Source organism: Mercenaria mercenaria, chromosome 6 (assembly GCF_021730395.1).
Source record: "Mercenaria mercenaria strain notata chromosome 6, MADL_Memer_1, whole genome shotgun sequence".
Taxonomy (NCBI): domain Eukaryota; kingdom Metazoa; phylum Mollusca; class Bivalvia; order Venerida; family Veneridae; genus Mercenaria; species Mercenaria mercenaria.
Genome location: NC_069366.1, coordinates 12,344,204 through 12,416,292, shown reverse-complemented (window position 1 = coordinate 12,416,292; position 72,089 = coordinate 12,344,204). Strand labels below are relative to the sequence as shown.

Genomic DNA, 72,089 nt, shown 5'->3' with positions numbered 1-72,089 from the left:
TGCACCAGAACTGAACTAAACAGGATGAGGAGAAAAAAAAACTGTTAAAAGTTGTATTTTGAAAGTTTCTGTTCTTTGCAGCTTTGTTCATACCATTCATTTTTATGTTGTCAGTACAGATTGTTCAGTACATATAATCTTCACTTTCGTCATAGTGTAACCACGAATAAAGAGTGAGCCATTTAGAAACAAATTTTCTTTTTTTATTATCTTGATTTTCCGACGTGCTCGCAGCCGCTGCTTCATTTTCTATTGAAATGCTCACTTCTTCAGTACCCGACGATTCACTCAAAGTTAGAACAAAAAAAAACCGGAAAGTTTTTGCTGTTTGGGATCTAACTTCTGCTGTTTTTTTCAACGGCATCGTCAGATTGTTCAAATATTTTGGCCGAAATATCCAGGTACTTTGGAAACAATACTCCCAAACATAAAGTAAATGACTGTCACCGATTGGTTAAAAAAATCACTACTGTCCAATCAGAATATGCTTTACAAATCGAACGGTGATAAGGTAGTTTTGACGCATGAAAATTATCCACGACATCCATTCTACTTTTTAAACCATTAGAGGAAGTAAAAGAAGGTACACATTATGTCAGTGAAATTGTTTGCGTCCAGCGGCTGCACACATTTCAAATTAACGCGTCCCCGGTGAAAAATATGCGTCTTTGACGCAGGACGCGCGGCAAAATGAATCACTGGATACAAATGCATGTAGAAATGAATTTATTTGCATTTTTGTAGTGTGATTTATCAATTTGTAATTATTATTGTGTAAATTGCCTCAATTTTGTTTGTGTCAGTACTGAGTTTGATGTCTGTCTCCATTGTTTTTGTCTGAAATTAGTTTGACAATGGTGTGTTAAAGATTTTGTCAGTTTTTCAAAGATAGCCAAGGCTGTCTATGTTTAGAATTCGGGGTCATTTATTCTGATACAAGGGTCTGTTTGTGAGGGTTTTATGTCTGTATCTGATTTAAGAGTAGGGGTAATCTGACTGTAATTGCTTGAAACCACACACATGATGAACCATTGTGTCTTGATAGGAACTGCCGTCATAGTTTGCAGTGCTGATAAACTGATTCTGAAGTGTGGTCAAACAAACAGTTGTTAAGAAATATTTATCCTCACAACGGGTGCTCAAATTCGTAATTGCATTAGTTTCTCAAATTAAACTTGAAAAATATCACAAATTCAAGGTAATTTTTTGTAACATTTTCCCAAGTTCAGTCTATCTGGACAATTTCGCACTGTTTCACAATGGAATCGCATCAAACAGTGCCAAACATAGCATGGTTGTAACCAGTATTGACGGGTTTTTTTCAACATTGTTTATGATAGATGGCTAGAAGAATTGTTTAACCAGATAAAAATCTTGTAAACATTTAACTTTCAAACACAGGCTCTTGTCAACATGGGAACCTTATTGCTGAGAAGACGGTGGTGTTTATTGCCTATATTCATTAGTTCTAATTGTTGCTGGTGTCCTTTACAGCTTATTTCTGGCAAGAAACGGTCAGCTTCGGCAACATTAAAATTAATGTTGTATCGTATTGTTAAATGATATGATGATTTGAGGGTAATGCATTGTGCTCCTCGGGTAGTCTCAAGTTTTTATAGGTTAAATATCATTGATTTCTCGACATACTCAGTTTTGCTGACCGTGTATCGGAAGTTTTGAAACAACCGTGTTTAAAGTATCTTTCATTTTGTACTGTTCTAACTCAAATAACTAAGGATCATTGCATAAAAAATGTAACATTGTCAAGTCTGTTTAGAAAGGTATTAATAGAGGTGTTAACATTGAATGGAGGATTGTAAAAGATACTACTTGATAATTAAACCTACCACAAATGATGAACCATGGTGTCTTGATAGGAACTGCCGTCATAGATTATTATGCTGATCTACTTAATCTGATGTGGTTAGAATTTGTCTCCAACATTTAGCCAGTGAAATTAAATGAAACTAAATCCGTCAGATGACATAAGTGTTGATAGACAACAAAAACATATGAAGATATTGACGAGCGACCTGTTTCTTTAAATACTCTTGAGAAACACAAAAACTTGATCAGTTATTTATTGTATTATTTTGCACATAAGCTGTAGTTACTTGCACAATGATGAACCATTGTGTCTTGATAGGAACTGCCGTCATAGTTTGCAGTGCTGATATACATATTCTGAAGTGCGAGATACAGTATTTCAAATATTGTTTTTGCTTTCAAGTGGTGAAATATTACTGGTAAATCTTAAGTATTGTGTGAGACACAGACTTAATATGGATTCACCAAACTAATGCTATATTGTAACTTTCTAGGCAAAATAAAGCAAAATAGTGGGTGCATTAATAATAATACACGATTGTTCAGAAATTAATGTTCTTGAAAACTATAATTATTTTTTGCAAGGTATATCAGTGTTTTGTGATGAAATTAACATTATGCAATATCTCATTTCAGAGAAACCGCCTCATTAATGTGGAGTTTGGCAAGCTGAGGAAAGCAATGAAGAAGTCAGGTGGCAAAAAGAAATAAACTGTACTTTTCCTATGAAAATAAATATGTCGTCTAAAGGCATTTGTGTTGCACTGTTTTTATCTCGACTATTCGAAGTGTATGGAGAGCTATCCTTCTCACCTGGCGTCGGCGTCCTTCCGCATCCACACTTTGGTTAGTTTTGATGCACTTTCTCTTTTTATGCCCCCACATTTATGTGTGGGGCATATAGCGTTGCTGCTGTCCATATGTACGTACCGGTACGTCCGTAAGACTATGTCCCCAAATCTTGTGTGTCCAACTCCTCCTACACTATTAGCCTGATTTTCAAACTTTCATAGGTGAACAACGATGTGCAGATGATCATAAAGGAAGGCAGTTTTTCTTTGGCTGTTTTTACTGCAGTTACGGACCTTTGATAGTTTTGCCATATAGAGAAAATTCTTGTGTGTCAAACTACTCCTACATTGTTACCCAGATTTACTTCAAACTTTCGCAGATGAACAAGCTTAATGTGCAGATGACCATAAAGGAAGGAATTTTTTCTATGACTATTTTTACCACAGTTATGACCCTTTGATAGTTTTGCTATATAGGATATAGAGAAAAATCTTAGTGTGTCCAACTCCTACACTATTAGCCTGATTTTCAAACTTTCACATGAACAACCATGATGTGCATATGATCATAAAGAAAGGAATTTTTTCTATGACTATTTTTACCACAGTTGTGGCCCTTTGATAGTTTTGCTATATAGAATATAGAGAAAAATCTAAAGTGTGTCCAGCTCCTCAAACATTATTGAAAGGATATGCTTGAAAGTTTTACAGATGAAGGACCTTCATGTGAAGATGACCATAAATAAAGGACTTTTTTCTGTGGCTATTTTTAGCTCACCTGAGCACGAAGTGCTCAATGTGAGCTATTGTGACCGGTCATTGTCCGCTGTCAACATTTGCCTTGTTAACACTAGAGCCACAGTTGCGACCCAATCTTTATGAAACTTGGTCAGAATGTTTGTCTTGATGATCTCTAGGCCAAGTTCGAAACTGGGTCATGTGGGATCAAAAACTAGGTCAGTACCCGATCAAAGAAAAATCTTGTTAACACTAGCATCCACAGTTTATGTTTGAAACTCATAAGAATTGGTCAGAATGTTTGTATTGACCTTTAGGACAAGTTGGAATCTGGGTCATGTGGGGTCAAAAACTACTAGGTCACCAGGTCAAATCATAGGAAAAGCTTGTTAACACTACACATTTATGACCCTGTCTTCATGAAACTTGGTCAGAATATTTATCTTGATGATCTTTAATCTAAGTTTGAATCTGGGTCATGGGTAAAAAACTAAGTCACTAGGCCAGATCAATGGAAAATCTTGTTAACACTATAGAGACCACATTTTAAGTTTGAAACTTGTGAGAATTGGTCAGAATGTTTGTCTTGATGAAATCTAAGTAAAGTTTGAATATGGGTCATCTGGGGTCAAAAACTAGGTCACCCGGTCAAAATAAAGAAAAACTGTGTGCATTCTTGTGCATGCAAGAATATCATAATCATTTCTGTAGTTATATTTTTATGTTAATTAAAAGAAGTTTTAAATCAAGATGTTGAGAACTAAACTACAGACGTACAGAGATAAGTTATTACATTATCATTTTAATACCTTAGCAAAGCAACACTTGCTAATTTGTGTGTATTGTTCTACAGCCCAGACGTGAATAGTTTATTATTATGTCTCCCACCACACAGTGGTGTGGGAGACGTATTGATTTTCTCCAGTCTGTGTGTCTGTCACAAAGCTTGTCTGCACTCTCAAACATTTCTCATGCAATTTTCACCAAACTTGAACAGAATGTGTTTGACCATAAGACCTCGGGGCCAAGTTCGATAAATAGTCAAATCGGTCCAGGCATATTGGAGTTATGGCCCTTGAATTACCAAATATTTGGCTTTTTACTCTTGTCCGCACTCTTTAAGTCGAACATTTTTCATCCGATCTTCACCAAACTTGAACAAAATGTGTTTGGCAATAAGACCTCGGCTAAGTTCGATAACTAGCCAAATTGGTCCAGGCATTTTGGAGTTACAGCCCTTGAATTACCGAAAAATCAGCCTTTTTACACTTGTCCGCACTCTTAAGTCGAACATTTCTCATCTGATCTTCACCAAACTTGAATAAAATGTGTTTGACCATAAGACCTCAGACAAGTTCGATAATGAGCCAAATCGGTCCAGGCATTTTGGAGTTCTGGCCCTTGAATTGTAGTGAGTAAACAGTATATATATAAAGACTGACTTGCTATTTAGATGATTAGGCAGTTGTGGGAGACATTCGCTTTTCTCAAAAGCAGCTCTAGTTTCTGCATTGATGACTAGATTATCTCAATTAATGGACCAGTGTCGGCAATGACAGGAAAGCTAAATAGATGTTTGATTTTGAAGTGTCACTATTCAATTTACATTAAGGACTACTAGTCTCAACTTGAAATTTTCCAAAAGATTGATTCTGATATGGATGCACAAAATATGGATAATATTAATTTGTAACCATCAGAACATACAAGTTTTATTTCTTCAGCGGCTGCCCATTGTTTACATTTGCATGCTTGTGAATTATTGAAAGCGAGCTATTTTTAACTGACAGACAGCCTAGAATAGCATTGTTATTTGATAGGCTTCTCCTAAAAAATTTTACTGCAAGGGTAGTAAAAGTTTGGGCTTTAATGTTGGTGCACTGTCACTTTATCTTTATTATTACTTAATGAAAATAGTTCTTCCACATTGTTGTCCTCATCATATGACACAAGGTCCATAATTCTGGCAAAAATATTTAGTGATGTGCCCCCTTTTTACTTAGAGGGGGCTCCGTGGCCTAGTGGTTAAGGTCGCTGACATGAAATCACTTTCCCCTCATCGATATGGGTTCGAGTCTCACTCGGGGCGTTGAATTCTTCATGTGAAGAAGCCATCCAGCTGGCTTACGGAAGATCTGTAGTTCTACCCAGGTGTCTGCTTGTGATGAAATAATGCACGGAGGGGCACCTGGGGTTTTCCTCCACCCTCCACCATAAAAGCTGGAAAGTCGCCATATGACCTATGATTGTGTCGGTGCGACGTTAAACCCACAAAATAAATAAATTTTTACTTAGAATTCAGGTTAATTTTGATGCTTTTTCGCTATTTCTCTGTTATTACTAAATGGATTTTTTTCAAACTTGAAATGGTCACCCACATCATATGTCACAATGTTCGTGATGCTTGCACCAAAATGCTATGAGTTACGCCCCCTTTTTACTAGAATTTCAGGTTTTAAGTTGTGATGCACTTCTGTTCTATCTGGCTGATTTGATTCAAACTTTAAATTGTTGCTCCACACTAATAGCCGCATGATATGACACAATGTCAAGGTGCATTACTTTTGCAGAAATTTTCCATGAATTATGTTCCATTTATACTTATTTAATGTTTTAATACACTTCTCTATCTCTGTTTAAAATTACTAAATACGTTTGATACAGACTTGAGCTATTGTCCAATATCTTCATCCACATTGGAGTCATTAAACACTCCAGTGACAGCTCTAGCTTCCTCAGATGTGCCCAGTTTCACTACCCAGCATCGAAATAGTCGAGCTTGCTGTCTCCTGTGACAGCTCTTGTTGTGTTTTGGACCATTGGTCAGCGAAGACGGAAAGTTGTTGTTTAGGTGTTGAGACACAGACTTCAACTGTGATGTAACTTGTACAGCCTGTAGCTAGCAGAATTTTGCCAAAGATCTTGAGCAGTATTATAAAGAATGTAAGGATCTTATACTGGGTTCCAAAAGAAAGTGTGCACTTTTTAAGTTTCAATATTTCAAAAAATTCCCCGACGTTTTTGTTTCATTTTTTTCATACACTAACTCTCAGGTATAACTCAAAATCTAAAATGCACACCAATTTGTTTACGAACTGATTTAAATTCTGGTACCAAACAAGTTTTCATATAAATAACCGAGAAAAAATAACAGAAAACTAAGTGCACACTCTCTTTTGGAACTGAGTGTATATTCCTGTCTGTGTAAGACGGGAATTTCCCTACCTCGGGGACAGTGTTGAATGAAAAACCAAGCATTAGCGAGATTATTTATCCATGCTGTCCGGAGAGTTGGGGGAAAAGAGCTGTCATTCACAGGTAATCGTGTACGATAATTTTTCTTGCCTGTCACGTGTAAAATAGATTGTGATGACAAATAAGGTTTTGGTATTTTCTGGCAGTATGTATATAGATTATGATGCTATGTGACATCACTTTACGTGCATGCTATTTTACACGATTTTTTCCCCCAAGGGAAAGATAGGAATATCTATCCCTGGCACTTGATCAGACATAATGTATATTTTCCCATCTGGGTAGGCAAGAATGCACCGGTGCTGTTATATGATGTTCAGTAAGTAGTCAGCTGAGATACGTTTTTCACATAACCATAAAACTGATTATTAGACAGCACTGTGGTTTTCACTAGGCAGGTGGTGTCAATTCGAAATGGCTCAGTAAGTTTAAGAGTCGGATATACAAAAGAAAGTTTGACAGCTGGACTTGCATATGGAAAGTTCACAGTTACTGAATAAAACCGTGTTGGGTTGGGATAAAGTGAATTCAATGAAATTCAACATATAGCACTTTTATTAGTCCAGTTGATATATTGGTACCCCAATGAGGGTTTTTGCACATTTCATTACCTCATGAACAGTGTTTAACAGTCGACTGTTGCTATACCTCCAGATAGAAAGTATTTGGAGGCTATATCGGGAGTCACAAAGGTGCATCTGTTGGTCCGTCTGTGTTTAATCCATATCATTTTAACCATCTAAAAGATTTACATAGTAAATCAAGTATCAGTAATGGACCTCATCAAGACGACATGCAGGTCACATTTGGATGTCAAGGTTAAATAACTTTAATTCTTGTCTGCTCCGCGTCTTCTTAACTGATTGGAAGATTCTCAAAAAAAACTCGTTTAAAATATTTACCTCATCAAGATGATGTGCAGAGCACATAACCCAGGCCACTTGGTCTGAGGTCATACTTGGAGGTCTGTCAAATAACTTAACATTCTGTCTGCTCCTTATCTTTTCAACTGTATTGAAGATTTTCATAAATCTAGCATCAAATATTAACATAATGATGACGTGCATAGTGCATAACCCAGGTCACTAGATCCAAGGTCAAGGTCACACTGAGGTTAAAGATCAGATTAAATTTAGATTTAAATTTGTGTTGGTTCCGAGTTTTGACCCCTAGAAATATTTCCATATTGTTAACCTCGTCAACATGACATACAGGTCACTGCATCCAAGGTCAAAGTCGCATGTTGAGGTCAAAGATCAAATAGCTCAAATTTTTGTCCGATCCTTACCTTTACCACCGGAAGGAGCATTAATTGTTAACAACATGTAGAGTGCTCAACCCAGGTCACTACATCCAAGGTCAAGGTCACAGAGGTCAGAGATAGGGTAAATGGAATTTGTGTCGACTCCATATCTTTCTAAGTGCTTAAGTGCTCATGGTGAGCTTTCAGGATTGTTTGATTCTGTCAATTGGGTTGTTTTGTAACACCCACATTGCGCTAGCAATTTTAATCAAACTTTGGGTACAGTTTATAAGGCCAAAAATTCGATTATGGGCTGAATGTGACCGTCGGGTCGAGAGTTATGACCCTTGATTGATCAAAAATACTATGTTTCCTAATCAGTTTTAAAGATATGTTAACGTTGAAAATCATCCTTACAATTTATAAAGATAACGCTACCACCATTGACCAAGGTTTTTAACATAGTCCTTTATATACTTCTGTATCAAAAAATGAATGTTCTTATTGACTACTAGGATAGTCGATATAATAATAATTATATAATGTTAGTGTCAGTTGATTTTTAGCTCACCTGTCACAAAGTGACAAGGTGAGCTTTTGTGATCGCGCGGTGTCCGTCGTCAGTGCGTCCGTGCGTGCGTCCGTAAACTTTTGCTTGTGACCACTCTAGAGGTCACATTTTTCGTGGGATCTTTATGAAAGTTGGTCAGAATGTTCATCTTGATGATATCTAGGTCAAGTTCGAAACTGGGTCACGTGCCGTCAAAAACTAGGTCAGTAGGTCTAAAAATAGAAAAACCTTGTGACCTCTCTAGAGGCCATATATTTCACAAGATCTTCATGAAAATTGGTCAGAATGTTCACCTTGATGATATCTAGGTCAGATTTGAAACTGGGTAACGTGCCTTCAAAAACTAGGTCAGTAGGTCTAAAAATAGAAAAATCTTGTGACCTCTCTAGAGGCCATATATTTCACAAGATCTTCTTGAAAATTGGTCAGAACGTTCACCTTGATGATATCTAGGTCAAGTTTGAAACTGGGTCACGTGCCATCAAAAACTAGGTCAGTAGGTCAAATAATAGAAAAACCTTGTGACCTCTCTAAAGGCCATATTTTTCATGGGATCTGTATGAAAGTTGGTCTGAGTGTTCATCTTGATGATGTCTAGGTCAAGTTCGAAACTGGGTCACGTGCAGTCAAAAACTAGGTCAGTAGGTCTAAAAATAGAAAAAACCTTGTGACCTCTCTAGAGTCCATATATTTCATGAGATCTTCATGAAAATTGGCCAGAATGTTCATCTTGATGATATCTAGGTCAAGTTCGAAAGAGGGTCACGTGCCATCAAAAACTAGGTCAGTAGGTCAAATATTAGAAAAACCTTGTGACCTCTCTAGAGGCCATATTTTTCATGGGATCTGTATGAAATTTGGTCTGAATGTTCATCTTGATGATATCTAGGTCAGATACGAAAGTGGGTCACGTGCCTTCAAAAACTAGGTCAGTAGGTCAAATAATAGAAAAACCTTGTGACCTCTCTAAAGGCCATATTTTTCATGGGATCTGTATGAAAATTGGTCTGAATGTTCATCTTGATGATATCTAGGTCACATTCGAAACTGGGTCAACTGCGGTCAAAAACTAGGTCAGTAGGTCTAAAAATAGAAAAACCTTGTGACCTCTCTAGAGGCCATACTTGTGAATGGATCTTCATGAAAATTGGTCAGAATGTTCACCTTGATGATATCTAGGTCAAGTTTGAAACTGGGTCACGTGCCTTAAGAAACTAGGTCAGTAGGTCAAATAATAAAAAAAACTTTGTGACCTCTCTAGAGGCCATACTTTTCATGGGATCTGTATGAAAGTTGGTCTGAATGTTCATCGTGATGATATCTAGGTCAAGTTTGAAACTGGGTCAACTGCGTTAAAAAACTAGGTCAGTAGGTCTAAAATTGTTAAAATCTTTTGACCTCTCTAGAGGCCATATTTTTCAATGGATCTTCATGTAAATTGATCTGAATGTTCACCTTGATGATATCTAGGTCAGTTTCGAAACCGGGTCACGTGCGGTCAAAAACTAGGCCAGTAGGTATAAAAATAGAAAAGCCTTGTGACCCCTCTAGAGGCCATATTTTTCATGAGATCTTCATGAAAATTAGTGAGAATGTTCACCTTAATGATATCTAGATAAAGTTCAAAACAGGGTCACGTACCTTGGAAAACTAGGCCAATAGGTCAAATAATAGAAAAACCTTGTTACCTCTCTAGAGACCATATTTTCAATGGATCTTCATGAAAATTGGTCAGAATTTTTATCTTGATAATACCTAGGTCAAGTTCAAAACTAGGTCACTATGTCAAATAATAGAAAAAACGATGTCATACTCAAAACTGGGTCATGTGGGAAGAGGTGAGCGATTCAGGACCATCATGGTCCTCTTGTTTGTCACGTGATTATTTCCAACACCACGGTAACATTTCTCGGTAGGATAGGATGATAATAAGCTATTATCAGTTCACATGGGATGTGAAGGGGTAAATATTTGGTCATTGAATAAATTAAATTAGATTTGTCAGTTTGACGTTAAACTTGTCTTACACCAATGTTTACCATGACCGTCCTTGAAATTCAAAAACCTCCAGATCAGATACTTGATGTCTGTTATATTTTTCATTTACAAGATTGCCGCCGATGATCGTGATACGACCTATCAGAGTCACATGAACTGCACTGGTTGCCAGCAGTCAGTAAATGTACACACTCCTGCTTGGTTTTATGGTGTCTAATGTCTTAAAGTAGAGCTAAATCGACCCTGAGTGGTAAATTCAAGAGAAAGGACCTCACACATGAAGTCTCGGTCTGATTCCTTTTAGAACATGTACACGTGCTTTTTATGAGGATGAGAGGCTCTGTTGGATGAAGGCCAGACCCACGCCTTGAATAATTAAAGCGAGCATCACCTGCGCCGACTTGGCTATAAATTAGTTCCCAGAGTCTTGTGGTTTTCCCTGACAGTAATGACTGGTATTGAAAAAGAGTTATCTGCCCTTGAAAATGTCATTTATCCCCAAAATGCCATTTTAAGGGCAAATAACTCTTTTTCAATACCGGTGACCTATGATTTTTGTTGCATATTTTTTTTTCTTAGATGATTGTCATTCGATATCCAATTCTATTACTGGGAAAAAAATCGCCCATCACATAGAGGGAATTCTAGCATACTTCCTTATCTAATTTTGTCTTTGAAATGATATCAGTGACTTCTCAGCACTGTTTTTGTATTTCAGAAATTAGCCAACGCACACACGCACTTTAATTAATAGGCATTTTCAGTTATTTTGAATAAGTTTAAGTGGGCAGAATAATCAAGAACAAAAGGAAACTGGTGACATGCCAAGAAGTAACGCGATTGTACATGAACGGTAAGTTATGCATTTACAAACAAATTTAACATGTTCCCAAATTAATCGTTGATTAAGAAAAAAATACTGGTAAGAATTAGCTCGAATCAATCAGTTGTTTATAGGTCTGTTTGGAAATTTCATTCACGTAAGAAATAAAACTCTGTACACTTTTAAAAAAGAATGTTCGTTGTAAGGCCATATGGTTAATAAAAGTTAAGAAATTATGCGAAAGAAAAACGTGTTTTCAGGTGAAAGTGACCAGTGGCTAGACTTTTCGAAAACATCACTTAAGGACTTGAATAGAAAAAAAACCCATAGTATTAGTTTGCTTAGCAATCGTTTTAAAAGCGCGTATTTCAACATGAAATATATATTTGACTGTTGTATACGTATGCACTGTCATGATGCACTCAGCACAGGTTACAAAAATTGTTTTGATAAACGTTTCATATCTGAGTCCTTTCCTATACTGAATCAAAATACATGTACAAATGATAAAATAATAAATCACTTTTGACGGTCCGCGATCTTTACTATCAATTAGGCCTGCCGGTATGACATATTAAACGATAAGGTATTTTGTATTAAGTTTATTTAATTAGCAAAGAACTATTAATACATTCTGTGGTTTCCCAATATTATTTTTCTTTTTTACTAAATGAGTCATGGTAGCTAGTATTCCGAAACTTTCTTTCCAAATCTCATATACTAAATAAGCTGATTATGTACGTTAATTAATTTATGTTATTTCACCCGAAAACAAGTGAGTAGATATATATATATATATATATCTCATTACTATAGAACAAAAAATTGTACACGTACATTTTAGTGCGCATTCTCGAGGATTTCCACTCTGCTTATTTATAGACTAGAAAAGCTATTTATAGTGTAAACAAATGCGTCGGGTTAGGTAATCTTTAGTCAGATTGGGTATACCAATAAATGTGAGTGGTTCATACATCTTGTGAAGGAGTTTAACAACAAACGTACGTGTAGCTGGTATTAGATCGAATAAAAATGTAATTTGAATATTTAGCATAAATTATTGCCCTTTTATTGTGCCGTATAGTAGCTTTATTTATTGGACTAGTCGAAGTAGCATCAAGAAAATTTTTTATAGGCGTCTACAAAACGGGTCATACCCGAACACCAAATTAATTATGCTTGGTAATGCTAGTTCATGTATTATCTAATACTTTATACAATTTTCAGGCAAATGGCAGGGGTCTTGTCAAAATTTGATGCAAATTTTCACAGATACTTTAAACTGCCATCATACGAATACACTTTGACTTCAAAAGGATCATCCGGCAAGAAAATTACTGAATCTGATCATAAAACGTTACCGGAAAATGTCGCGCAAAAGCCAAAAAATGGAGACAGTGATGGAAGGTATACGTCACCTTATACTGCAATGGTCAGCAGTGAGAGAACTCTTACGAATGAAGGAGTAAACGGAAATAGGGAGAACAGAAATCGAACTGACACTGCAAACATGAGAAAGACAGATAGCTCTAATATAAGCCAAAATTCTGCAGAAACAGGAAAAATGAGCAGCGAAAGAGAGAGCTCAAACAGAAACCCAACCGAAAACGTAACTACGAGGAAAGATGCAAATTGCATAAATAACAAAACTACTTCCAGAGATACAAGAACAGATAGAGGTAGCATCGACAGAAACCAAATTGACTCTTCAGATACAAGAATAAATAGAAGTAGCTCTATTAAAAATCAGACTGACTCTATTGATGCAAGAACAGAAAGAGGTAGCGTAAACATAAATCAACCTGATTCTGCAGATACAAGAGGAAATAGAAATAGCTCAAACAGAAACCAGACTGATTCCATTGATACAAGAAGAGCGGACAGCGATAGAGACAGCATAAGTAGGACAACAAGTAATTCTGATGAAAACAAACAATCATTTAGTGACAGATTAGGAATTGTCTTGTATAACCCTAAGTACAGACAGTACGCAACCTCAGAATCAAGGCTTAAATCCTATGAAAATTGGCAACAAAAAAAGAAAATTAGTGTAAATGTACTTGTAAGTGCAGGATTTGCTTATACTGGGGTAGATGATTCTGTGAGATGTTTTTATTGTGGAGGGGCTCTCAGGGACTGGCCAGATGCAGCAGACCCTTGGAGAGAACATGCCTTAAACTTCCCGCACTGTGGACATTTGCGTCAGTGTAAGGGTGATGCATACATTAAACACGTTCGTGGTGAAGATGACAGTGATTGTGAAATTGACGGCGATGGTAATGATGTGATCGATACGGTTGAAGTTGCAATTAAGCGTAATAAAGATGCTGTTATGGCAGCCAGGGATTTCTGCACTGACGAAAACTTAATTAGATGTGGAATAAAAAAATTGCTTCTCGAAAAAGATACATTTTCAGGAGTAGATCTTGTCAAAGTAACAGAACAGATAAAAGAAGAAATTGAATGTAAAGAAGAATCGGGTAAAATTGCACAAGCAGCCTGTTTAGAAAATGACGAGTCGTCTGAATCGGAGACAGAGGCTGATATAGTCGAAGAGAATAGAAAGCTTAAAGACCCGGTCATGTGCAAAATATGTTTTGACGCAATGGCTTGTATTATAACATTACCTTGTGGTCATATGGTCTGTTGTTCTCAATGTATTTCGGCGCTCTCGAAGTGTGCTATATGCCGAGCTCAAATAAAAGGGACAGTGCGAGCTTTGATGGCTACATATAAATCTAAACTATAGTTTGTGTTATAGTTGTGTACATGTAAACCTTATAAACTGATATTGTGTATTATCTTCAGTAATTCATAAAATTGATCATAATTCATAATATGGATTTATAGTTTAGACAATATAAAATTTCGAACGAGGAACAACTAAATGACCCGTACTTCATGAAGTTATCATGTTCCAAAGGTTTGAAATAAATATGGAAAATGCAATAATTCATTTAATTGTAGTATGTTTCCCTTACTGTGGGGACTAGGGATATATAACGATTTTGTCTCGTCTGTCAGTTTGTTCACTTGTCACAAAAATTTGATTGAACTACTGCTGGATTTTAAACAAGGCAAGATTTGCATGTTTTTCAGTATATAAATTTTAGCGGAGTATTGTGACAAGCATTTAAAGGTCGTTTATTTCTCTAGAAAATGTTCTGACTATTTCTCCTATATTGCAAAATAAACTTGAATGAACTTTAATACAGTTTAACACCAGATATTGTTGCACATATCATTTGTGCCCTGTGCCATTATAGTATAGTGCTTACTGACATTATGTCCGAATGTCAGTTTATAATGCACCTGTGCCGGTGTAACATTAAATTTTGACCCCGTTGAAAATAGACCTCATGGGTTATTTTTCAACGTTGAGAATTGACCCTGCCAACATTTCAACATTAAATTTTGATAAAAAAGTCGTTGAGACCTATCATCGTAACTTTTATCAGAAATGGGGTCATTTTTTAACGTTAGTTTTTAAGTTAAACGTCGATAAATCGTCTGTTTGTAGAAAAGAAACACACTGGAAAGAACCAAAACTGTCGCAGGCTTGCTGGATGCTTCTTTAAAAAATAATTTCACAAGGCCGAGCCCGAACTCAAACGGACAACTTTGCCGAGGTAGGCGGATCATCTATATGTTTGACAGGAACTTTTAACGAAAGTTTAAGACAATGTTTTTCGACAGGTGGTTGGGTGGGGCACATAGAGACTTCCACACGGGGAGCCCCTTTTCCCGATCATAAAAAGATATTTTTAAGGGATATGTCTGTGAATTATAGTGAATCTCTGTAACACAAAGAGATATGTTTTATACGTTGTAAAGATATGCTTTTTGCGTCCTAATGCCAGGTTCGAAATTTTTTTATCTCATAATTAGGATTTCATTTTACAAATTTGTATAATCAACTGTTTAATTCATTTACTATAGAATGTACAAAAATAGTTTTTTAGATATAGCCTCTTAAAATTTCTGTATAAAACGACCACATCCTTTGAATGGTTTTATATGGTGTGTATAAATTACTACAAATTTACTTGTACCCGTTAAGAAGATCTTTCCCGTTTGATGCTTTGCCCGCGTTTCAATTTTAACAACTTCAAACAAAAACAGCGATAGTTTGATATTGCCATAATATATACGTCACAGTTACTCTTATAATTTTAATAATAATAATTTTATTTGTGCACTTCATGTCAATACAAATTACATAACATAATAAATTATCACTGTATTTCACAGCTGTAATAGTAAAGTCATCTATCATATAATATTGATTATAATTTTTCACAGGATGTTATTCTTGTTTTGAATATATAGTTACTGAAACAAAAAATGTAAAAGATATCGATATCACCTCTAGATAGTTTGTAATACCAGTATTTATAATTTCAAATAGAAGATAGGGGCAAATGGATTGCCCGTAAATCTTGGCATTTACATGCAAAAACTTATTTCCAACGGGGTAAAAATGCTGTCACATTTAGATCTTAAGCGACTAATTACTCTTCTTAAAAACTGTCACATGATGGGATAAAAAATGATAAAGAAAACATAAAATAATGATCTTAAAGTTGTCATATACATATTATAGAGGGTAGATACATTCCATTTTTAAACAGTATTCCTTTTTTGAATACGAAGGTGTTAACAAATCATGATCTTTTGATGACTTTAAAAGATTTAGGTGATATGTCATAAGCATTATATAGGTCTTACAAATCAATGACACCATGATACAAACCCTGCAGAAACTAAGAGTCTAATAACTTTCTCACGAACTGCAAATACTAAACACTAATTTCATAAAAATACCCATAAAAATGTTAAAAAAAAACCAGTTAAATAATATATAAAAGATTTCTCATCTCTTTCCATTTCTGTTAATGAGTTTCTTTAAAAGTTTCCTTTAAAAATACTTTGGGCTTTGCTGATTTTATGTCCACTGGTAACTTATTCCAGTTTAGGCCAATAGAAAAATTAGTTGTGTTTTTAAATTTTTGTGTGGTTTCTAATCATATTCAAACAATTCATTTTAACTAAAATTAACATTTTGCAGGAGGCGGCGTTTTTGCATTTTGCTGCTTTTAGGCGAGGAAAATTCTGTTTGCAGTTCAAAATGGCGTTTTTTTGTTTACCATTTGGGCCTAACAGAGGACACATTTTTGCAGTGGTAAGTGTGTTTATTTAATACAAATTTCAAACGATAACGCCCAGTCGGTGGCCATATAATTTATCTTCACTCGGCTTTTAGTCTTACATGTTTATCATTGTTTGTTAAAAAGTTATAGAAGGTACAATGCCAGTTTATAGTGATGAAAAAATCCTAGCCGTGCATGAAAAAGTAATTTCTGTACAAAATTAACTCTTTACGGGATGTTTATTGATTTGTACATATACATAAATTTATACAGTAATTTAAGTTTTGTATCTGCTACTTCTAAAACCTTCTGTTGCAAAAATATTTTGGTACAAGCAACATTTTGTTGTTTGATGTTGTACACACGACAATTTTGTTGTTTGATTGTTCTACCGAGATTTCAATCCAATATAAAGATTGGCAACTAAAAATATTTACAAGTGATATATATATACCAGAAATATATATGTGTTTTCCTACAATATATGTACAATTAACAACATAAAAATATCAGTTTATAAATGTTTTCAGATGGAACAGCTGTTTAATTTCATTCTAATTATATCATTTATATATTCATTGTTTGTGCATTAATAACATATCTTCATAATGGTATAATGAAACATATACTTTCTTTCGCGTTTTTGTGCGGAACCTATATAAGTCTTGTGGTCCTACCTAGGGACACTTATTTGCCTGTAAATGACACTGATGCGTTCAATCATTTTAGATCTTACTATGTAGCCAACACGCAACATTGCATTCTTCTTCTTCTTTCTTCTCATTATTTTTATTGTTATTATATGATTTTCATTATTAGATTAGTAGATTTACTCAGCACCCGTCCATTATGAAGAATTTTACATAAAGTGGCAGGCAGTCCGGGTGGCAAATTCATCCTCTTTCAGTACAGACACAAAGCGATCTGACTAGAACGACAAAGCGGAGAAAGTCCCAAAACAAATGGCGTCAGGGCGGGTAGGGGAAGTAACTCTTAATGGAAAAAAGCCAAGGTCGGTTAGAGTGACCTCTCCATAATTTTGCAAATGGCGTCAAGGCGGGGAGGGGAAGTAACTCTTAATAGAAAAAAGCGAAGGTCGGTTAGAGTGACCTCCCCATAACTTTGCAAATGGCGTCAAGGCGGGGAGGGGAAGTAACTCTTAATGGAAAAAAGTCAAGGTCGGTTAGAGTGACCTCCCCATAATTTTGCAAATGGCGTCAAGGCGGGTAGGGAAGTAACTCTTAATGGAAAAAAGCCAAGGTCGTAAAAGTGACCTCCCCTAATTTGCAAATGGCGTCAAGGCGGGGAGGGGGAATAACCTAATGGAAAAAAACCAAGGGGGGTTTTTTCTAGACCTAGATTACGTTGTTTTCCATGAATTTAGAGAAGCGGACTAACAGGAAAATTAGCGTAACAGATTTACGGGTGTAAACTGCACAACTGAAATGCAAAGTTTTACTTTATCATATTGTGACAATCATAAGAATCTTTTGATATTAAGACTCGTAGATTAACTTTCAGACGTTCGTTATAGTACACATTTAAGGGACATCCGCCATAATCTCCATTTTATAGACTGTGCTGTAAACTCTATTGACCTATATTAAGTGCCGCCAAAAATAGTCTAAAATGTGCAATGTCGCTCAGCGTTAAATAAAACAAATCCTATAAGAGGTATTATAATTTTAACACTTACAACTAAAACGGTCAAAGAAAGTAACAAAGCAGTTTAAGCACTTACTTCTACGATTTTGATCCTCCGACTTTCGTTTCCGCCAACAGTATTTTCAACTGTAGTTATGTGCTACTCAGATTTGCCTCTTACTACGTATTGTAAGCCTTTACCGAAGCAACATACAAGATTACGCTGTCCGCTAAAGCCCTCAACAGACGGTAGGCTTTTGTTGTACAACACCATTCCTATTCCTTGATTTCGTAAATCTTGAGTCTTGACTTACAGATTAGGACATGTTCTATTTCGTAAGTTTTGCATTACGTACCACCCACGTTGACAAGCAACAAATTGGTAAATAAAAGAGGCAAGTGAATGAAATTCCAGAAACAATTTCTAAAAAGGATAAACACAAATCTTAATATAAAATGGCTTCAAATGCATAATGGAAAAGGATGACACTGAAAAGTTAAATGATTTGAGCCGCGCCATGAGAAAACCAACATAATGCGTTTCCGATCAGCATCCGCGCACTCTGGTCCATGCTGTTCGCTTTACGGTTTCTCTAATTGCATCAGGCTTTGAAAGCAAACATCATTGATCCTGACCAGATTGCGCGGATGCACAGGCTAGTCTGGATCCATGCTGGTCGCAAAGCCACTATGTTGGTTTTCTCATAGCGTGGCTCATTTGTGTCATGCATAATCAAATTCATGGGACATAAATAGGTGAATATTATTTTTTATTATTAATGGTTACATTCTTTTCAGTACCTAATGCACTATGTTTACTAGGTAAATCTCTGTGATTTATATGGGAGTGGAATACTGTCTGAATGTGAAAGATGTACAATTTTAAAATTGTATATATTTGAGATAATTAGTGTTGTACAACAAGAACCTACCGTCTGTTGAGGCCTTAAATCTTATTAATTTGAATATTTAAAGAAATCAAGATTATGTCTAGCCAAAATGCTTTAGAAAGGCAAGTTTATAACAAATTTTTCTACCCCCTTTTTGACATTGTGCCGAAAACGATAAATGATAGCTTTAATTGCACGGCCCATCAGGGCCGCGCATATAGAGGTGGTTTAAGAATGTGCCATGGGTTCGGATTTGACATTTTTTTCCCTTCGAGTCATGTTTTATGTTAAATTTTCAATAAAAAACGGAAATGATATTATTTGATTCTTTTCCTTCTGGTTTATATTTTGCAATATTTGCATAATTTGCATTATATTGAATCGGATTTAATCATTTTTAGCCTTTCACGTTATTCGCGCAGGGCCATTCGCGCATGCGTAGTGAAAATTATGTCATTCTTTCTGTACATTTAAGTGTAGTTAGTGTAGCGTCTTTTTTATTAAAATATTTTGAAGTGGATTTTGTCAATTTTGTTTTTGATAACAATGCATTTTGAGTGCAAATTCACATGGTAGCCGAATTCAGAGCTCTATGTATAGATCTAGGATTTCTTATGTTCTGTAAAATTATAGATTCCAAAATCTTTGAATTCATGGATTGTCCATATATGTACTGTATATATTTTAAAACGATGAAATCCTAGACCTGTTTCGTAGACATTCTATTAATATACAGACATTTAATAAATGTAAAGGCTTTTACAGTCTATAAATTTACAGACTGTGTATCTGAAATCTGTTTTAATTACAATTTAAATCAAAACCACAGGTTTAAACCTATTTTCCTTAATTTTGCATGGATAAATGAAAGATTTTTTGCATTTTTCTGCCAATACGGATCACTCAGAATTTTCGGAAAATATGAAAAAAAATAGTGATCGATCTGTTTGAAATTGTCCTATTTGGTTTTTCTATGCAGTTTATAATTGGAAGGTTTCTTTTTACGTGTGGTCTTTGATTTCATAAAACAAGTCATTCTGGTAGCTTAAGGCTAGTCCAATGAAAAAACATACAGGCTTTAAGTTTTCTGGAATACTGTGTTAAAACAGATTGGGCTAATTCCTTTGACATCTGAGTGATAATTTGTTAGATATGTAATGCATTTTTAGTGCCAGTTGAATATTCACATGCGTGGATTTAAATTGTAGAATAAACCAAAGTCCAAGCAAGTCACCCAAAGTGATGAAGTGTGTGAAGTTGGCGAGAAGTTCGACATTCGACATTGAACATTGGATAAAAGAACGACATTGAACATTTAAAGCGTGAAGTTAGCAATCAATTAAACATTCGACCTTGAACATTCGATTTCAGAATGACATTGGACATTCGAATCATAAACAACTTTGGACATTCGAATCCAAAACGACATGACATTTGACATTAGATACCAAAACGACATTGTACTTTCGAACACAGAACGACATTGGACATTCAAATCCAAAACAACATTGGACATTCGATTTGAGAACGACATTGGACATTCGATTTCAGAACGACATGGGACATTCGATACCAGAACGACATTGGACATTCCAACCCAGAACGACATTGAAAATTCGAACCAAGAACGACATTAAACATTCGATACCAGAACGACATTAGATATTCGATACCAGAACGACATTGGACATTCGAATCAAAAACGACATTGAACATTCGATTTCAGACAATGTCCAATGTCGTTTTCGGTTCGAATGTCCAATGTCGTTCTGAAATCGAATGTCAAATATCTTTCTGGCCCCGAATGTCCAATGTCGTTCTTGGTTCGAATGTCAAATGTCGTTTTGGATTCGAATGTCCAATGTCGTTTTGTGTTCGAATGTCCAATGTCGTTTTGGATTCAAATGTCCAATGTCGTTCAGGTATCGAATGTCCAATGTATTTCCAGGTTCGAATGTCCAATGTCGTTCTGGGTTCGAATGTCCAATGTCGTTCTGGGTTCGAATGTCCAATGTCGTTCTGGGTTCGAATGTCCAATGTCATTATTGATTCGAATGTCATTCGTCGTTCTGGGTTAGAATGCCCAATGTAGTTCTGGGTTCGAATGTCCAATGTCGTTCTGGGTTTGAATGTCCAACGTCGTTCTGGGTTCGAATGTCCAATGTCGTTCTGAAAACGAATTTCCAATGTCGATTTTGATTCGAATGTTCAATATCGTTCAGGCATCGAATGTCCAATGTCGTTCTGGGTTCGAATGTCCAATGTCGTTCTGAAATCGAATGTCCAATGTTGTTTTTGATTCGAATGTCGAATGTCGTTCTGGGTTTGAATGTCCAATGTCGTTTTGGTATACAATGTCCAATGTCGTTCTGGGTTCGAATGTCCAATGTCGTTCTGAATTCAAATGTCCAATGTCATTTTGGATTCGAGTGTCCAATGTCGTTCTTGGTTCGAATGGCCAATGTCGTTCTGGGTTCGAATGTCCAATGTCGTTCTGGGTTTGAATGTCCAATGTCGTTTTGGGTTCGAATGTCCATTGTCTTTCTTGGCTCGAATGTCTCATGTCGTTCTGGGTTCGAATGTCCAATGTCATTCTGGGTTCAAATGTCTAAGGTCGTTCAAGGTTCGAATGTCCAATGTCGTTTTAGATTTGAATGTCCAGTGTCGTTCTGAGTTCGAATGTCCAATCTCGTTCTGGTATCTAATGTCTAATGTCGTTCTGGGTTCGAATGTCCAATGTCATTCTGGGTTCAAATGTCTAAGGTCGTTCAAGGTTCGAATGTCCAATGTCGTTTTAAATTTGAATGTCCAGTGTCGTTCTGGGTTCGAATGTCCAATCTCGTTCTGGTATCTAATGTCTAATGTCGTTCTGGGTTCGAATGTCCAATGTCATTCTTAGTTCAAATGTCCAATGTCGTTCAGAGTTCGAATGTCCAATGTCGTTCTGGGTTCGAATGCCTAATGTCGATCTCGGTTCGAATGTCCAATTTCGTTCTGGGTTTGAATGTCCAATGTCGTTCTGGAATCGAATGTCCAATGTCGTTTTCGGTTCGAATGTCTATTGTCTTTCTGGGCTCGTATGTCTAATGTCGTTCTGGGTTCGAATGTCCAATGTCATTCTGGGTTCAAATGTCTAATGTCGTTCAAGGTTCGAATGTCCAATGTCGTTTTGGATTCGAATGTCAAGTGTCGTTCTGGGTTCGAATTTCCAATGTCGTTCTGGTATCTAATGTCCAATGTCGTTCTGGGTTCGAATGTCCAATGTCGTTCTTAATTGGAATGTCAAATGTCATTTTTGATTCGAATGTTCAATGTCGTTCTGAGTTCAAATGTCCAATGTTATTCTGGGTTCGAATGTCCAATGTCGTTCTGAAATCGAATGTCCAATGTTGTTTTTGATTCGAATGTCCAATGTCGTTTTTTTGGTATACAATGTCCAATGTCGTTCTGGGTTTGAATGTCCAATGTCGTTCCGAATTCAAATGTCCAATGTCATTTTGGATTCGAGTGTCCAATGTCGTTCTTGGCTCGAATGGCCAATGTCGTTCTGGGTTCGAATGTCCAATGTCGTTCTTGGTTTGAATGTCCAATGTTCTGGCATCCAATGCCCAATGTCGTTCTGGTATCGAATGTCCAATGTCGTTTTGGGTTCGAATGTCCATTGTCTTTCTTGGCTCGAATGTCTAATGTCGTTCTGGGTTCGAATGTCCAATGTCATTCTGGGTTCAAATGTCTAAGGTCGTTCAAGGTGCGAATGTCCAATGTCGTTTTAGATTTGAATGTCCAGTGTCGTTCTGGGTTCGAATGTCCAATCTCGTTCTGGTATCTAATGTCTAATGTCGTTCTGGGTTCGAATGTCCAATGTCATTCTTGGTTCAAATTCTGGGTTCGAATGCCCACTGTCGTTCTGAGTTCGAATGTCCAATGTCGTTCTGGGTTCGAATGTCCAATGTCGTTCTGGGTTTGATTGTCCAATGTCGTTCTGGTATCCAATGTCCAATGTCGTTCTGGAATCGAATTTCCAATGTCGTTTTGGGTTCGAATGTTCATTGTCTTTCTGGGCTCGTATGTCTAATGTCGTTCTGGGTTCGAATGTCGAATGTCATTCTGGGTTCAAATGTCTAATGTCGTTCAAGGTTCGAATGTCCAATGTCGTTTTGGATTCGAATTACCAGTGTTGTTCTGGGTTCGAATGTCCAATGTCGTTCTGGTATCTAATGTCCAATGTCGTTCTGGGTTCAAATGTCCAATGTTGTTCTGAGTTCGAATGTCCAATGTCGTTCTGGTATCCACTGTCCAATGTCGCTCTGAAAAAGAAAGTCCAATGTGGTTCTGAATTCGAATGTCCAATGTCGTTCTGGTATCGCATGTTGTTCTGAAATCGCATGTCCAAGGTCGTTCTGGTATCGAATGTCCAATGTCGTTCTGAAATCGAATGTCCAATGTCGTTCTGGGCTCGAATGTCTAATGTCGTTCTGGGTTCAAATGTCCAATGTAGTTCTGGGTTCGAATGTTCAATGTCGTTCTGGGTTCGAATGTCCAATGTCGTTCTGGTATCCAATGTCCAATGTCGTTCTGTTATCCAATGTCCAATGTCGTTCTGGTATCTAATGTCCGAAGTCGTTCTGGGCTCGAATGTCCAATGTCGTTTTGGGTTCCAATGTCCAATGTCGTTCTGGGTTCGAATGTCCAATGCCGTTTTGGATTCGAATGTCCAATGTCGTTCTGGGTCCGAATGTCCAATGTCGTTCTGGTATTTAATGTCTAATGTCGTTTTCGATTCGAATGTCCAATGTCGTTCTGAAATCGAATGTTCAATGTCGAATGTTTAACTTATTGCCAACTTATTGCTTTAAATGTCCAATGTTGTTCTCTTATCTAATGTTCAATGTCGAATGTGGAACTTCTCACCAACTTCACACACTTAAAGTAATGACCTAGTTTAATATTGGAAAAATAAATAGCATGGATTTTTTGATAGGTTTATAGATGTGAGTTGCACTCAAAGTAACATTTTGGTGTATGTTTTTTATATTTTATGAGAAAAAAATTGAAGTTTTTGAAGACTGAAAAGTGTAAACAATAGACAATAGACCATTTGACTTATGGCGCGAATTTACTACACATGTACATATGTTACACTCGGCAGGTGGCGCTGTTCAGGGTTTTTCCAATTGTTAAAGCGAGCTATTTTAAACATATTCCAATGTCTTGCACAAGGGGGCATTTCATCTTACTATAAGGTCCAGTGATAGTCCAGGTAATAGGCGATTTTAGATCTCGTGATAAATTTTGACTCGCTGTCTTCTGGTACATACTTCCTGATGATAAATAACAACCACAGTTCATTTCTGCTAGTTTTGATTACAACACGAAAATTTTGTTTTGGACTCTTGTAAGTGTATGAATGACAAATCAATTGTGCTTTTGACATAAAATTTAAGTGATAAAGATTTATAGGTATTAAAGTCAATGTCCTAGATTATGACATTTAAACATTTTTCAGGTTTTTCTGCAAGAGTGACAGCAGCTAACTGCATATTTTGTGCTACATTTATTTGCTTTATTTGAACATTTTCCTAGTTTTTAACAACTGCTCCGACCTCCCAGCTATGATCTTAACACATATTACATTTTTATACCTTGTTTCATGGTGTATTGAGAGAGTTGTGTTGACATTACAAGAATATATTGTTGGAAGTGTAAGCACAAAAATGGTAAAACATAACAAATCACATAATATTCACGCGGACAAAAGTGGACATCCTCCCCGCCACGTTGATAACAATGGCGACCATAGCAAAATCGATGGGTAGGGGGGCAGCAGGTTATAAACGCAAACGAAGGTCGACAGGCGGCGGTTCAGAACCAGGTGGGATATCTCAGTATGCTATGGTCAGAAATTGATTGTTGAATGTTGGGAGTATTTCGGTAGATGTAGATATATCAATAAAGCAATTATCTGAAATCCTGTCTACAGTGGCTTTAATTGCTGATGCACATTATTTTATATGCCAGTGACTACCTTTGTTACCAAGATTGGTCATAGATGTATCGTAAATAATGATTAATTGAAAATGTCCATGGTATAAGACACCTAATGTGCCTTAGCGTCGTGTATAAATGGAAAAATGCCGATACATGAAATAGACTCCATAGTCCAAGTGGATCAATTCTTTTATTGATCGCGGCCGATGATCATATTGATTAGGACAAGTATATGCACGCTGGGGAAAATACTTCATGATGGACCTGTGAATTCTTTACTTATGGGTGAAACAGGTCTCATAAGCGTAAATACGACTAGCTTCTTCTGATTATAAAACATACCGTACGATTTGTTGTGAATTAACTGTTGTTGTACTTTTAGTAGTTCAACCGCCACCCTTGTTTAAGAGCAACATTTAAAAAACACGTTTTTTTTCATCCTCAAGTAACAAGTAAGTAGATTCGCCCAGTTTAATCAATCTAGACGCATAATCTAACTATACATAGAGCGCCTATTTCACCTGATTTACATTCGGAACATTTTCACGCGTTTCGGACTTTATCGTATGTTTAACATGGGATTTTTGAACCGTCCAAAGATGTTGGAAATGTTTGTCTCAGTGTTTATTTTTTTTTTTAAATAAAACTTTTACTGCTTTCATTGTCTACCACTTTTTTCCACCCTTGCCTGAAAAAACAGTAATGAGTTTGTACACTGTTCAGACAATTGTGTTCTGTCGCGGATCCAGAGGGGGGGGACCGGGGGTCCGGACCCCCTCTGGAAAATCTTTAAAAAGGAAAGAAGACAAGAAGGAAAGAAAATGTTTTTCGAAAAAGGCAACATTAGGACTGCATGTAAAGTATATGCGGCTGCTGCTACATACGACCCCGACATAATTCATATTATTTATCTAAAAGAAACTAAGAATTTTACCTTCAAGAAAGCTTGATTTTGTCATTTTCCCGAATTTAACAGGTTAGTCCATAAAACTGTCCCAGAATGCAAAAAAAATGAAGTGCTAAATTATTTATCTAAAAGAAACTAAGAATTTTACATTCAAGAAAGCTTGATTTTATCATTTTCCCAAATTTAACAGGTTAGTCCATAAAACTGTCCAAGAATGCAAAAAATGAAGTGCTAAATTTCAAAATTTCCAGGGGGGGGGGGGGCAGGGGATCGGACCCCCTCTGAGAAAATTGGCTGTGTCCGAGCATGGTCATTATACCTGTCCAGTACTGGACATTATGGTAAACGCTTCTTTCCTGCACAAATGACAATTTCGCAACTTCTGTCCGGTTTGTACAAATTTCTGGCCGCGATAAACCATTTGACTTGTAAACAGATTGACACGAGTACCACACTATTTGGGCAGCATCACCTAATAATATATTAACACTGGGGGCTTCTAATGGCATTTATAAGCTCTCTCTCTCGAAATATTTTGTGTTTAAACACATTTACAAAATAGTCCAGTAAATCTAGTGTCAAAAATGCAAATAAAGGAAAATATTTGCACAGAAATGGTTTTTGTGTTTTCATGTTCTACAACATGTGCTGAGTCAACAGTGAAAAAATCTACCAAATTCTAAGTATGCAAAATATGATTTTTTTGTGTGCAAAAAAGCTGGAAACTGTATATAAAACTGCAATATTCTGGAATATTGATAATACGCCTATAACTATGAGTAAATTGGAATTCTGAAGCTTAAAAATGTTGAAACTTATCTTGCACTTTGTTTTCAATGACTTCTTAACATTGCATGTATAGAAAGATACACAGAAATACTATTAATGCCATTTTATAGTTCATTTTAAAGTACTTTAACTGTGTTGCAAATATTTCCTATTGGGTCAAGTCCCATAACTCTGACATTATTTTGGCAAATATTGCCTCCTTCTGGACTTCTGAAAATTCTGGTTAAAGTTTTACATGCAAGTTCACATTTGACCTGCGATGCGTCTGCGGAGCCCGTAAACTGCTCGTATCCTCCAGTTCGTGCAGGAGGTGGCAGTACGATTTTCGTACGGATTCACGGGCTCCGCAGCCTCTCCGATTTTGTTTAGTGAAAAGTAAAATCATAGCCCGTAGACATGTCACAGGTGGCATTGCAAAATCCCCGCACAGGCACCTTTAAAAGCTGCGCGCAGATCGTGTAACCAACGCACGATTTTACGTGTACATGGTGCCCAAAAGAAATCGTACGGAGATTGTAGACTCGTGGGACTTTCGCACGGCCCTCGCACAGGTGATGCAAGGTTGCCGCTTGCTGCCCGTGCGGTACCCGTGAAATCACACGGATATTAAGCAGTCATCGCGTGACAACCCTACAGCGGCCGCTTCTTTGCCGTGCGGCGGCTTTGATATGGACAAAACATTTTTCAGATGGTTATATATATTGGCCATTGAGCCGAAAACAATTAAAGAATGGCCATTCAAGGATGTTTTGATGTAATAAAAATGCAAACTTTGCCTAAACACACTCCCGGTAACGCCCTTGACTTAACAATCGAAAATTGTTCACTACATCTACAAAAAAATAATAGCTCAGAAATCAGGACTTGTTTGATTATTTGTATTGATAATGTATTGGTAGAGGTACTAATTGATAGATGTGGTATTTTTCAAAAAGCTAATACATGCCATATAGCATTTAAGTGATGTCTGACTTCAATCATTCTTTGACAATATCTATACAGTGTGATAACTTCTCAAAATATCATTTTTGTGAATTTTAGTAGTTACATAGATTTGAAAATTTTATGTAGAGGTATTTGTTAACCATTTCGTAAAGATAATGCTAAAATTGTTGGTTATCATGTTGTTTATTAGGCGGCCATATTGGAAATAAGGCAGTCATATTGGATTTATGATGTAATATTGGATTAAAATGCTTTAGTGATTATGTCTAGTGAACGTTGTTTTACTTTTCTGTTGTCATATGGATGTTTGACACTAAGATGCAGTATAAAACATACTATGAATCAATTCCAGAAATCCCCATAAGTTTTGGCGGCCATATTGGATTTGGCAGCCATATTGGTACATATTATTTCAAATGTAATTTTTCAATGACTGGTAATAGACTCTGCTCTTATCCTTTAAAATTTTGATATGTTCAGATAAGTATATTATGAAGTTATGAGGGAATTCCAAAAATTTGCAAATTTGTTTCATTTTTTTTTTAACATTTTATCCCCAAAATAGGGTGTTTGCATCATTGGATTTTTGTAGATTTTTGATATGTCATTCCTGATATGTTATAAATCACACATGCCAAATATCATCTTTGTGCAAATTTTTCCCCCTAAATTTCATATTTTTACTGGACTAAAACAAGCATTAACTGACAAACTGATGGTAACTATAAAATGTGCATTCTTTTGCTAAGCAAGATGTCTTGTCTAAAAGTTCTCATGGAAAAACAAAGATCAGCAAGGCCAAAAATAAGATATATTTTCAGAACTATATCAGCTTATTTTTTTTAACATGAATACATACCTTAGTATTTCGTATTCACATACGTCATAGTTATGTCTCCCACAAAAGATGTATTTTCAACTATATCAGCTTATTATTTTAACATGAATACATATTTCAGTATTTCTTACTCACAGACATCGTAATTAACGTCTCCGACATAGGTGGGGGAGACATATTGATTTGCCTTCGCGGTCTGTCTGTCCGTCCTTCCGTATTAAGCTTGTCCGCCTTTCACAGGTCAAACTGCTGGCCGGACTTCACAGAAGTGGTCAGTATTAAGCCTATTTGTGCGTATCGCCGGCACGTTCCGCTTATTGCACAAAATGGTCACAAGAGCTAACAAGAGTGCTAGACTGTCACAAAATACGCCCTTTTAAATATTCAGAAACGTATCATAAAAAGATTTCGCGTAATTCAAGGGCAATAGCCCAAGAGTGCCAGGGGCAATATGGGTGGTATCGAACTTTGTCGAGATATCATGCCCATAAACATTGTCACCTAGTTTGGCGAAGATCATATGAATTTTTTTAACTGGCGGACAATGCTATATTCGCAGACTTTGAGTAATTAAATGGCCATAATCCAAGAGTGCCTGGGACGATTTGGGTGGTTATCGAACCTGGCTGAAATATCATGCCAACAAACATTGTCAGCAAGTTTGGTGAAAATCGGATGAAAATTGTTTGATTTAGAGAGCGAATATGCTTTTGGACGCCAACCACCCGCCCGCCGTCCACCACGGATGTTCACATAATACGCTCCGCTCTTTCACAAACGGGCGTACGAAAATAGAAAAATCTTGTCTGGATTTCACAGGTCGAACTGCTGGTTTGATTCCAACGAAACTTTACACGAGTAATTAAAACCAAGCCTAGTTGTGCAAATCGCCGACACGTTCCGCTTCGTTGCATAAAATGGCCGCCAGAGATAAAGGTATACATAGGGGAAACGTGTTTTTGTGACAAAAATACCTTCTAGTTTGTAGATACAATGTATGTGCTCATTTAAAAATTTGAAAGAAAAAATAATAGCAATTTTAAAATCTTACGTAGAAATGTTTCTCTTGTGTGCATACAGCTGATGCAAATTGAACATATACTGTGATATAAATAAAATCTGGTTCATTGAAATAAAAATAATATGTCCCACTGTTCGATCCTCTTCCATAACAATGTGTTTCCTTAATTTCCCTTCAAATATATGTCATTTCCATTCATGTTACGCATTTCAATAAGCTCCAGTGTGGTAACAAGAACTTTTTCAATTTTCAAAATATCTGGATCCATTTTTAATTTGTCAAATATTTTTGTATTAATTTCCATTGTTAATTTCAGCCATCTAAAAATTTCTACTGTGATTTAACTTGTTAACAGACTGTTATAAAACTTCCAAAGTATCGTTGTTAATACCAAATTTAAAAAGTTAATTTTAGAAATTTATTTATTGGCCAGAATAAGAAAAATACATTTTCGGTAAAAAAAATACAATATTAAAGACATTGCAAAAAATTCTTAAAGATGCTACTTCCATCTCTAGGTTTTTAGAATAATGTATTAACTTATATTTGAAACAAGTAAAATAAATTCACAGTTCACGAAAAACACTGTTTAATCAAAGGGTAAATATGTTTTCCTCTGGTAATTCACATGCTGTTTCTGAATATATTTACCTTCGAAGAAAAAACACCCGACAAACAGACTCCTAATGTTCTCTTCTTTTATTAGAGCCTAGAGAATTTGTTTATATAAAAATGTAATAGCAATTACTAACAGGTACGTAATTGTTTCAAAAATTGAATTCAAGAGCCAATGACGTTATTAACAACTTTTATGGTACCAAGGTGTTGTAGAAAAACTTTTGTGTTTAAGAGATTTTATGGCAAAACATGCATTTTACAGGAAAATTCTGACAATTTCGAACAATTATTGTGTCTATGGTCAAATTCATCATTGTAGCTTTGAAAATAAGAAAACAAGGAGGTTTGTAACTTCACTGAGGCAAACAGAAGCACTTGCTTCTGTCAAAATTTCTGAAGTTAACAAATTTTGATATTCCAAATTGATTTAATAAATTATAGTATAATAAGTGTATAGCACCGAAGAGCATTGGTGCCAGGCGTATGTTATTTATCAGCTCGAAATTTCGACTAAGTCGCAATTTTGAGTTAAGTATATCGAAATTTCGAGTTAGTGACCCGACATTTCGAGTTAGTATCTCGTTTTGAGTTTATTGATAAAACGGACCTGGGACTAATGCTCTTCCATAATGTAAAGAACAAGAGCTGTCACAGGAGACAGCGCGCTCGACTATTTCAATGCTGGATAGTGAAACTAGGCACATCTGAGGAAACTAGAGCTGTCACTGGAGTGTTTAATGACTCAAATTGGGGATGAAGATATTGCACAATAGCCTGAGTCTATGTCAAAAATATCAACTTAAAGTAATAAGAGAGGTAAAGATAAAATGTATCAAAACACTATATAAGTATATTCTAAGCAAAAAGGGACATAATTCATTAAATATTGGTGCCAGAGTTATGCAGCCTGTGTCATATAGTGTGGGTGGTGATGTTGAACTACTATTTTAAGTTTGAATCATATCCATTCAGTAATAACAGAGACAAGAGTGAAAGTGCATCAAAACTTTAACCTAAAATTCTCAGTAAAAAGGGGGAATAATTAATGAAAAATTGGTGCCAGAGTTATGCACCTTGCGTCATATGGTGTGGGTGATGATGTTGAACAACTATTTTAAGTTTGAATCAAATCCATTCAGTAATAACAGAGACAGAGTGAAAGTGCATCAAAACTTTAACCTAAAATTCCAAGTAAAAAGGGGAAATAATCCATGAAAAATTGGTCCCAGAGTTTTGCACCTTGTGTCATATAATAAGGGTAATGATGTTGAACAATTGTTTAAGTTTGAATCAGATCCATTCAGTAATAACAGAGATAGAGTGAAAGTGCATAAAATTTTAACCTGAAATTCTAAGTAAAAAGGGGAATAATTCATGAAAAATTGTGCAAAAGTTATGCATCTTGTGTCATATGATGTGGGTGATGATGCTGAACAACTATTTTAAGTTTAAATCAAATCCATTCAGTAATAACAGAGGTAAAGTGAAAGTACACCAAAACTTTAACCTGAAATTCTAAGTAAAAAGGGGGAATAATTCATGAATAAATGGTGCCATAGTTATGCACCTTGTGTCATTTGATGTGGGGGATGATGTTGAACAACTATTCTAAGTTTGAATCAAATCCATTCAGTAATAACAGAGATAGAGTGAAAGTGCCCTTATGTCAGATGATGTGGATGATGATGAGGAATAAGTATTTCAAGTTTTAATCAAATCCATCAAGTAATTACAGAGATAAGTTGAAAAAAGAGAAAGTGCACCAAAACTTTAACCAAGGTTGGGACGCGGAAAGACGCCGACGCCGACGCTGGGGCGAGTCTGATAGCTCTCCTTATACTTCGTATAGTCGAGCTAAAAACTAGGGAAAGGATCTTAATCGTACGAAAGAACATTAGTGTTAGGTGCTTTCCATTTATTTACTAGAAATGTCGAGATACTAACTCGAAATTTCGACTTACCAACTAGAAATTTCGACTAACTCGAAATTTCGAGTTACGTTACTCGAAATATCGACTTACGTAACTCGAAATTTCGTAACAAACTCGAATTTTCGGGTTGCTAACTCTAACTCGTACAATGGCTTTTTGTTTTAAGATGGTTCTTCTGTCAGTCATTTGAGATTTCTTGGACTTGAAGAAGTAAAACTGTAAATAAAATCCTTAGAGGCTTCAGTGACCGATTGTTTCAGGTTGCTCAGGCTTCAAATTACTCACTGCTTTTGAATTGAAATGTCATTTTGGGTGTAGATTTTTTCATGTGAGAAAGCATCCTTTTGGCTTGTGGAAGGTCAGCAGTTCTACACATGAGCTTGTCCTTGTTTGAAATTATGCACGAAGGGGCACCTGGGGTCTTTCTCAACCATGAAAAACTGGAAAGTCACCAATTACTTATAACTGTGTGGGTGTGATGGTTCAACTGAACCAAAAATAAACACAGTAGATAAATTATTTGATATTCTGTGCCCAGCAGAAGACTTCCGCTGTCATGGGGCCAAGTTCACCACATACTTTCAAAAATTAGTAGTCCGGGGTACCTCAGATAGGCTAGATGATACTGCGAGATTATTATACCCCCGCAAACGAAGTTTGGGGGTATATAGGAGCGAGCTTGTCGTTCCGTCTGTGGGTCGGACGGTCGGTTCTGACCCGAAATGTCGAGTTAGTAACCCAAAATTTCAAGTTAGTACATGTAAGTCGAAACTTTGAGATAGTTACTAACTAGAAATTTCGGGATAGTATTTCGAAATTTCGACTTAGTAAATAAAACGCACCTGGTACTAATGATCTTCCGCAAAATCGGGTCGAAATATATTGAGATCTCTAAATTAGAAAAAAAAAACTTTCTAGCGTCAGATTTCCCAAACTGCCATCTCCCTAGCCCACCTACCTTTCCTTGTGAGGATATACATTATATTATTGGAGAAGTTAAGGTAATCAATTTCTTTGAATGGCAATGATGTAACATTACACTTAATTTTCATAATATACATTTGTTGAAATAGGAGACTACAATTACATGTAGCTCAAGTATGCCGGATTCTTGTCGCAATAAACCTGACTATTGTTGCTCTCAGACATGACATATGTCATATGAATACATCACTGACTATCTCAGTCCTATTTCATATTACAATGGGATAAAATACTCGCATAATACTAATAATAACCTATATTTTAATATGATCTCATAAAATGTACCTTAGATGCACTGGAATTTTAGCGTTTTATGATCAAGTTAACGTCATTTCTTATAAATATTCCTTACGGGCCCCAATACGTTTACGCTTTGCCATAAAGCGCGCATATATAAAAAGATGCGTTAACAGCGAGTATGTGCGAGAATCTCTCTGTTAACACACATTTACACCCACTTAAAATGACACGACAGAAAAAGCAGTGTTATGCTATTTTCAACTGAAATAGAGTTAATGTTGGGACGTCTAGTACAGATGTCATATAACTTAGAATCACAAGCTCATTCGTCAAGTTCTGTTATGTTCTTATTCTCCAAAAACAAAGTTTCATTTTTATATTTACATTTTATTACCTACCCATTTGTAAACAAGATTATGTTATGGAGTTTGTCTGATTTCTGCTATTTCTTGCTGGCGGGGCGAAATCACAAAATATTCTACGCGAATACTGGACGTTTAGCGGGCGCCAATACGAAAACATTTATTTGTCGATATTTCGTGTTGGCGGATATAAATATGTCGTTTGGTCGACCTTTATTTCTCAAATTTTACGTGTTTTCGCACTGCCAACACGAAAACACGACAATTATCTTATTTGTCGTTGTTCCTGTTTTTGCCCAGCCGACACGAAAACATGACAAATACTTTCCAACCATCTCTAATAAAACGTTCCTAGTTATTCTGAAGCCAGTGGCAGAGGGTTTGAGAAGCATTTTTCTCTCTATTCGGATGAACCGTCAATTCACAATTTATTTATATTCACTAAAAGCGGCATTAGGAAATTTGAGATCATAAATAATAATAATGTTCATTTATCGTTTTAAGAATACGAAGGGTATGTATAACAGGCCCGAATCCAGAAATATTTCATTGGGTGGGGGTTAGGCGGGGACACCAATTAAGAATAAAGGCAGCACCGGTGAGCCGAGTTTGGTTAGGTGCGGAAGGGAGAAACCCCTCCTGTTAGGTGTGCCAGCGCGTATCCGCCTGGAAAAGTTTGAAATATATGTATAAAATAGTCGCCCTTGCTGCATTTTTAAGTCCAAATTTTGAGGTACGGGAGGGTTTAACTTCCTCCTGACAGAAGAGTCACAGGGTCTTTCCTTGGTATTATTTTTAATATAGGTTTGAAATGGTGGCCCCTGTTGTCTTTTAGTCTAAAAATTGAGGAACGGGAGAGGGTAATGCTCGTCTTTTCGGGGAATCAGAGAATACCTCCACGGGAGCTTTGAAGTATAGGTATGATATGGTGGCCTATGTTGCAACTTTGTCTAAATTGTGTAAAATTTTAATCCTTTGCCAAAATGATTGGGTGCAACTATGATGATTACAGGTTACTTCTCAGTCGGCCGACTAGGGGTTCGGGACACAGGGGTGGGCACGAGCCCGCAGGCTAGCCCTGGATCTGAGCTTGTATAATTAGAATAAAAAATACGTATACCGTATTACGCAGGAGCCTCAATGACGATTAACTTATTCAAATGAGTTCCCTCGTTAAATAAGGGCTTTATTTTATTATTATGATATTGTTCTTATAAAACACAAAACGTGTGGCTGAGCAAAATACTTCTTATCTGGGCACACATACAATGAGATGATCGTAATTTTACATTGTCGTCATTGGATTAATATCATGTATATCGAATATTTATCCTGCAGTTTTATAATAATATCAATATCCCCCATATGTGTATAATATTAGCTAACAGCTAACCCGCCACTTTCGTACTGCAATTATCTTCGCTGTAAAACTGTGTAGATTAATCAAACTTAAAAAAATGTCAGAAACACAGACTTATCAGATTTGCTCATTATCACAAATGTATTTATTACTCTAGTAAGAAATTGCTTTGATACATTATGATAAAATACATAAAATGTAGGTGAGGGGTAAAAAGGCAGAAGTAATTAGTTTGATATTCGACATTCGTCTTTTGATATTTTGTTTCTTTCTAACAAAATGCCATTCGGCCGAATTATACAAATAATATAGGTCAATCCTTATTATTAACCTTATGCTTTCTAGTTGTTTGGGCATATTTTTACTTGCAATTATGTTGTGTTCAGTTTAGTAATTGCTATGCGCAGGTCTAACGGAAGACGCCGACACTAACACACGAAAATTAGATATTTGTCGTGTTTTCGTGTTGGCGGGGCGAGAACACGAAAACTCTACAAAAAGGTATTTGTCGTGTTTTCATGTTTTCGTGTCGGCGGGGCGAAGTCACGGCACGACAAATAAAGGGCGACAACATGACATATTCATACCCGCCAACATGAAAACTGAAAATAAATATGTTATGTCGGTGCCCTGTTAACCTCGTGTTTTCGTGTATAATGTGCCGAGTTTTCGTGTTGTCCCCTCGCCAACACACCAAAATGGCAGAAATCAGCCACCATATATACGTCATAATTTTTAATGGAAAAGAATAGGGTGAATGTAAATATTATGCAATTTTAACACACACACTGTTTGTACGTAATAATTAGTACGTCAAATATTCCTTGATAACGTGTTAAAATTAAAATAACATATCCCAAACGGTGAGTTGCTCTTGGATAAAGTCATTGTCATTCGGATGCGTATTATTATATCACGAGGGCGCAGCACTGACTTCGTTCAATGACAGATCTCTGAATGAAATAATTATACTATTTCTCAAATAAACTACAAGATATGTGCTTGCTATTAACTGTTGTAAATAGTATATTTTCATCCAGGATGGCTTGGTCTGAGCAAAAGGCAATAAAACAACCTGCTGGAATTACTTCCACTGTAAATGAAATGTACTTATATTTGAGGAATACAACATAACATATGAACGTCAATTACTAGTATAATTCATATTGTAACAAATAAAAATTATAATTAGTATAATTAAACAATGAGAAGTAAAAAGTGAAAATAATGGTACACTTAGCAAAAATTTTAATCAGCCACTTAAACTCGCAACAATGTATTTTAGAAAAAAATTGTTTCATATGATTTTATAGCAAGTATATTTTTTTTCTTTTTGATGGCGACTGCAAAATTAATACTTGCAGCATAGGATAATATTATTTGTGACAGAAATCGCATCATTTTGTTTTAAAACAGATCGATTCGATAAAATCTATATTCATTCACTTTTCTACATTAGAATGTCCGAAATATACTATTATGTTAGATTAATTATAATAACATTCACTTTGCTCCGTACGCATGTCCGAAATATACTTTCATTTTAGAATAATAATAATAACATTTTGCAGGATTGTCTGGCTATGGAATGGCTGTCATCACTTCTGTAATTCTATCATAGAATCAAAGATTTATGAAATACGTTTTATTTTATAGCTCTTTGATATAATCAACTTGTCAGGACATGCCCAAGCCATTTGTATGTTGCGAAGTCCAAAGTGATTTCATTTATATAGTGAAAACCACTTGAAATGTGCTAGAAATATTCCTCTATGTATATGTTAAGTATAATTTTCTTCGTGCTGAACCTAGAAATTATTACCAGTTGACACTAAGCAAACTATAAGGCAATCATGATTACATAGGAGTGAAATGTACAAAGTCATCTTATTAAATAAAAAATATTATAAGAAAAAACAACGTTTAACTTTAACTATAACTAAACTAAAGCAACTACAAACACAGGAATAAAGGTATCAAATATCAAAAGTCAATCTATACATGCAATACCAGCTAACAGTCAGTTATTGTTTCTTGGAACATTTTATGTATTGTCACGCGGACTAAGCTACTAGGGATTCTTAACTCCCCGCTTTTGAGCTACCAGTTCAGTCATACATTAACTGCACTCACTTTCAAACACGGTGATGTTGTTAGACAAAACGTCTGCAGCAAACACAAATCGATCACTTGAAATGCACATTTTTGTTTAGTTTCAGATTCATATGCACACATTCATCGAGGCTAGCAATTTTGTTCGCTTAACACTTCCAACTGGCAACAGGTGTGGTTTTATAGATTACCTGAAGGTTTTCTTTAGCCTCTTAACAGGATGTCAAACTGAGCTCTATCAGCGAAATATTGTTGCTCTTAGAACCGACAACCAGTTTATGCTTTTTACTATCGTAACACAATGAATGGGGGCTCTTGATGCCCTGGTCAGAAGCTATTAATTCACCCAGAGGTTTGCCGTCACTTCCAAACATCATGATATTATGCGATAAATATCCAGCCACAAACACAATGTCATAACTGGATATGCACGCAGCTCTGATCTCTTTTAGCTTTGGTTCTGTCAGCATCATATTTACATTCTCGCTAGCGTCGAGACAAACAAGTCTGCTATTGAAGTCTGACACAAACACGGATGATTTATTACTGGCGACTGGGAATACACATGTCGATGATGTTGATTTGAATAACTGTTTCCCGGACGAGTCGTTCTTATGGGTTTTCAACAGCGTCCCAGATTTGTAGTAAATATCTGCACCATTTCCATTATAACTCCATAAAGTATCAGCAAACCTCACGAATCCAACAAAAGTACCGCCTTTAATATCAAATTGAATTGTTTTTAACAGCTGAGCACCAGCTGACATAAACTGTACCTTATCATTCTTCAGCTTCACAGCTACCTCGTTTATGCCTGTGTAACATATTCCCCTCGGAACTTCTTCTAGGACACAGTGATCTTTGACTCTGTACTGATCATCAAGTCGCTTAATTTTACTGTTAGCATAATCTGCGAGAATAATGGTTCCATCTGAAAGCTGACAGATACCTACAATGTTACACTCTTTCATATCCGAAGATTCCTTTACATTCACTTTACACATAGACTTAACGCTAGGTGGTATGTTCAAGGTTGACTTCTTCTGAACTACGTTTCTTTCTACTTGTATCAGGGACGCAGCACTCATGATTTGATCGAGCAACACATCATTCTCTTTGCATGTGATTTGCTTTGATTCAAACTGACAAGTGTCATCAAAAAGGTTTTCAGCAGCAGACAAAATACCTTTTTGCAGCTTTTGTTTCACAAACTGTTCGCTTTTATCAAAGTTCCCCGAGGAATTCAGTTGTTGTCTGCAGGTTTCTAACGTTGTAATTCTTTTAATCACAGTATCCCGCTCATTTGCTAACTCTTGTATAAGACTGGTGTGCAAAGTGTCTACAGTCTTTGTTGTTTCGTCAGCGAGCTTTTCAACGTGTTGAATAACTTTAATTTTAGTTTCTTGTACTTTCATCTGTATCTCTTTATTTTGCTTCTCGACCGTTTGGATGTTTTCATCTTTGTTTTGCTTCATCTCAATCATTTGTTTCAACGCGCTTTCAACCTTTTCAACCATAATCTCGTCTGACTGTACAGAAAAGCGTGTGATTGCCTCCTCAATTTCAAACACATCTGTACATGACCTAAAAAGTGTACGAGAATGTTAAGATATACAAGGATATCTAGACCTGCCGGTTTTTACAGGCTAAATAATACACCCGTAACACCGCCTTCCTGTATAAAATACATACCCGCTTAAAAACTGTGTTAAAGATTTGTGGGGGCATAATGAATTCAATTCATACATCATCCTTTCAAAAGTTATCGAACAGGCATCAACACTGTCGAAAAAGGGCCATTACTCCACCAAAAACTGAAACAGATCGTAACCTTCATTTTATACTCATATGCCTGACTACAAAGAATGATTTCAACCCATTTTAAAGAGTTATGGAACAGACATTGACATTTCGCTGAATTTCAAGTCCAAAAGGGGCCATAACTCCACAAAATCTAATGAATTGTTTTTGAAATCGATCTTAATTTGTACTTTATAATAAATCATGTCCCTGTCTTCCAAAAATGAACTCAATCCATACATCCTTTCAAGAGTTATCTAAAGGACATCGACATATTGTAGAGTTTTAAGTCAGAAGGGGCCATAACACTGGCAAAAATTAGTGAAATGTGACCAAAATCATCCTCGACTGTACCTTATGACCTTGAACCTGTGTATAAAAATGAACCCAATCTATCCGTTCCTTCAACAGTTATCACAGACACACGGACAGACGGACGGACACATCGACATGGTTACTATTGTATACCATTCCTAAACTTCGTTTACGGGCCATAATCATAAATTATCGCCGTTACATAAGAAAACAACACTATCTATCAAATTTTTGAAATGCAATGTAACCTGGGATCAGCAATGATAGAATTAAACAAAAGTTGAATATCATTGCAATCCTTCCTAATGAAATATTAAACAAGAGTGCCAGACTGTCACAAAATACGCCTGTCTTAATATTCAGTTTCGTATCATAAAGGTAATAATGTTGATATTGTATGCCTTGTTAACCCCAGAAAATAGTAAGAAGGAATCAAGGTATTTGTGAGATTCCATGTGGGATGAAATTGACAACCGAATCAAAACTGTTTGAATAGACAAGGCTAATTTCGCAGATTTCGAGTAATTCAAGGGCCATAATCCAAGAGTGCCTGTGGGTTGTTTTTTTTTTTTTTTTTTTTTTTTTTTTGGTGTTTATCGAACTTGGCCGAAATATCATGCCCAAAAACATGGTCACCATGTTTGGTGAAGATCGGATGAAAACTGTTCGACTTAGACAGCGGACAAGACTAAATTCTCAGTTTTTCGAGTAATTCAAGGTTTGTAATCCAAGAGTGCCTGGGGCGATTTGGCTGGTTATCGAACTTTGGCCGAGATATTATGCCCACAATCTTTGTCAGCAAGTTTGACCGCCCGTCCGCCACGGGAGTTCACATAATAGGCCCCGCTCTTTCAGAGACGGGCGTATAAAAAGAATCTTATATAGCTACTATACATCTATGTTTTCATTAAAAGACAACCATTTACACATTGTTTATACTTTGCATGAAATACGTTAGTACGTGCTTACTGGATGTTGAGTTTTACAAGAGATCACAGAGTGATCTTGGCGCCCACCAATGTGCCATTTTTGAGTGTTCCAAATTTCAAGACTTATTGACTAGCTCAAGGTCAAATTTTCATTTCCGTACACAACACTGTGCATGTGGTCCAAATTCGAAAGCTGTAGCTTGAGAAATGTGAAAGTAGGTCACTAGATCAATTTCAACGACAAAGTTCTTTGTACACAAAACTATGCATGTGCATCTAGTTTGAAGGCTGTAGTTTGAGAAAGGAGGTCACTAGGTCAATCTTAAGGTCAACGTTTATTTCGGTACACAAAACTATGCAAGTGGTCCAAATTTGAAGCTACAGAAATGTGGACGTAGGTCACTAGGTCACTAGGTCAATCTTAAGGTCAAAGTTCATTTCGGCACACAAAACTATGCAAGTGGTCCAGATTTGAAGGCTGTAGCTTGAGAAATGTGAAAGTAGGTCACTAGGTCAAAATCAAGGTCAAATTTTATTTCGGAGCACAGAACTATGCATGTGGTCCAAATCTGAAGCCTGTACCTTCAAAAATGTGAAAGTAGGTCACTAGGTCAATGTAAAGGTCAAAGTTTGTTTCGGTACACAAAACTATGCATGTGGTCCAAATTTGAAGGCTGTAGCTTGAGAAATGTGAAAGTAGGTCACTAGGTCAAAATCAAGGTCAAATTTCATTTCGGAACACGAAGCTATGCATGTGGTCCGAATATGAAGCCTGTACCTTCAAAAATGTGAAAGTATGCCACTAGGTCAATGTCAAGGTCAAAGTTTTTATCAGTGCACAAAACTATGCGTGTGGTCCAAATTTGAAAGCTGTAGCTACAGAAAGGTGAAAGTAGGTCACTAGGTCAAAATCAAGGTCAACTCATGTCAAGGATCATCTTCCCACTCATAGCCATACATGTGGTCCAAATTTGAATGTTGTAGGTTATTGACAAGAAGATTTTAAAAGCTTTTCCGTATATACGTCTATATGAACCATGTGACCCCCAGGGCGGGGCCATATTTGACCCTAGGGGAATAATTTCAATTATAAGTAGAGAACCACTAAATGATGTCACATACAAAATATCAAAGCCCTAGGCCCTCTGGTTTTGGACAAGAGGTTTTTCAGAGTTTTTCCCTATATAAGTCTATATAAACCATGTGACCCCCGGGGCGGGGCTATATTTGACCCCAGGGAAATAATTTGAATTATCTTGGATAATTCCACTAGATGATGCTACATACCAAATATCAAAGCCCTAGGCTCTGTGGTTTTGGACAAGAAGATTTTCAAAGTTTTTCCCTATATAAATCTATGTAAATTATAAAATAAACAAAGGGCCATAACTCACTCAAAAATTGTTGAACCAGTCTGATTTTCAGAGGGACACAACTAGGGTACAAATAAATCATTCTGACAAAGTTTGGTCAAAATCTCCCCAGTAGTTTCTGAGGAGATGCGATAACGAGAAATTGTTAACGGATGGACGGACGGAAGGACGGACGGACGAACGGAAGGACGACGGACCACGGACGCAGAGTGATTTGAATAGCCCACCATCTGATGGTGGACTAAAAATGCGCATGTGCACGGATACGTCTTGGAAATTATATAGATGTCAATACATGAACGTGTATGAGTGCGTATTATCGTATGATCTCTCAGAGTGGTCTCGTACAAATGAACTTACAGGATTTTGATGTGCATATTTATTTAATGTTCCTATTCTACAGGGGCGGTAATAAGTAACAAGGATGAGTACAGTACCGGTCTGATGACGATAAATGTCTCGGTCACAAAACTGGCAACCAAAAGGCCACGAGTTCGATCCCTTGGCGATCCTCTGAGAGAGGACGATATGACTGAAGTCAGTAATTTGCAACATCTGACTCAAAAGGGTAGATAAAGGTAAACTTTATTTAACGTCTCATATAATCCGCATAAAAGCCACAAAAATCTTGTGCGACAAAAAAGTTATATATTATCACCGTGTCCAATAGTTACTTTGAGAAAACTGATAGTAACTTATGATCTCGTATCAAACAGAACGGATTTGATTATTTCTGGTAAGAAAATTATTTTTTCTGTAATGTAGAAATTAAGGACTACAAACAGATACAGATGTGGTCCCGACACTGCGGAATACCCGTCGTTCAGGAAATGTGATTCAACAGTTATGACAAAAAACATGTTGCAGGAATGTATCAGTGGTAATATTGTATTTTTCCTGAAGAACGCATTCTGGAAATAATGTGTTTCTGAGTCACGTCGTTGTTTCCCTGCTATTTTTGCATGATTTCTCGAAGAAGTAATTGAGTAAATTGCCTTGATTTGGTAGAAATTGAATAGTAACCAGTATGCCTTAGTGTCGGTAGGACATCTTGCTCTATAAGCCGTCTTTGTTTGTTTGTTTCTTTGTTTGTTTTGGGTCTAACACCGTTTTTCAACAGTATTTCAGTTATGTAACGGCGGGTAGTTAACCTACCAAGTGTTCCTCGATTCTGTACCAGTACAAACCTGTTATCCGCAAGTAACTGCCAACTTCCCCACATGAATCAGAGGCGGAGGACGAATGATTTCAGACACAATGTATTTCATCAAATCGTCACGGAGAACATACGCCCCGCCCCGGAATAGAACTCACGACTCCGCGATCCGTAGACCAACGCTCTCCCTATTGAGCTAAACGAGCGGGCACTATATGCCGTCATTGACAATAATTTCTAAATAACAGAAAATTATGATTTCTTAAACAACATCACCAAACCCGCTCTATTTGATCGAAGATCATACGTTACTGATCTTTGGTATGACGCGACCGGTAATCGAACCCTCGAACTCAAGACACTCTACCATTGAGCAATTGAAGTGGCAGGAGTTGTTAGATACTCAAGATTCAAGAATCATCTGTTCATTTATTAAACAGATTACCAATGTGGAAATAATTAATTCAACTAGAGCTATCACTAAATGTGATGAATGTATTCCCCGCATGCACTGACAGTATATTGCAATTTGACGCACACAAGATTGCGTAATTATGTGGACTGTATGTATATAGACTGTATGTATACAGTATAGTAACAAAAACAGTCCCATAACTAGGCAGAATATTTATCTAAAAGACTTGGGTTGGTACTGATCACTTGTGTGAAGTTTCATTAAATTGTGTGCAAGGGTTCGGAATATTAGGCGCGAACAAGATTGCATATGCAGACTGTATGTACATAGTATGTTAACAAGAAACAAAGTCCCATAACTCTGCAAATTTTGTTGTTGAAAGAACCTAACATGCCCTATGCACATCTACTGTTGTTACTAATCACTTGTGTAAAGTTTCATTAAATTGTGTCAAGGGGATGAGGAGAGATGGTGCGCACAAGATTGTGTCTATGTATATAGTATAGTAACAAAAAACAAAGTCCCGTAACTCTGCAATTTTTTTCTGAAAGAACCTAGCATGCCCCATGTACAACTACTGTTGTTACTGACGATTGTGTGAAGTTTCATTAAATTGTGTCAAGGGGATGAGGAGAGATGGTGTGCACAAGATTGTGTCTACGGACAGACGGACAGACAGACAACCTGAAACCAGTATACCCCCCTTACAACTTTGTTGTCGGGGGTACAGTAAGAAGATTAGCCTAAAGAAACAAAATTTTGATTCAGCTGCTTATCCATGGCTGCATTTCATATATCATACGGCTTTGTTTAAGTATCGAACTCATGAAACTACCACATGATAGCCATAATGTACCAATCATCTAAAAGTAAAAAGATTTTAATTTTGTTGCTATACCTTTTTTTGAAAGTAGTTTAAAAATCTTTTAAAGATATACATTTGTCTGGTACACATATTATTGAGTGGCCAGCGGTTTTATTAACGTACCACACTTAAGGCTACATCACTGCTTTTAAGTGATAATATGAAATTGCGCATACCTGTGGTCTTTAGCAATGCATAGAGTACAATATACCATATCATGTGAACCGCAGTACATCTCAATATCTCGTTCCGCATGAGCTTCACATTTGTCTCTTTTCTTCACTACTCCCACACTGGTTTCAAACGAATGTTCGTGTTTCTGAAAGTCTTTTTCAAGCAGGGTATGCTTCTTCGTTGCCGAAAACTTTTTATGATATTTTGTACATGCTGCACAAAGATATTCCTTACACTCCGGGCAGTATTTCACTGCTTCTTGATTACTACCGTCTTCTTTGCACGGTGTACACGCATACTCAAATTCTGCATCAGAACCCCGCACTGAAACATTGAAACCACCTCCTTCTGCCATATTGTCCACTGCTATCTTCCCAGCTGTGTACTGCAGTAAAAAGAACAACATAATATGAATCACATAATTATTCCATCGAACTCATGAAACTACCACATGATAAGCCATAATTGTTAATTCTCGCTTATGCTTCACATGTATACTTTAAAATTTGTCATCTAGATAAGCTGGGTTTTATTTTTTCTCTACTTCATATTGAAGAAATATTTTTTCGATAAATACCCGCCATATCATTATGATCCGTATCTATATGTACATTAATACAAATATATTCTATATTTGCGCTTTTTGTCACGTTGACGTTCGCGTCCAAACGGACGTGACGTCGTTTCTATTGTACGTTGTTATTTCTGACGAAGACATAAAGGTCGAAACTAGTAAAGAATGCGTTGTCCTGGTAATTTTAAATCCTTTGGATCTATTAAATAAATATAACAAGATTTTGCATCCAATATGACGGATCCACGCAACAACCTACAAAAAGTCGCATTAAAGCAGATGAAATGTCGTCTTCATGAACAATTTCTGCAGAAGTGCATTAACAATGAAGTAATTCCAAAGGGTCTTCGACTGAAAATGAAGATCAACACAAGCTCAGGTTCTAAAGATCTCCAAACCTCTGTTGATAACCTTCTTAGGAAGTTTTCGCTAGATATTATGAAGAGAATCGTTGAGGACCAACGACGTCACGCCTTGGAGCTATCAAAAACAATCGAATAGCAAAGGAAAATTGCGAGAAATCAACTTTCAGACGATCAATTGTTCGATGTTGAAACTGAAATATCAGACAAAACAGAAAGAGAGAAAGAAACTGTTAAAGAGAGACATGAAAAGAAGCTGTCAACCCTATTAAAGGAAAGTGAGGTGCTTTCACAACCACTTCAAGTAATGAATCTGAATCATCAGAATCAAACAAATCAGGCAGGACACGTCGCAGAAAGAGTAATAAAAAGAAACCAAAACCAGCACCACGTAACTCAAGAAAAAATGATCCGAAGACGCCCTCAGGTAGAAATACTGAAGAATCGTCTTCAGCTGAGAATAAATCTTCACCAAACACTACGGAAGCGGCAACTCCAGAACCTACGACAGATGGAAATTCAAAAAACGTAAGAGCCCCGGGCACAAAAGCAACTTATGCAGAGGCAACACGGAACGGTGCGACAATAGCCCAGAATCAGCTGAATCAAACGCTACAAGACCTAACGAAACTGCTCAAAATAGTTGTCGAAAGGCAAACCGACGTTTCGTCAGGGCCAAAATAAGAACGCATGGAGGAGAATCAAGAAGAGGAAAACGGCCATTCAAAGAGTCAAGGCGACGGTAATTAATCTATCAAAAAGAAAATTATCAGATGCTGACTATATCCTGTTAAGTAAGGGACTTTCTTTTGTACTAAAGCTTAAAAGCCACGACAAAATTAAATTAGCAGAGGAAACATTTAGATTCTGTGGACATTTGAGACTGAAAGAATATTTTTTTCAATAATAATAACAATAACGACCAAAATGATAAAGAAAAAACTTTCTTCAACAAAAAGCAGTCAACGTTCATTCCAAAGCAAGGTCGTGATGAATATCTTGATTTCTATATCGAGGCAATTCACCAGGAAATACTCCAGTCATCAAAACAGTCGAGATATTCAAATATCACAAAAGAAGAACTTTCTAGTTTACATTCTCTAGCGAATGACAGAGATATTGTAATAAAGAAGGCAGACAAATCCGCAAATATTGTGATAATGAACACTGATGAGTATCAACAGGAAGTACATAGACATCTCAACAATGACAAGTATTACGAAAAACTTGATGGCAATATTGCTGAAACAGTGAAACGTAATGTATGTGAATGTATGGATGAAATATCCGAATGTGAAGAATTTTTGAAGGAGGAATTTGACACTTTTCCCGAAAAGATACGTATACCCCAGTTTTACATTTTACCCAAACTACATAAATGTAAAGATAATTTTTTGCCATTAGGATATCCAGGTAGAGCCATAGTATCTGCATGCAATTCCCCTACTGATAACATATCTAAATATCTAGACTATGTATTGCAACCACATATGCAATCATTACCTTCGCATGTCAAAAATACTACGGATTTCCTTTCAAAACTTAAGAACTGCAGTTTATCATCCAACAGTTATTTGGTGACTTTGGATGTAACCTCTCTATATACGAACATTCCACATGATGAGGGTATTGCAGCCTGCAGATTTTTCTTAAATAGGGACAAGAGTCTGTCTGATACTAGTTTGGCCGTAGACAGTATATGTAAACTTATTGAACTTACACTTAAGAATAACCATTTTCAGTTCAATAGTGATAATTACATTCAAACAATGGGGACGCCATGGGCAGTCCGCCGTTCGCCCCTATCTATGCGTCATTGTTCATGGGTAAGTTAGAGCAAGACTTTTTACAAAGCCAGCAGCTGAAACCTACATTGTGGCTTCGGTTTCTGGATGATGTTTTCATGATCTGGGATCATTCACTGGACGAATTGAATAACTTTGTTAAAGCCCTTAATGAATTACATAGCTCTATTAAATTCACGTATGAAATTTTAACGAAACATGTGTCATTCCTGGATGTTGATCTTACGAAAGATACCAGTAATAACATATGCACCAATTTGCATGTTAAAAATACTAGCATCCACCAATACCTTCTCTATTCCTCTAATCATCCAAAGACTTGTAAAGACAGTATTCCCTACAGTCAGGCTTAGCGATATCGTCGTATTATATCTGACGATAATCAATTTGTTAAATCTCTGGACACTCTACGTGAATTTTTCAAATCCAGAAATTACCCAGACAGTGTAATTTAACAAGGTGCATAATGTTACACAAGACGAAGCCCTGAAATACAATAACAACTCTGCTCAGGTTGATATTGTGCCTTTTGTTACTGAATATAATCCCTCCCTCCCTAACATTGGCAGTATCATACATAAATAATGGGATTTATTTAAACTATCGCCAAATGTCTCAGTCCAACAGTTGCATTCCTCTAGACCCATGTTAGCATACAAACGTGGTAAAAATCTTAAAGACTTTCTTGTAAAGTCTAAATATTCTGCAATGCCCACTACCCCTCTCTCTCTCTGTCTTGGTAATTTTAAATCCTTTTGATCTAATAATTATTCCATGTAAACACACGAAACGAGAAATCTATTACGAACCTAAATCGCTCATCTGAGTTCATTGTTGCAAGTTGCAAGATAGACAATTGCATTGTGAACAAGAGATGTTCTTATAAATGAATGCAAAAGACTGTTTGGAAGCAGAGAACACATTTAAGAATTTGTCTATTTAAGAAGAGGTAACACAAATTCGCTCTCCCTAGCTTCCACTTAAGCCACGCTGAATATACTACATGTTCCCACAGGCCAGAAAATATAGCAAAACTAAGTGAAAGTTTGAACTTTTCTATATAGCTATGTATGGTTTTGGTACATCTAGCTATGTTTTTGACATGTAGAGTAACGTAATAGGATACCAAACCGTCTACGGTTGATGTATGATATTCTAACAACTACTTTGTGAAATATTTGAATATCCAAATATTGTTTTTACGAATTAAATTTTAAACTCTTTCTTTTAATCATCCTCACCGTAGACACGCTTTAGTGCAATCATTTAAATTATTGTTCTATGGAATTATTTCTTCAGGGATGTATTTCAATTTCAATATTTTGTTTCGCAATTCTGTGTAATCCTATTCTATTGTGAAAAGTTTTCTATATTACCGTAAAGAGGAAAATGTCCCCATCCTGGGCAGCTGCTTTTTCAGAATCATATAGCATTTAATTGGTTTTTGGAAAAGACAGTCACCTGGTAATTACTGGTATGTCTATGAAGAAAAAAATCCTTATGTTTTCTAAATAGCAATTACGACTAGTCAATTGCGAATCAAGTAAACTATTTTGACAGAGGGTTTTAGTTTCTCGAATTAAAAGCTGGTCATCATGGTCATTGCCTTTAATCAAAAACGTATCACTGGTGATAAAATGATCTTCCTGCGAACGTTGCAATAATGTCATCTGAAGCAAGCGACCGATCAGGTGAGCATATCTAATGACTGACTATACAATTACATGCTAAATCTATAAATAGTAGCATATAACTTTGATATGACAAACCACGATATACGCTAACGGTCTAATGGTGCTACCAAATTTAATCTGAGCAATGCAAAATGGCTATCATTATCATAACAGGTCGCCCACCTGAAGAGGACCTTCAGCATCTGACCTTGTTTCTGACCAAATTTGATGAACATCCTTTAAGCAGTTCATTAAACGTGTTTCTATATTTTGCTGTGACTGCACTATAACGTGATAAGAAGTTGTTAAAAAAAAAACAGGAACCATTACAATGGTGGTACAAACTAAGTTTGAAGATCCAGCCAGTGGCTGAAGAGACGAACTCGTTTGAAGAGTTTAACCCTAGCTGCCAATAAAAGGGACCAAGTGCCCCTATCTGAACAAATGTGGGAATGGACCTTACAATGATGCTACAAACCAAGTATGATAAAGAACCATCGAGTAGTTCATGAGACGAAGCCATATGAATGTATTTCTAGCTTTAGATCTAGCGGCCTCTCAAAACTCCAAGCCCCATTTGAATAAAACTGTATGATAGCATTACAATGATGCTACAAACCATGCGTGACGAAAATACATGAGCCGGTCCATAAAAAAAGTCGTTTAAACGTGTTTTTTCTTTTTCTTTTTAACTCTCGTGGCCACTAATAGGCCAAGAGTTATCATTGAACAAATTTGGAAGAAGACTTTATAATGATGCTTAAAACGAAGTTCAATGAAGATACACCAAGCGGTTCATGTAAAGTAGTTGTTTAAACGGTTTTTTGTTGCTGTTGTTGTTTTTTGTGGGGTTTTTGTTTTTTTGTTGTTGTTGTTGTTGTTTTTTTGTTTTTTTGTTTTTGTTTTTTTTTTTTGCTTTGTTTTGCCCTCATTTTAACAAATTTGAGAGATGACATTATAATGATGCTACAGACCAAGTTTGACGAAAGTCCTGTCAGTGGTTCATCAGAATCCATTAAACAGTATATGTGAAGAAGCTGTTTGATACAGACCAACATAAATGAATATCCATCGAGCAGTTCATCAAAAACAGTCCTTTAAAGGTATGTCTATTTTTAGCTCTAGTGGCCCCTAAGGGTGGCCATTTGCCCCCATTTTAACAAATTTGGAAGAAGACCTTATAATGATGCTACATATCAAGTTTGAACAAGCGGTTAGAAGAAGGCGTTTTAAGGTGTTTTTTTTCTATTTTAAGCATATGACCCAAACTATAGTAAAATCACAGAGGGTCATCCTAAGATTCTACAGACCAAGTTTAGTGTAATTTTCTTCAGTAGTTCGAAAGACACGTGATGATGGATGAGTCCGTAGACGGGCGCTGGACCATCCATCAATACTTTGAGCTCACCCTAAATAAAGTTCAGTTGAGCTAAAAATTACTGAAAATACTTTTTTTAATTTATACATACATTTAGATCAACATTATTTAAAAACATACCAAAATGTCAAACATATCGAATTACACAAAGATAGATCTATAATTTTCTAATGACCACAGACAATCAGTCATTATAGACCTCCTAGATTGTATTTGGGGAAGCGGACTAAAACGAAAAATAGCGTAACAGATTTACGGATGTAAACTGCACAACTGAATGCAAAGTTTTACTATATCACATTGTGACAATCATAAGAATCTTTTAATATTATGACTTGTAGATTAACTTTAAGACTTACGTTATAGTACACATTTAAGGGACATTCGCCATAATCTTCGTTACATAGACTGAGAAATATATAAAAGGCCGTAATAGATCCTATAAGAGGTATTAAGAATCTATAATTTTAAAACTAACAGCTAAAACGGTCAAACAAAGTAGTAAAGCGGTTTATAAGCACTTACTTCAACAATCTGATTCTCCGACTTTCGTTTTCGCCTGCAGTAGATTCAACTCTAGTTATATGCTACTTAGATTTGTTTCTTACTACGTATTGTAAGCCTAACTGAAGTACAAGATTTCCGCTGTCCGTTAAATCTTATTAATTTGAATATTTAAAGAAATCAAGATTATGTTTAGCCAAATACATTAGAAATGCAAGTTTATAACAAATTTTTCTACCCCCTTTGTCACATTTTGCCGAAAACGATATATGATAGATCTAATTATATGTTATTAGATTTGTATCGAGAAATATGTACGAGGTCTACAGCGGAAATAATACGTGAATTTAGGAGAACGACACAATTATGACGCCACAATTGATGTCACGCATCCGAAATCAAATTTGAACATTACTATGGAAATATTTTGACGTTTGAGGTTCTATTGTAACTTAAAGTAGTTTTAAAATGAATATAGATCTATAGTAATATGAATTTCTCATGCCTACCCTATCTCATTATTTATAAGAAATAAACTCAAGAAATTGTTTTGGTAACCGTATCGTATACTTATAATTTTTCTAGCCTTACAATTTTCATTTTTGATGAACCAATATCAAGAAAGCAATTATATGAAATCCTGGCTACAGTGGCTTTAATTGCTGATACACGATATTTTAAAATGACTATCTTTGTAACCAATATTGGTCATAGATGTATCGTAAATAATGATTAATTGAGCCTGTTCATGGTGTGACACACCTAACGCACCTTAGCATCGTGTTAAGCGGAATAATTCAGATACATGAAATGGACTCCATAATTCCAAAGGACCAGATAATATATCAACACTGGGTCCAAGTACGGATAGGCTTTTTATGGCATTTATTAGCTCTCAATCTCAAAATGTTTTGTGTTTTAACACATTTACAAAACAACAATTCTTCAACCAACATTAACTGACGTAATTATTATGCTGTATGCAAATGACATTTTCCGTGTTTGTTACAAAATGCTAATGTTTGACGACACATGCATATATTACAGTAGCATTACTTTTTTCATTGCTCAATACCCACAACACTGCGCATACAGTGAAGATCTCTCCGTAATTTTAAAGTCTTAGAGATTTCCTTCATTTCTGATATACACGTGAATAAGCAATACAATATAACAATTGAATTCAGTGTTGGTAACTGCAAATGTACACCTTTTGCTAAGACAGATGTCTTGTTTAAGCTGTCTCTCTGAAAATAGACCAGAAAAAAGGTGTATTTTCAGAACTAGATATATCGTACAAAGATATATCTCCTCATCTTACTATTTTAACATTAATACACATTTCAGACTTTCTTATTTACAGACGTCGTAATTTGTCTCAGTGTGCTAATTTTAAAGTTTTAATAAACATGCAAAAAAATACATAAGTAATTAAGTATCGTTCAAATTCTTTTCGAAATTTCAAAACCTTACGTAGGAATGTACATTGCGCTCTGATGAACTACAGTTGATGTATATTGAACGTATATTACGGTATAAATTAAATGGGTATAACAGTTACATTTGGATCCGCAGTTCACGAAAAGTGTATTTTTTCTCAGGTGATGCACTTGCTGTCGCTGAATATATTTTATCTTTGAAGAAAAAAAAACATCCGACTAACAGACTTATACCATTACGTTGTATTAGTATCCTAAATATGCTTTTCTTTTATCAATGTGGCAGGCTTTGTTAACACAAAAATGTAATATCAGTTACTAACAGGAACGTGATTATCTAAATTTTCTTTGAATTTTAGACCCAAATACGTTATTAACTACATGTACTACTTTTGTGGTACCAATGTGTAGTAGAAAATCTTTTGAGTTTAAGAGATTTGATGGCAAAGCAAGTGATCTACAGAAATTCAGACATTAAACATTTCGAACAATTATTGTGTCTATGGTAAAGTTCCATCATTGTAGCTTTGAAAATAAGGGAGTAATTTAAGCAGGCTTGTAACTTCACTGAGGCAAACGGAGACACTTGCCTCAGTCAAAATGTCTGAACTTAACAAATTTTGAAATTCCAAATGAAACTATCTTCAACTAATAATGAAGAAATAGTTTATGATCCGTAGAATTTTTTAACTTCTATACACAAAAAGCACCGGTGGCAAAATTCCACCTAAAACAAGGTTAGTGTCCCTGAGTGCTCAAATATGGTACATTTTGTACTATCAAATGCAAATGGTGCGGTCGCGACCTCTTTTTCTATCAATCCTGGAATTTCTTCAGGTGGTGCGATTGAGGTACTGTTTTATATTGTTAATAATGCACACTTACTTTATCGTGTTTACATGAATTTTGATTCTGATCAGTAAAAACGAGTGTTTCTAGCTAATTGGTAGTGTTTTACATACAGAAACAGTCAAATTGAGCATGCCAAAGGACTAGAGGACGCCTGTAAGATATATAATGAGGCAATGTATGACAATTACATATAAAGTATATATTCAGTTTTTTATAATCGCCGAGTATTTCATAAAAAGGTATAAAGGCGAGATTTCTATATCAAAAAACTTTCTAGGGGGAGATTTCCTAAACCGTCATCTCCCTTACGCGCTTACCTGACCTCTGTTTGAGATATTTCATTATTGCGAGGATATACATAATAGTCTTGGTGAAGTTTATGCATTCAATTTCTTTTAATGGCGATGATATAACATTACACTGAATTTTCATAAAATACATTTGTTGAACTAGGAGACTACAATTAGCTCCTGTATGCTGACTGTCGTAATAAACCTGACAATTGTTGCTCTCAGTCCTTACTAAACCCAGACATTTGGTAACTCTGTTGAAACTGAGTCTTGCACGCAACACGTTTTGTTCTGGCGATTGTTTTTACACAAGTTATCTGAATATGATCCTATCAGAATATCCGTCTATTCGAAAAAAGTTGTAAACTGCACAAAATTATATAAAATCATTGACCTTTCGTCGTTAAGAATAATATAAAGTTTGGTCGCTACAACTACTATATACCGCCTCCAAGGTGGGGGTCATAAAAATTCCGTTGCAATGTGAACATACGAAGAAGGGCTCCACGCGGTAAAAGATAATACAGGTTTTATGAACATATAATGATACAATTCTGAATGATATGGTAAATGTAATGCACAAAGTCGATAGTTCATCTTTACAGTCTGCTTACAGTGTCACTGAAACCAGTTCAGTCATCTAGTTCTAGGACATACAACTTATTACTGGAATTACCAACGAGTAAACGTTTGTGCTTATTGTCAAAACACATTCCCCGTATATGTCGTAAGTTATCTTCAGCAGCAATTAATTCCCCGAGGCATATGCCATCATTTCTGAACATAATGATATTGTCAGATAAAAATCCTGCCATGAATAATATTCCATCTTGATAACAACTGACTGCCATCACGCCCGACAGTCGTTTATCTCTTAAAACCTTTGTCACTGTCCTATAACTATCGACACCTGCAACGCCCGACAGTCGTTTATCTCTGAAAACCTTTGTCACTGTCCTACAACTATCGACACCTGCAACACTTTCATTCATGTCAGATATGTACTGTGATGTAGAGTCAGCGCCAGCAGGAAATATACCTTTTGGTGACTCTGATATTTCATTTGAAAAACTTTTGTCTATAGACATTAACTTTGTACCACTTACGTTGTATATGTTTATACCGTTTACAGTTTTAACCCAAAATTTATCCGCAAAGAATGAAAGTCCAAAATACCCGCCACTTTCAATATCAAAACTCCTCGTTTGCGATAATGTGGCACCTATATGAACAAATTGTATTTTTCCATCCTTACTGCTGCCGACTTTAACAGCTACTTCTGATTCACCAGAACAGCAAATACCAAGAGGTCCACTGCCTAGATCGCAGTGATCTTTCACCTTGTAATCATTATCAAGCCTTTTAATAGTTCTGTTTTTGTCGTCAGCCAATATAATAGTGCCATCGGGAAGCTGACATATTCCGATGATCCAACAGGTCTCTTTATCATCCTTTTCCTTTACATTTACTTCTTTCTTTGATTTAATCTTTAACGGTTCTTTGTTCGGGCTTCTTTCTTCTGTTTGTCTCCTTTCCTCAGTTTTTACCAGGAAGGTTGCCGCTATGATTTGTTCGATTAGCTCCTCATTCGCCGTGTACTGTATCGCTCTAGCTTTCTTTTGCTTTGTGCTGATACTTAGCTTTTCAATACCTGCTAACAGTTGCTTTTGTATCTTCTCCTGCACAAACCTTTGCGTCTTATTTAGGTTTTCCAAAGAACTAATCTGCTCTCTAGACTTATCTAATTGTTCTATTGCTTCAGTGATAGTCATGGTGTCGGCTTGAAGTTCTTGCTCTATTTTCTAGTATTTACGTTCTATGGAGGTGGACGCTTCATCCCTAAGCCTCTTAATATGAGAAATAATCTTCCTGCTTGTTCGTTTTACTTTCATTAAATGCTCTTTCTTTTCCGTCCCTAAGGTTTGTAAGTTCCCTATTTTCTCTTCCTTAGCAACCATCAGCTCGTCTCGCAGATAGCTAATCTTGTCTCCAATAGACGTATGAGCTAATGTTCTACATCTGGCGGCTTCTGCCACCTCGCTTACGTTATTACATAATCTGTAAGAATATATATCATATATAAACAGTTTAATTTCTGGAAACCATTATGAAAATTTACTATGCATTAAAATTAACATGCTAACAGTTGCTTTTGTATCTTCTCCTGCACAAACCTTTGCGTCTTATTTAGGTTTTCCAAAGAACTAATCTGCTCTCTAGACTTATCTAATTGTTCTATTGCTTCAGTGATAGTCATGGTGTCGGCTTAAAGTTCTTGCTCTATTTTCTCGTATTTACGTTCTATGGAGGTGGACGCTTCATCTCTAAGCCTCTCAATACGAGAACTAATCTTCCTGCTTGTTCGTTTTACTTTCATTAAATGCTCTTTCTTTTCCGTCCCTAAGGTTTGTAAGTTCCCTATTTTCTCTTCCTTAGCAACCATCAGCTCGTCTCGCAGATAGCTAATCTTGTCTCCAATAGATGTATGAGCTAATGTTCTACATCTGACGGCTTCTGCCACCTCGCTTACGTTATTACATAATCTGTAAGAATATATATCATATATAAACAGTTTAATTTCTAGAAACCATTATGAAAATTTACTATGAATTAAAATTAACATGCTAACAGTTGCTTTTGTATCTTCTCCTGCACAAACCTTTGCGTCTTATTTAGGTTTTCCAAAGAACTAATCTGCTCTCTAGACTTATCTAATTGTTCTATTGCTTCAGTGATAGTCATGGTGTCGGCTTGAAGTTCTTGCTCTATTTTCTCGTATTTACGTTCTATGGAGGTGGACGCTTCATCCCTAAGCCTCTCAATACGAGAACTAATCTTCCTGCTTGTTCGTTTTACTTTCATAAAATGCTCTTTCTTTTCCGTCCCTAAGGTTTGTAAGTTTCCTATTTTCTCTTCCTTAGCAACCATCAGCTCGTCTCGCAGATAGCTAATCTTGTCTCCAATAGATGTATGCGCTAATGTTCTACATCTGGCGGCTTCTGCCACCTCGCTTACGTTATTACATAATCTGTAAGAATATATATCATATATAAACAGTTTAATTTCTGGAAACCATTATGAAAATTTACTATGAATTAAAATTTTATCAACGTGCCCGTACATGTACACTAATTGTTAGTTAATTACCAAAATTTAGTTCGAAACACCAGTAAAAGTTCAATAACATCCTCCCAATTATTTAGAGGAGCCAGATATGCTCAAAGCAAAAACAAAAAAATACATACAAGTAACAGACCACCAGGAATGACGCAGGGGTCCAGTAGTAGCGCTGACTGACTACGGAACTAGGGGTCGTTAGTTCGAGTCCCAACTCCTTCAACTAAAATTACTATCATCGGGATAACAGCCCCGTGTATGGATGCTTAACATTTAATTCGCAAAAGAACTTGAGAAACTGGTGTAATTATAATGTCTTTTGTATTTTGCACTATCCTCCAACTAAAATTACTTACAATCTTTTGGCGGGGTCTTACCCATGGATTTCCGGTGGCGGCTATAAATAAGCTTATTTTCTGGAAACCAGTAAGAAAATTTACTTTGAATTAGAATCTGATCGACGTGTCCAATTCACAGAAATAAGTTATGACAATCAATAATCAATTACAACATTTATAACATCCCGTACATGTACTTTAATAGTTAGTTAATTATCAAAATTTAGTTCGAAACACCAGTAAAAGTATTATAACATCCTCCCAATTATTTAGAGGTACCACATATGCTCAAAGCTAAAAAAACACACACATACAAGTAGCAGACCACCAGGAATGACGCAGCGGCCCAGTGGTAGCGCTGACTGACTACGGAACTAGGGGTCGTGTGTTCAAGCCCCAACTCCTTCAACTAAAATTACTATCATCAGGATAAGAGCCCCGTGAATGGGTGCTTAACACTTGATTCGTAAAAGAACTTGGGAAACTGGTGTATTGGAGAGTCTTTTGTATTTTGCACTATCCTCCAACTAAAATTACTAACAGTCTTCTGGCGGGGTCTTAATAAGCTTACAAACAAGTGATAAAATAAGCAAATCGCTCACCAAAACGCCTTACTTTTGAAGTAAATACCAACCTGCGGTCTTTAGCGATACATAGAGCACAGTACACCATATCGTGCGAGCCACAAAACATCTCAATTTCTCTGTCTGTGTGCAAACTGCAGCTGGGATTTAGAATAGCCCTTGCCCTTTTCCTTTTTCCCGAACCATTATGTTTCACTGGGTCTGTAAGTTGGTGGTCTCTTGTTGCTGTGAAACGTGTGTGACGTGTGTGACATCGCGTACATGCAGCGCATAGATATTCCTTGCACTGTGGGCAGTATTTTGTCGCTTCCGTTCTGCGTCCATCGTCAAAACAAGGGCCATAACATGGGTGGCAAGATTTCTCAAAATCGGCATCAGACCCGCCTTGAACAGACCCCGATAGATCCGCAAATTCGGCCATTCGTTCTGTCAATGTTTACAATTACTGATTGCATATATGCCTAACGTATCAGATAAAATGCTTTAATAGCTGATTTTATAGATCTATGTTTGAATGTGCCACCCACTTTCATGTTTTCAGGAGGGTATGCCTAAAACAAGAAAAGGATTTTTGTATGCTATAAGGAGTTATATTTTACTAATTACTGAATATATTGCTATTTGGAAGACATTATTAATAACATGATTAAATCACACACCTAAAGGGGAAAATATAAAGGTTGATGTTAAAGGAAAAATCAGTGACACTATAAAACCGTGATCTGATGAACTCCTTTTCGCACATGGAAATGCTTTTCAAATATTTAATTTGTCTAAATGCTGAATATAATGCTTTTTTCAACACAGTATGAATACTCTGATTAAATTATACATCTAAAATGAAAACAAAATTTCGATGTTAAATAAAACAAATCTGTGACACTTTATATACTATGACCTGAAGAACTCCTTTTCACATAATGTGAATTCTATGCGAAAAGGAATTTTCTTTGCCAAATCATATAAAATCAAACAGTTTTTGTTATCACTGTTGTAATATTATGCTGAATTAACATATCTGAAGTTAAAATAAATTTTGGTGATAAAGTAGATAATCATTGCCAACTTCACACAGTCTGATAGGAAAAACTTCTTTTCCTGCTATTGAGTCCATTCATGAAAAGGACTTATACTTTCCAAATAATATGACATAAAACACCATTGTTATAAAATTATAATGAAAGCAGAAACATATAGATAAAAATATAGATGTCAAAGGAAAAAATCGTTGTCGAATTTATCTTAAAATCTTCTTAATTTTCGCATATGAAAGTTCTTCACGAATTGGAAATATATAAGATTTTCTTCACCATGCTATAAATATTAATTACAACGATGGTATAACTTTTTCAACTTTCTAAAATCACATACAAAAAAAAAGAATATCGTTGAAGTTAAAGGAGAAAATCCTTTCCAGTATATACCGAGGTACAAAAATCCTCTTTTCGAGATATGACAAGATACAAGATTTAAACCATTTATAATTAACCGTCATCATGCTAAACACGACTGTTCTGCCTTTGCGACCAGTGTAGATCATGATCAGCCTGCATATCCGTGTAGTTTGATCATGATCTGCACTGTTCGCCATTCAGTAAGTATTTTTCTGGTAAACACCCATTTAAACAGTTAATGGTGCTGTCCAGTTTGAAAGATGGACAAGCTCTCTGGTTAAGGGTTAACAGTTAAAATATTTTAATAAGTTTACCAACGGCTGATAAAAGAAAGACCGCAATTTCAGTTGATCTAGATACAGATTTGGTGATTTGCTTTTCAACGGGAAAAATATAAAGAAGAAATTCTTCATTGAAAAAAACATACATTTTTTTCCAATTAAATTATATACATAGTATTTGAACATAATTTTATTTACAAGATGTATTTGATAATATTTTTTTACTTTTCTGTCAGAAGTATATTAAAAACTAAAAATAACATGAGGTCTTCAATCGTCTTTTGATGTTGGATACGTGTCTCTGAGATATTAATAATGTTTGATTGAATTATCTCGCCTATCAGTAGGGGAAACTTCCCGTTCGGGAAATCATTTATGGGTTTTTCCCTACTTCCTAAACGGGAAACTTGTTACTTTTTATAGTAACATGCTTCCCGTTCGGGAAGCAATATCGCAAGTTTTAGACCTATTTCATTTAAAATTGCCGGTGCACGAGAATATACACAAGATCTGCAAAATAAATATGCCATATTAAACTTGAATGATATATCTAAATTTCTACCGTTCACAATTTTTTTAAATGTCTTATTGAATTTTTTATTTGACAGTGAAATTGACCATTTTCTTCAGAAATTGCTTAAAATCAGAGTTTCCCGAATTGGAAACCTAACTTCCTGATCGGGAAACCTAGCCTTTAAGTTACTTCACAATCAGCAAACTGAAAGCAGACATTCAGAAAATGTATTCTTTTATTTTGTTATAAAAAGCAATTATTTCAAATTTCAAGTTTTCAGGGAGTTGTGATCCTGTAATTTGATGTGTTTGGTGCCCCAGGATTTTAACAGACTCATATGAGTTTGGGTTCAAAGGCAGTGGATCAATTATTTGAATATTTACTTTAGATACATTCCAGGACCTTGTGTTTTGTGACTCCAGCATAGTTTCTGACGTAAATGTATTTCTTTTTCCTTTTAGTTCGTCTGTTTTTGTTGTTTTTAAAACTCTATGAGGTATTGTCGTCACTTGATTGTTGGCTTTGGTGTCTGCGTTTGTTACAAATTTTGTTTAGGTCCACTTTTTCTCAAACATTGTAAGGGTTACAGCTTTAAAACTTTGCACGTTAGGGGACTATGTATGCCTAGAACCATAACTCTGATATGCATTTTGATAAAATAATTGCCCTTTATTGTACTTGGAAAATTTTAGTTTCTTGGTTAAATTTTTTGTTTAGGTCAAAAACTATAAGAGCTACAGTTTTGAAACTTTGCACACTTGTTTATCATCGATCATTAGGGACTATATAGTCCAAGAACCATAACTCTAATCTGCATTTTGTCAGAATTACGGCAATTTTTGTAGTTTTAGAAAATCCCAACTATATCTTTTTAAGATCACTTGTATGTGTTACTACATAATACACATGTTATTTCTTTACTTTTCTGTTGTTCAGTTTTTATCATTTTCAGTACTATCAGAGAAATTGAATTCAACAAAATGCGGATCTCTGCTCTTCAAAAATAATCTTCTTTGCTGAAAACAATGTACAAATATTCATAATGTGGGTCATAAATTGAATCATAATACTGGCCTGTTTTGTTCTTTACACCTTGTTTTTATAAGTTTTCACTACATACTGATGTTCTGAATTCAAATCTACTGCACAAAATGATGTTGCATTAACTTTGGTATCAGTTTTAATTAACCATGTTTTTCCAACTATTTGGTCATTGTCAAAGGCTCCTATACAGTAAGACAGAAGAAATTTCAGTTGCTAAGTTCCCTGTGATGTCAGCCACTTCATTAACGTAAGATAGCAACCAGGGGCCGTATTCATAAAGCATGTTAAGTATAAGTTTTGACTGAAGTTTAAGATTTTACTTAAGTTTGGGTGATTTCAACTTAAGTCTAAGTAAAAACTTAAGGTCTAGTCATAAAACAGCTAAAACTTAAGATACGTAAGAAATAACTTAAGTCAGAAAATACAAAAGCGTTGTGAGTACGATTAAAGCGTTGTTTTCAGATAAAAGTACTTTAAACATAATTGTGCATGTTGTATCTGTCTGAAATTAATGTTGTTGTTTTTTTAATGTTTTCGTCCACAATAAAAAAAAAGAATTACTTATCAAGTTGTTTTAAGAATAACAAATATACTTAAGTAAAATAAATTTCTAACCTAAGTAATACTTAAGTAAACAATCAATTTCTTGTACTTATACTTATAAGATGCTTTATGAATACTGCCCCAGATGAATAACATGAGCTGTCCATAAGACAGCATGCTCAACTTTTGTCAGTGCTTGACTCTGAATTAGTTTTGCAAGTACAAATTTTAACAGTCAAAATTCAAATCAGAGTTATGAGGATTGTTTCTCTTAGTGATGACTTTGATAGTAAAAAACTATTTTAATTTTTAAGTCAAAATCTTTGATAGTAACAGAGATATTTGACTTCATCAACAACTTTTACCAAAAAAAAATCTAAGATAAAAAGGGGCATAACTCTATCAAAATTCAAATCAGTGTTATGGGGATTGTTTCTCCTGGTGTAGACTTTAATAGCAAAAAAAACTATTTTAATCTTTGATGGTAACAGAGATATCTGACTTTATCAAAAACTTTTACACAACAAAATCAAAGTTAAAAAGGTGCCTAAATCTGGCAAATTTCAAGTTATGAGGATTGTTTTCTGGTGTAGACTTTGACAGTAAATACCTATTGTAAGTTTCAAGTCAAAAAGTTTGATAGTTACAGAGATATTTGACTTTATCAAAAACTTTTAAGTTAAAAAGGAGAATAACTATATCATAAGTCAAATCAGAGTTATGTGGATTGGTGTAGACTTTGATAGTAAATAACTTTTTGAAGACTGAAGTCATATTTTTGGCTCACCTGTCACAAAGTGACAAGGTGAGCTTTTGTGATCGCGTGGCGTCCGTCGTCCGTCCGTCCGTCCGTCCGTGCGTGCGTGCGTTCGTGCGTAAACTTTTGCTTGTGACCACTCTAGAGGTCACATTTTTCATGGGATCTTTATGAAAGTTGGTCAGAATGTTCATCTTGATGATATCTAGATCAAGTTCGAAACTGGGTCACGTGCCATCAAAAACTAGGTCAGTAGTCTAAAAATAGAAAAACCTTGTGACCTCTCTAGAGGCCATATTTTTCATGAAATCTTCATGAAAATTGGTCAGAATGTTTACCTTGATGATATCTAGGTCAAGTTTGAAACTGGGTTACGTGGGGTCAAAAACTAGGTCAGTAGGTCTAAAAATAGAAAAACCTTGTGACCTCTCTAGAGGCCATATTTCTCAATGGATCTTCATGAAAATTAGTCAGAATGTTCATCTTGATGATATCTAGGTCAAGTTTGAAACTGGGTTAACTGTGGTCAAAAACTAGGTCAGTTGGTCTAAAAATAGAAAAACCCTTGTGACCTCTCTAGAGGCCATATTTCTCAATGGATCTTCATGAAAATTGGTCAGAATGTTTATCTTGATGATATCTAGGTCAAGTTCGAAATTGGGTTATGTGGGTTTAAAAACTAGGTCAGTAGGTCTAAAAATAGAAAAACCTTGTGACCTCTCTAGAGGCCATATTTCTCAATGGATCTTCATGAAAATTGATGAGAGTGTTTACCTTGATGATATCTAGGTAAAGTTTGAAACTGGGTTACGTGCGGTCAAAAACTAGGTCAGTAGGTTGAAAAATAGAAAAACTTTGTGACGTCTCTAGAGGCCATGTTTCTCAATGGATCTTCATGAAAATTGATCAGAATGTTCCTCTTGATGATATCTAGGCCAAGTTCGAAACTGGGTCACGTGCAGTCAAAAACTAGGTCAGTAGGTCGAAAAATAGAAAAACATTGTGACCTCTCTAGTGGCCATATTTTTCATGAGATCTTCATGAAAATTGGTGAGAATGTTCACCTTGATGATATCTAGGTTGAATTCAGAAGTGGGTCACGTGCCTTCAAAAACTAGGTCATTAGGTCAAATAATAGAAAAACCTTGTGACCTCTCTAGAGGTCATATTTTTCAATGGATCTTCATGAAAATTGGTCAGATTTTTTTTATCTTGATGATATCTAGGTCACATGTGCTCAAAAACTAGGACACTATGTCAAATAATAGAAATAACGACGTCGTACTCAGTTCAACATCAACACTGGGTCATGTGGGGATAGGTGAGCGATTCAGGACCATCATGGTCCTCTTGTTTTACTTCTCTTTTTAGGTTTAAAACAGTCTAAAAGAGCATTTGTCACCTTTGCATTTGGGTGTGCAGAAAAGGAAGACATATTAAGAGATTGTAATTCTGTATCAGCTATTAATAGAGATATAGAGTCCTTGATTAACTTTGATTTTGATAAATATAAAAGTGAAAGAAACAAAGTAGTTACATCTTTTCTTGAAGGTATCACATCTGATACAGTAAAAACACAAAATACTGTAAGAGCATGTGCTGCATTTGAACAGATCTACAGTTTCAGGTAGATGCATCTTATGGCCCCAGTTTTGTTACAATATCAAACAGCACAAGGTTAATTGTCTGTCAGTATTGGTTCTAATCTTTAGCTCGATTTTTTTAAAAAGAAAAAAGTATAGTTGGCGATGGCGTCGCCCTTGATTAAAGTTTTTTAAAAGTCAAATATCTCTGTTCCTATCAAAACTAGTATTCCAAAACAATATAATACTCTGAAACCAAACCATGAGCTTATAGGGACTTGTCACTGCTATATTTTTATGTCATTATAAGTAAACCCCTTTCATATTTTATCGTTATGTTTTGCAATACAAGTATTGTTATATTATCATGTATAATAAGCAAGCTCAAGAACAGACTTTAATTTAATAATATTTTTGGTTCTAGCATATGACAGTATATGCCATACTCTTTCCATGTCAGTTGCCTTAAAGCTACTTTTTCGAATTTCCTAAGTTTGTTCAAAAATTTTCAATTTGAAAAATACATTTTGTATCACCTTGACAATTGATTTTTTTTTTTGTAAAATATTCATGTGAAGAATACAAACAATCTGGAAAAGCATTATGTATCCCTCGTGAACAAAATCAGAATTTTACATTGAAAAACATCTGGCATCGAATATCGTCCTGCTTTTGGTATTTCTAAATATCACTTTGTATCAAACTAGATACTGTGAATTTATTACTGAAAGATTTGGCATCATTTAAGGTAAAAAATGTACCTGTACACATACATGTGTTCAATAATATCTGTCTGTGTTGCTTGATCTATTTTTCTTTGCATTCTGTATAATAGTTTTAAAGTTTTCAATGTAGGAGACACAGCCTTTGTAATATGACACTAGTTTTGTGATTTTCTATTTTATGTAGTTTATCAAAGAGCTATAAAAATATAAAGTATTTTATACTTCTTTGAGTTTATCAAGTTTTTTCAGATCTCTCTTTGAAATGTTTCTTCTGGTTCTTATGACTTCGTCTGTCTCGATATTTCATTTAGTATGATAAAAAGATGTACCACGAATATAAGAAGAATTTCCTGATCGGGAAGTTTGGTTTCCAAATCGGGAAACTCTGCTTTTTTGCAGTTCATTCAGAAAAAGGGCAGATTCAATGTGAAATTAAAAAAATACTAAGGCATTTAAAAAAATTCTGAACGGTAGAAATCTAGATATGTCTTTTAAGTTCAATATGGCATATTCAGTTTCGAGATCTCATGTATAGTCTTATGCACTGGGCATTTTTTATGAACCTATATAAAATATAGTGGTTTTACTTCCCGAACGGGAAGCATGTTACTATAATAAGTAACAAGTTTCCTGTTCGGGAAGTAGGGAAAAACCCATAAATAATTTCCCGATCGGGAAGTTTCCCCTACTGCCTATATAAATGTGACGTTTATCACCTTCGATAATCACTATTTAACATCTGATTAGGCGAATGCGGTGGGTCATTTTCTGTAGCATACATCAACAACAACAACAACAACATTTATTAGCATTATCGGCATATACATGTCTTTGGCTAATGAACAGTATACAGTACTTACAAAATGTTTTTGCAACATGCGTATATCTAACTGTAAGCAATTCATACCCTTAATAAATAAACTTCATTCAAACATCAAGGAAAGCATGTCGGTATGTTGATTAAACTCATATTCTTATTTAAAAAATATCAAATAAATTGAAACTTATATACTTCCATGTTTTTGTATCTCAGCCTATTCGTTCATTTTCAAAATGTTAAAAAATACGCTTGTTCAGTGTGCGATTGTAATTCTGAAGTAATTAGAAATATATAACTTTTAAGAAGAATTTAACATATGCCAAAAGCAGTTTTTCCCTGTGCGAAAAGCAGTTTTCTGTATAATAGTTTCAAGTCAAGTCAAGTCAAAATCCTTTATTTCACTCATTTCATGTATACATGAATCAATGAGGTATCATATTAACAATAGGTTTGAGACTCTTACTAAGTAAATTAATATGAACTTAGGTCCTACCTAGAAGGCAGAGCTCCCTTGAAAAATCACCAGTGCCCCATGAAAATTGCAGGAGTGCTGCTGGAATTATCTGGAATTATGGATCCGTTTTAAGAAGTTTGTGTTCTTTAAGATCTATTAAAATTTTAAGAATTGAAGATAATTCATGATTTCTGAATGAATGTCTTAGAATGCATTAAGATTAAATCTTGACATGCGAAAATTCGACAAATATACTATATACGAACTAAAGAAAGTTACGGTTCTTTTTAGAAGGAAGAATGTGTCCAACTTTAAGGCAAAAATACTACTATGATAGACACCAAGTATGGGGGAATGAAAATCATTTACATGTACAAAGCGTGTTTAAAACCCAAAAGACAAGCCATCTTTAAAAGTTAGTGATGAGAATTTTACCCTGAGAAAATCACTGTTTGCCGAAATTCTCGAAAACTCCTGTTTTATTTACTGAACTGCTTAGTTAACAGTCTATGACATTTTTATGGTTAATATTTTACAAGTTTAAATCAAATCAAACCATAAATGAAGCTGAAAATGCATTATAATTCAGTGATTAGAAAAATGTAACTACTTTTCGCCTAGCATTTCCATATGTAAAACGGAGTTTATCAGATCACGGTTATATAAAGTGTCACAGATTTTTCATTTTACATCGAAATTTGATTTTTTTTTTCTCTCTCTCCTTTTAAATGTGTGATTTAATTATGTTATTTATGTTGTATTGAAAAATGCTTTATATTCAGTACGTAGAAAATATAACTCCTAATAGTATAGCATTCCATATGCGAAAAGGAGTTCATCAGGTCACGGTTTTATGAAGTGTCACAGATTTTTCATTTGTATAATAAATCATTTTTCCCCCTTTAGATGTGTGATTTAATCATGTTATTTAAAATAATGTCTTGAAAAAAATGCAATATATTCAGTAATTAGTAAAATGTAACTTCTTTTAAGTGATTTTATCATGTTATGCATACTGTGTTGAAAAAAGGCAATATATTCAGTAATTAAAAAGATATTACTCCTATTCGTATACAAAATTTCTTTTCGAATACTTTTTCGCACTAAGGCGTACCGGTTTTCAAGATTTACCGCTTATATTTTCATAGAAACTAATTCTGTTTTTCAAGAAAATAAATGCATTCCAAATACAATTTGTTTATGCTATTCATAAATAATTCCTGTTTGGTTTATTATTACACATAAACACGTTGCCAGCATGTACGAACATGTCTTTTATATAAACATTAATTTGAAATTAATGCATTACAAATGATAGCGCATTTTTGGTATCTGCCTACCGTGTATAATTATTATTATCTACATAAATCAGATTATTTAATTTTAGTCTTGCCTATATACATTAAAATATACAGATATTATAAACACTTACCACGCTTATAACATTTAAAACCACTAGTTTCGATCAATGATTTACCATGTTTGTGTGTATATAAGCTTATTTATAGTCGCCTACGGTAGCTTTCGACATTATAGGCATACAGACACTAAATAGCCCTAATTAAATGGTAGTCGCATATGGCGGATTCAAATAGTCCTCACGTTTTTGCTCTTTTGACCTATTTTCCCTTTTTTCTTTGCATTTTGTTTTGCTGAATTCACATGGCAGATCTATGCCTGACATGCATGTAGCAATTTCATAATGAACTAATAACATGACAGAATTCGCCATGGAAATTTAGATCATACACCACCATTACAATTTGGGTGTCATTTTTAGCTGATTTTGCAGTTTGTGTGTTTGACTGAAAATATTTTTCTTGCATCAAATGAGACCCCCACTTTTCTTTTGATTTTTATTCGGCACTGACAATATCCTTCAAGAAAATGTAAGTTACAGACATTTAAAATGGGTTCTGATGTGTGCTGCGGCCATTGTAAATATGTCAGTTTTATATAGGCTGATCACTACCAAATAGAATGTAAGCCTCCGCAGGTCTAGTCACAAGTAGTCCAAATATAAATAGTACTAATCTTTTTTCCTTTCCTAGTGCATTTTCTCGGCAGCAACCTGCTTACTTTTACCCTACCGCGTTTCAGTATGTATCACTTTGCATTGTAATGAAATCGGCATGTTCCTATCGCATGCTAGATAAAAATGGCGGCGTAAGAATTTAATGTCACGAAAAGAGAAATTGAAAGAAGCGAAAAGTAGTAAATTCAGCGGGTTGTATTTAACGAACTGTAGTTTTCTTATATAAAAGTTAACACCCCCTTTTCTTTTTGTTTTTCTAAAGTAGCGATCTAGTTCTTTATGGGAATATAAGTGTCTGAAAATCTGATATGCTAGAAAATGTCGAAACACCGTTATGAAGTGAGTGGATTTTATATGAAATAAAGAACAGCTGGATTTAGTGGTGTTCAGCCTATATAGAATAAAAAAAAATGTTGATGTCTTGTAACCTACGGATAAATTCCGTTTTCCGGTATTAGGCACCAATAAATACCCGTTTCCGGCTTTTACGATGAGGTGGTATCGGCCATTACGCTATATAGCGGTAGTGTTTAGTATTATTCTTTTTCAAGGTTTACTAATGAACAAAGAAAATGTATAAAAGTATTGCAGATTATCGTAAAATATCCTTGTAATTAAGACGCAGGAAAAATATCTCCAAAGTTTACTTTTATTTTGAAATCTTATCTTTTATTGTACAACGCCGCTTCCGTAGGTCGATAGCTTGTGTCAAGTTATTTGAACTTTTCAAGGTAACAAATTATTTGTACAAGGATTTTGTTGTCGAGTATAGCTTATCAGACAGACAGACAGACAGACAGACATTCTTTATTTTCCATATCAGGTTATACGCATGGCATTACAATTACATGGTATAACAACATGATCAAAATAAAAGTACAAGAATACATCATATAAATGGTGGGCTAAAACATAAATATGGTGATACGAATCAATATTAATGTTCAAAAAGTACCAGTAAATTCACTGTAAGGTTTCACTTTAAGATTTACGATCTACGGGGGAAACAGAGCTGAACAACAACAACAATAATAATAATAATAAAGGAGTAGCTTTCAATTTTCTAGATGTATGCTAAAGTAATCGTGGGAATTAGTTCAACGTTCTGCACGTAAAAAGCGTGAGTTTAGCAGGTATTTACAACCGTAGTAAAATTGACCTATATATTCATTCTTTGAAAAACAAGGCACGCATAGTGCGGGGAATATCGACCTTACAAACATGTGACAATAATATTGTTGATTTGGGCCATTCGAAATGGATTTATCTATTAGTTAGTAAGTATTAGTATTTTGTTAACATTTTAATTGTTTACAAACTTATTTTGTAACTTTCAGTATGTATGCAACAAATCGTTGCAGCTGTTTTAAAGTTTGAATATCGTCAGTGTTTAATATTTGCTTAAATGATAATATATTTGGATGTCTAACAATATTACCGGGAAGCATTTTTTCTCGAGTTTTCTTAAATCTTTTGCAACATAAAAGGGCATGGAACTCATCTCCTAAGTCTGTCGGACAGTACGTACACTTCCTATTTCCATATTCTTTATAACTATTTTTCCATCGTCCAGTTTCTACTGGAAGTTTGTGATTTGCTGCTCTGAATTTCAATAATTTGAGACTTTCGTGCCGAGGTAAAAATTTTAAGTATTTTTCAAAGTTTATGTTATCTTTAAATAGTTTATACATTTTTCCTTTTGACGATTTTTCTAAATCGGCGGACCATTTTTGGAAGAATTGATTAATTAGAGTTTCCTTTATTAACTTACTGCTGTTCCTAAAATTCAAATTTCTTTGATTCATCCATAAGTAGGAGTATCCAGTATTGTTCAAGATATCATGAATGTTTTTTAACCATCGAAAATTTCTGAAATCGTTAGAAAATAACATTGCTTCGTAACATAGATAGGACAGTTTCGTGTTTTTAGAGAGAATCAATCTATTCCAAAATGCGATTATTCGTGATTTAACTATTATTTCGATGGGGTATCTTCCTAACTCTGCATATAACATATACATGGGTGTACTATTTCGGGTTTTTGTTATTTTACGTAGAAAGTTATTATGTACTCGCTCAAGGGCGTTAAGGTTTTCGTAACCAAATATTCCGCATCCGTATGTAAGTATTGGTAGTATGGTGTTATCGAAAAGTTTTAGTTGCAAATCTATCGGGATATCTAGGTTATTAATTCTCATCATCAGTAAATGCATGGCTTTGGTAGCTTGATTGACAATATGTTGTCTAGCAAATGAAAAACTTCCATTACTTGAAAAGTACAGCTCTAAGTATTTGTAACTTTTCGCTATTTCTAACTTATTATTTCCAAGATGAAAATTGAACTTGTTATATTTTCTTGCTCCAAATACCATTACTTTTGTTTTTTCTGTATTTACGTTGAGTTTCCATGTTTCACAATATTCGTAAAAATCATTTAGACATTTCTGTAGAGAGTGTTCGTTATCTGCTATTAAAACGGTATCATCGGCGTACAGTAGAACTAGAATTTTGAATAGGACATTTACTTCGTCTGATCTTATATGGACTTCTACGCCATTGTTGTCTCTGTTTGACAGGAAAAGTTCAAGGTCATTTAGATATAAACTAATGAGCAAGGGCGATAAATGGTCCCCCTGACGCACCCTACGCTCGCTTTTGAAGAAGGCTGATTGTTCGTTGTTTACAGCTACACATGATTTAATATGGTTATACATATTGTATATGATTCTAAAAAATTTACCGTTAATTTCATTTTCTAAAAGTTTTTTCCATAAACCTGTACGCCAGAGGGATTCAAATGCCTGAGAAAAATCTACATATGTAATAAAAAGCTTATGTTTTCTGTTTTTCATTAGTTCAATTAAATAATATAGGGAAAGCATATGGTCTGTAGTCGAATACTCTGCCCTAAATCCCGCCTGATTTTCATTTAATATTTCATTTTCGTTAATATATTTTGTAAGTCTATTATTAAGTACTGCACTAAATACCTTTCCAAGACAACTCAAAATAGTGATAGGACGGTAATTAGCAGGGTCGTTATGACTACCCTTATTTTTATAAATAGGCCTTATTATTCCTTCAAGCCACAATTTCGGTATAGAGCCCGTGTCCAAAATTTTATTAAAGTAGGCCACATAAACTGGTAGCATAAGTTCACAGGTTGTTTTAATGTACTCGTTTAGAATTAGATCTGTCGAGGGGATTTTCCCATTGTTTGTGTTCGAAATAGCTTTCTTAATTTCTTCAGCGTTTATTTTTGAGTTTAATGTACTATCATCATCATTTATTAAATAAGGGGGTTCATCTGAGTCACTCTTTTGTCGATATGAGTTTACATTTTTAAAGAAATCGAACAAGTCATTCATCGCCGGGTACCTATTTTTCGATCTGGGTTTAAATTTATTTAATATTTTTCAGTAATCTTTTGGTCTTTTTAAATGCATATTTCTTAATCTATTTTCATTTTTATGTTTTTGGAGATCGATGTATTTTCTCATAGTTGATTTATATGATTTACTAACTGCGTTAAGCCTAATTATGTCTCCCCCAGGAGACATATTGTTTTTGCCCTGTCCGTCCGTCCGTCCGTCAGTCCGTACGTCACACTTCATTTCCGAGCAATAACTGGAGAACCATTTGACCTAGAACCTTCAAACTTCATAGGGTTGTAGGGCTGCTGGAGTAGACGACCCCTATTGTTTTTGGGGTCACTCTGTCAAAGGTCAAGGTCACAGGGGCCTGAACATTAAAAACCATTTCCGATCAATAACTAGAGAACCACTTGACCCAGAATGTTGAAACTTCATAGGATGATTGGCCATGAATAGTAGATGACTCCTATTGATTTTGGGGTCACTCCGTCAAAGGTCAAGGTCACAGGGGCCTGAACATTAAAAACCATTTCCGATCAATAACTAGAGAACCACTTGACCCAGAATGTTGAAACTTCATAGGATGATTGGCCATGAATAGTAGATGACTCCTATTGATTTTGGGGTCACTCCATTAAAGGTCAAGGTCACAGGGGCCTGAACATTGAAAACAATTTCCGGTCAGTAACTTGAGAACCACTTGACCCAGAATGTTGAAACTTCATAGGATGATTGGTCAGGCAGAGTAGATGACCCCTAACGATTTTGGGGTCACTCTGTGAAAGGTCAAGGTCACAGGGGCCTGAACATTGAAAACCATTTCCGGTCAGTAACTTGAGAACCACTTGACCCAGAATGATGAAACTTCATAGGATGATTGGCCATGAATAGTAGATGACTCCTATTGATTTTGGGGTCACTCCGTCAAAGGTCAAGGTCACAGGGGCCTGAACATTGAAAACCATTTCCGATCAATAACTAGAGAACCACCTGACCCACAATGTTGAAACTTCATAGGATGATTGGTAATGAAGAGTAGATGACTCCTATTGATTTTGGGGTCACTCCATCAAAGGTCAAGGTCACAGGGGCCTGAACATGGAAAGCCATTTCCGATCAATAACTAGAGAACCACTTGACCAAGAATGTTGAAACTTCATAGGATGATTGTACATGCAAAGTAAATGACCCCTATTGATTTTGGGGTCACTCCATTAAAGGTCAAGGTCACAGGGGCCTGAACATTGAAAACAATTTCCGGTCAGTAACTTGAGAACCACTTGACCCAGAATGTTGAAACTTCATAGGATGATTGGTCAGGCAGAGTAGATGACCCCTAACGATTTTGGGGTCACTCTGTGAAAGGTCAAGGTCACAGGGGCCTGAACATTGAAAACCATTTCCGGTCAGTAACTTGAGAACCACTTGACCCAGAATGATGAAACTTCATAGGATGATTGGTCATGCAGAGTAGATGATCCCTAATGATTTTAGGGTCACTCTGTTAAAGGTCAAGGCCACAGGGGCCTGAACATGGAAAACCATTTCCAATCAATAACTTGAGAACCTCTCGACCCAGAATGTTGAAACTTCATAG

At 35.6% G+C, this 72,089-nt stretch overlaps 5 protein-coding genes across 5 annotated transcripts in view; 2 read left to right on the top strand and 3 right to left on the bottom strand.

The window, feature by feature from the left end:
* Positions 1-2,580, top strand: part of LOC128557593 (60S ribosomal protein L14-like) — a 3,692-nt gene extending 1,112 nt beyond the window's left edge. The window contains exon 3 of the mRNA XM_053545127.1: positions 2,464-2,580. Within this exon, the coding sequence (XP_053401102.1) occupies positions 2,464-2,538 (75 nt within the window). The 3' untranslated portion in view covers positions 2,539-2,580. The remainder of the gene's footprint in view (positions 1-2,463) is intronic.
* A 9,576-nt stretch (positions 2,581-12,156) lies between these two features.
* On the top strand, positions 12,157-14,387 carry LOC123549606 (baculoviral IAP repeat-containing protein 3-like). Its single transcript, XM_053545126.1, has 2 exons — positions 12,157-12,247; positions 12,474-14,387. The coding sequence occupies exon 2, from the start codon at positions 12,478-12,480 to the stop codon at positions 13,993-13,995; it is 1,518 nt and encodes a 505-aa protein (XP_053401101.1). The 5' UTR covers positions 12,157-12,247; positions 12,474-12,477; the 3' UTR covers positions 13,996-14,387.
* Positions 14,388-36,835: 22,448 nt separating this feature from the next.
* LOC123549604 (uncharacterized) lies at positions 36,836-50,413 on the bottom strand. Its single transcript, XM_045337823.2, has 3 exons — positions 50,370-50,413; positions 44,055-44,437; positions 36,836-38,609 (listed from the first exon to the last, which is right to left on the bottom strand). The coding sequence occupies exons 2-3, from the start codon at positions 44,405-44,407 to the stop codon at positions 37,238-37,240; spliced, it is 1,725 nt and encodes a 574-aa protein (XP_045193758.2). The 5' UTR covers positions 44,408-44,437; positions 50,370-50,413; the 3' UTR covers positions 36,836-37,237.
* A 3,030-nt stretch (positions 50,414-53,443) lies between these two features.
* LOC123550306 (uncharacterized) lies at positions 53,444-57,475 on the bottom strand. Its single transcript, XM_053546652.1, has 2 exons — positions 57,019-57,475; positions 53,444-55,957 (listed from the first exon to the last, which is right to left on the bottom strand). Exon 2 carries the CDS (start codon positions 54,699-54,701, stop codon positions 53,562-53,564), a length of 1,140 nt encoding a protein of 379 aa, XP_053402627.1. The 5' UTR covers positions 54,702-55,957; positions 57,019-57,475; the 3' UTR covers positions 53,444-53,561.
* LOC123550663 (transcription intermediary factor 1-beta-like) lies at positions 55,196-57,389 on the bottom strand. The gene is made up of 3 exons (XM_045339089.2): positions 57,019-57,389; positions 55,589-55,957; positions 55,196-55,472 (listed from the first exon to the last, which is right to left on the bottom strand). The coding sequence occupies exons 1-3, from the start codon at positions 57,387-57,389 to the stop codon at positions 55,196-55,198; spliced, it is 1,017 nt and encodes a 338-aa protein (XP_045195024.2).
* Positions 57,476-72,089: the final 14,614 nt, after the last annotated feature.

Excerpts from the sequence above, each read along its gene's own strand:
- LOC123549606 (XM_053545126.1), top strand. The coding sequence starts at position 12,478 with ATGGCAGGGGTCTTGTCAAAATTTGATGCAAATTTTCACAGATACTTT.
- LOC123549604 (XM_045337823.2), bottom strand. The coding sequence starts at position 44,407 with ATGGCAGAAGGAGGTGGTTTCAATGTTTCAGTGCGGGGTTCTGATGCA. Across the intron at positions 38,610-44,054 it reads TGCATTGCTAAAGACCACAG|GTCATGTACAGATGTGTTTG; the intron begins GTATGCGCAATT and ends TACACTTTTTAG.
- LOC123550306 (XM_053546652.1), bottom strand. The coding sequence starts at position 54,701 with ATGACTATCACTGAAGCAATAGAACAATTAGATAAGTCTAGAGAGCAG.
- LOC123550663 (XM_045339089.2), bottom strand. The coding sequence starts at position 57,389 with ATGGCCGAATTTGCGGATCTATCGGGGTCTGTTCAAGGCGGGTCTGAT. Across the intron at positions 55,958-57,018 it reads TGTATCGCTAAAGACCGCAG|ATTATGTAATAACGTAAGCG; the intron begins GTTGGTATTTAC and ends ATATTCTTACAG. Across the intron at positions 55,473-55,588 it reads AACCTAAATAAGACGCAAAG|ATTATGTAATAACGTAAGCG; the intron begins GTTTGTGCAGGA and ends ATATTCTTACAG.